A 64,554-nucleotide genomic window follows, 5' to 3' on the forward strand; every position below is an offset into this window, starting at 1 on the left:
GCGAGGTGGTGGTGCCTGTAGTCCCAGCTACTCGGGAGGCTGAGGCAGGAGAATGGCATAAACCTGGGAGGCGGAGCTTGCAGTGAGCTGAGATCTGGCCACTGCACTCCAGCCTGGGCGACAGAGCGAGACTCCGTCTCAAAAAAAAAAAAAAAAAAAAAAAAGAAGTGATCTCAGGTCCATAGCTCTTCAGTTCTTCCAAATTTGTAGATCAGAGTGGTTGGGTAACATATGCACCAAAAAGAATCCACATGGAAGCAATAAGTACCCCAAACATCGACACAAAACCAATGAAAAGCCAAACCCAAGCACCTGTTCTTCCTCAACAGCCTCTTTCACAGCTATCATCTGTCACCTGAGCATTGGATACAGCATTTTTATTATGAAGAAAGCCAATGTGGGAAATACACCACATGTGTGAAAGGCATGGTTCAACTGTTCTGGCCTACGATACACCACAGCTGCGTCATTATCCACCAGCCTGTAAAAAACAATATACCTGTTACAACAGACGCCACAGCATTCCTTCTCTCACCCCAGTCAATACATTCATATTCTGGCCAATGAAAATTATCTAGGAAGCCTGCCATTTTTTACTTCTTAAGCATCCATTTTCCATTAAATGCTGTATCCCCACTTCCTCAAACACCCACGCAGACTTCAGGCACGTGCACAAGGAGACTGTTGCTCCACAGTCTGGCCGGCGTCCTCCAGCTCCACCTCAGCCTTGGGAGCCCACAATGTTCTATTTTTATTTGATCCCGTCTGCCCTCCAGCAATCATTGAAAAGAAACAGCCTTTACCAAACACTCCAAAGTGTCTTTGTGGTGATGTCATTAGGAACCCATAACTGTCCCCAGGAATTGGCAGTGGGAACAAAGGTTTTCAGGAACGTTCTTAGCTCACCAAGCTTGCACCATTATTATCAATATTGGTGAACTGACGAATTGCAGTTTTTTGCAAAGCTGCTATCTCAGAATCACAAACTTACATCTCACAACCAGCTGGCTCCCTCCCCCTAACATATTGGTACAGTCATCCCACATTATCTGCAGTGTCACTTTCCACGATTTCAATTACCCATGGCAACTGTGATCCAAACACATTAAATGGAATATTCCCAAAAAAGGTAACTCAGAAATTTTAAACTGTGCACTGCTCTCACTAATGTGATGAAATCTCACATTGTTCTGCCCATGACATAAATCATCCCTTTATACAATGTAGCCACACAGAATAACCTACCCATCTCTCAGTCACTTAGTAGTCATCTCAGTTAGCATTGTTAAGAGTATTGTGGTGTTTGTGTTCAAGTATCTCCTATTTTACTTAATAAAGGCCCCAAAGCACAAAAGTAGTGAGGTTTGCAACTTGGATATCTCAGAGAAGCTGTAAGCTAGACACAATCGCATGTACCTGTAGTCTCAGGTAGTCTGGAGGCTGAGGTGGGAGGACCACTTTTTGAGGCTGCAGTGTGCTAAGATCTTACCTGTGAATAATGGCTGTGCCACATTGATTACATTTCCAAGTTTTCTCTCAAATAGGAATAATTTGGTAAAGCCTGAAGACACACTACTGCTTACAGTTCCTTTCATGTTCAGCATACTTACAGGATTTTTCACCTATATACATTCAATCAAACTGCAAAGGCATGGACATTAGTTTTGTCTCACTTTAGGTTCCTGGGTACATGTGCACAATTTGCAAGTTTGTTACACAGGAAAACATGTGCCATGGTGGTTTGCTGCACCTACCAACCCATCACCTAGGTATTAAGGCAAAAATGCATTAGCGATTTTTCCTGATGCTCCACTTCCCTGACCTTCCCACCCCCATCGGCAGGCCCCAATGTGTTGCTCCCCTCCCTGGGTTGATGTGTTCTCATTGTTCAGCTTCCACTTACAAGTGAGAACATGTGGTGTTTGGTTTTCTGTTCCTCTGTTAGTTTCCTGAGGATAATGGCTTCCAGCTCCAGCCACGTCCCTGCAATGGATATGATCTCATTCCTTTCTATGGCTGCATAGTATCCCATGTTGCATATGTATCACATTTTCTTTATTCAGTCTATCACGGATAGGCATTTGGGTTGATTCCAGGTCTTTGAACATTTCATTTTTTAAAACCATTTGTTACATTTGTAAGGTTGCTCTCTAGTATGAATACTCTGTTTCCATTTTGATGTTGGGGTAAAAGCCTTAGCATGCACATTATGTTTCTGTGGTTCCTCTCAAAGATGTATATTCTTTTTTTTTTTTTTTTTTTTTTGAGACGGAGTCTCGCTGTGTCGCCCAGGCTGGAGTGCAGTGGCCAGATCTCAGCTCACTGCAAGCTCCGCCTCCCGGGTTTACACCCTTCTCCTGCCTCAGCCTCCCAAGTAGCTGGGACTACAGGCGCCCTCCACCTCGCCCGGCTAGTTTTTTGTATTTTTTTCGTAGAGACGGGGTTTCACCGGGTTAGCCAGGATGGTCTCGATCTCCTGACCTCGTGATCCACCCGTCTCGGCCTCCCAAAGTGCTGGGATTACAGACTTGAGCCACCGCGCCCGGCCCCAAAGATATATATTCTGATGCCTAGTGAGTTCTGATGCCTGGGGAAAGCCTCTGACACACACATTTATATGATTTCCTTTCAGTATAAACTCTCTTATGACAAGTAGTGATTGAACTCTACTAAAGGTTTTGCCACCCTCATTTCATTTCATACATCCCTTTGAATTACCTAGATTCACAAGTTTTGGCTTTTGAGTAGAATTCTTGCCACACGTATTATGCTTCTGTGATTTTTCTCCAGTATGCATACATCCTGGAATATGTATACATATTCTTACACCCAGTGAGTAGTGAACACTAGCTTAAAACTTAGGTATATTTACTGCATGTGTAAATGTATTAGGTCATAACTGCATTGCTACAAAAAAATACCTGAGGCTGGCTAATGTATAAAGAAAAGAGTTTAATTGGCTCACACTTCTGAAAGCTTAACAGGAAACATGGTGCTGGCATCCGATCACCCTCTAGGGAAGGCTCAGGAAGGTTAAAATCATGGTGGAAGGCAAAGGGGGTATAGGTATTTCACATGGTGAGAATGAGAGCAAGCAACAGGGAAGTGCTATGCACTTTTAAACAGTCAGACCTCAAGAGAAGTCACTATTGCCAGGACAGCACCAAGGGGATGATGCTAAATCTTTCTCAATTTGAGAAATCCACTTCCATGATCCAATCACCTCCCAACGGGCCCCACCTCCAATACTGGAGATTACAATTCCACAGGGATTTCAAGAGAAGGGAAAAATATACAAGCTATAACAGTAAGTATGAATTATTCAGTGATTCTAGAAACTAGGACAACGTCTAAGGCCTTGTCACATTGAGTTTAGTTGTAAGGTTTTCTCCAGTATGCCTTATTCGATGTTTAGTGAGGCCTGAGCGACAAATAAAAGATTTTCCACACTCATTACATTTATAAGGTTTTTTGCCAGAATGAATTCTTTGGTGTTTGTTGAGGGAAAACAACCGCCCAAAGGCCTTGCCACATTCAATACATTTGTATCTTTTCTCTCCAGTGTGGATTCTCTGGTGACTTACAAGATGTGAACTGTGCCTGAATACTTTGCCACATTCATCACATTTATATGGTTTCTTTCCTGCATGAATTATCTGATGTGCAGTGAGGTTTGAGCTCCGTTTAAAGGTTTTGCCACACTCATTACATTTGTAAGGTCTGTCTCCAGTATGAACAGTCTGATGAAGTCTAAGATGGACACGCTGACTAAAGGAATTCCCACACTGATTACATTTGTAAGGTTTCTCTCCGGTATGAATTCTCTGATGTCTATTCAGTGTGGAGCCCTGATTAAAGGCTTTGCCACATTCATTACATTTGTAAGGTTTCTCTCCAGTATGAACTCTTCGATGCCCTACAAGATGTGAATATTGACTGTAGACCTTGCCACATTCATTGCATTTGTAAGGTTTCTCTCCACTATGAATTCTCCGATGCACTGTAAGACGTGAACATTGACTGAAGACCTTGCCACATTCTTTGCATTTGTAAGGCTTCTCTCCGGTATGAATTCTCCGATGCCTTGCAAAAGCTGAACGGTCACTGAAGACCTTGCCACATTCTTTGCATTTGTAAGGTTTCTCTCCAGTATGAATTCTCCGATGCACTGCAAGACGTGAGTGTTGACTGAAGACCTTGCCACATTCATTGCATTTGTAAGGTTTCTCTCCAGTATGAATTCTCTGATGCGCTGCAAGTCGTGAATGTATGCTGAAAACTTTGCCACATTCATTGCATTTATAAGCTTTCTCTCCGGTATGAATTCTCCAGTGCACTGCAAGACGTGAATGCTTACTGTAGACCTTGCCACATTTATTGCATTTGTAAGTTTTCTGTCCAGTATGAATTCTCTGATGCACTGCAAGACTTGAACGTTTATTGAAGACCTTGCCACATTCACTGCATTTGCAAGGTTTCTCTACAGTGTGAATTCGCCGATGCACTGCAAGACTTGAACGTTTACTGAAGACCTTGCCACATTCATTGCATTTGTATTGTTTCTCTCCACTGTGGATTCTCCGGTGACATACAAGATTTGATCTATGTCTGAATGCCTTACCACATACATCACATTTATATGGTTTCTTTCCTGCATGGATTACCTGATGTACAGTGAGATTTGAGCTCCGTTTAAAGGTTTTGCCACACTCATTACATTTGAAGGGCCTCTCTCCAGTATGAACTGTCTGATGAAGTCTAAGATGGACACGCTGACTAAAGGATTTCCCACACAGATTACATTTGTAAGGCTTTTCACCGGTATGAATTCTCTGATGAACAGCAAGGTGGGAACTTTTACTAAAGGACTTACCACATTCATTACACACGTAGGCTTTCTGTCCAGTGTGACTCCTTTGGTGTCTTACAAAATATGAATTTTTTCTGAAGATCTTGCCACATACATCACATTGATATGATTTCCCTCTTGTATGGACTACCTGATGTACAGTTAGTAGTGAGGCCCGATGAAACGCTTTGCCACACTCTTTGCATTTGTAAGGTTTCTCTGTAGTATGTATCCTCTGATGATTAATAAGGCTGGAAGATGCTTTAAAGGCTTTGCCACACTCATTACATACATAATGTTTTTCCCTAATGTGTGGAGAAACTAAGCAACCGTTATTACCTATCTTCTCCGTTTGATTACATTCAAACATTCTCCCTTCAGTTTGAACTTTCTGCGGTTCAGTCAGACGTGACTGAAAGCTTGATGTAAGCTGGTTTTCAATATGATTGTTTTCTACATCCCCTTGACTATGTTGATCTCTTTTACCAGTAAGATTGTTTTCATGGGGCACTGGCACTTCTTTATAATTTGTTTCACCATCTTTCCATTGAAATTCAAGGTCATATAGATGTTTCTGTATTTCCCTGAAGTATAAATTTTCAATATCACAGCTTTGATGTCTTTCCAGTGCCACTGTTTGGAACCTTTCTCCTGTATTACTGTTCTCTGTTGGTGGTAATTCCTTGATCACACATTTAGGAGAGATACCTGCAAAATATAATGAATATGAGTTTTTTAAAAATAACTACTATTGATAAATACTTTATATTGGAAACATACTACACTAAGCATAATGTTTATACCAGACAGGTGTGAAAGTTCTCCACCATGATCTTTTATTTTTAGAAATACAAAATGAGTAGAAGTCTATAGTAAAGAAAGGATGACTACATGTAATTCAAATTATTTAGGAAAGCCTAGTTTCAAACATCCTATGACCAAAAGATTTATGTTGTGCAAACATATATTGGCACTAAAACAAGTATTTTGCAACCAATGACACCAAATTACACACCAATTGGCAGAAAACGTGGCTCTCTCATAAGAGAATAAAAGTTATATATGTTCACTTCATATTTGCTGTGTACAAACAAATGTCAAACTACAGCAAGATACAGTGTAACAGTAAATATTCACAAGTTCAACTAATTATTATCATAAAAATTAATAAATAAAACACTCTAATAACCCAGATAAAACCAGCACGTAAGTAAAATACAATATACATATTTAGAATTCCATACTATAAATTTGTATATTGTATATACAAATTTGCATCATATGCAAATATACAAATTTATAGTATGGAATTCTAAACAATTCTCCCTTCATAATAAGCAAGAACATATATTCTAGAGACAGCATATGATAACTAGAAAATATGTTGAGATCACTGACTTTTAAAGATAAAAGAAAGATAAATATGTCTTTGGCCATACCACCCAGAACACAGCTGATCTCAGAAGCTAAACAGTGTCAGACCTGGTTACTACTTGGATGGGAGGAAGGTAAATATACAACATAATATAGAATAAAAAGTGGGGCAGGAAGTCAGAAATACTGACTATGACTTCATGCCTACAACTATGTAACAATCAACACAGCAACTCCCTATCTATTGTGCTTTTTTCTTGAGATGGAGTCTCACTCTGTCACCCAGGCTGGAGTGAAGTGGCATAATCTTGCCTCACTGCAACCTCCACTTCTAAGACTCGAGCAATCCTCCCACCTCAGCCTCTCAAATGGCTGAGACCAAAGATGTTCACCACCATGCCCACCTGATTTTTTTGTAGTTTTGGTAGAGACAGAGTTTTATTGTGTTGCTCAGGCTGATCTCAAACTCCTGAGGGCAAGCAATCTGCCTGCCACAGCCTCCCAAAGTGCCAGGATCACATACAGGCACGAGTCACCACACCTGGTCCTATTCATTGCCTCTAATTACCTAATTAACTGGCCACAAAATATATATCATACAGAGATTCTACTTGAAAAGCATATAAAGTAAGATAAAAGACAACAAACATTGTTTGGAAGAAACTACAAAATGAAAACTTACAGATACAATGAAGGCTGCTTTGATATAAAGACTTATGTCTGCCAAAATTCCTATGTTGAGGACCTAATCCTCAATGTGATAGTACTTGGAGGTGTGGTCTTTGGAAGGCAGTTAGGTCCTCTGCCACGTAAGGACACAGAAAGAGAAAGTCATGGTAAACCGGAAAAAGGGCCCATGCCAAGACCCAAAATGGTGGTTCTGACATGTTAGACTTCTCATCACCCAGATCTGTGAAAAGTGAATTTCTGTTGTTTCAACCACCCAATCTACAATATCTACTATAGGTAGCCATGCTGACTAAGGTGAAGCCAATATGCTATCTCATTATAAACATGGAACAATATTGATATGCTTTATTTAACAAAGAAATCTGTGAGTCTTTACTAAAAAACACAATTTCTAGACTAGCTAACAGTACTAACTTGTTTAAAAAGTCTTGAGGTAAATTATCACTATTTAACACACAAGCAAAGTATGCCCACGGGATTTATATGTTTACATCCAATTTACAAAGAAAGTAAGATATGCACCTACCTTTGCAGGATCAAACACTGTTTTTTTTTTTTTCAAAAACTGCCCAAGCAGGTTCTGCAGATAACAGGTCACCCCAAATACTAACAGTGTAGAAAGAAATACTTCAAGATCCATGCTGTGTTGCCAAAAGCATTATTCAGCCATCCCTATGAATAACAGTATCTGAGTCATCATTCCCTGCATATAATGATTTAGGCAGTGTTCTCAGAAAGTGATCAGGCCAAGGCAGGTGGATCACAAAGTTAGGAGTTCAAGACCAGCCCAGCCAAGATGGTGAGACCCCATCTCTACTAAAAATACAAAAATTAGCTGGGTGTGGTGGCAGGTCCCGGCTACTTGGGAGGCTGAGGCAGGAAATTGCTTGAACCTGGGAGGCGGAGGTTACAGTGAGCCAAGATCGTACCACTGTACTCCAGCCTGAGAGACAGAGCAAGACTCCATCTCAAAAAAAAAAAAGAAGTGATCAAGTGAATGAGTAGGGTCATCCCTTACAGAGTGAGAGTAGTGTGGGAGGTGAAGGAGTTATGCAATAATGGGAGTGTAAAACTAATATACTAGTAAGTAGCCAGGTAGTCCGTCTGGAACAAAGTACTATTTTAGGAAAGGCCAGGGAAGAGAAAAGGCAAGAGGAAAAGGGCAAGGAGTAATGTGCATGGGGCAGCAGTGTTTGTGCTTGCAGAGCTGTGGGTATATAATTTCACAAGCAACAGTTAAAATCCTGACTTTGGATGAAAAAAGAAACTAATTTAGAAGTAGCATTATACTGACCAATACTTAAACATGGGAATTATACTATGTGCACAGGACAAGGGAAGACAGTTAAAAAGGAGGCAGTGTGAGGATACGGGAAGAAAGCAGACTTATGTCTTTATAATATATGCTATGAAATTTATCAAATTGAATGTCCCATGAGTTATATTTCCAGGCATATGCTCAACAACCCTACATATCAGGAGAGATGCGAAAAAAAAGTTCCTACAGTATAATCCTGAAGAAAAAATTTGATAACAGCCATGAAGAGGAGATGGATGAATTCATTTTGTACACATACAAAAAGACAACATAAAACCTTATTGATAGTACAACAATGTTAAGGAGACTTGGGGTACAGAAGAAACTCTAGCAAAATAGGCAAATATTAGTCTGAAAAAACTAAGAAAGCAGGAAACTGCTGTCAAGGTTTAAATACATGTTAATGGAGACACAGTATTTATGGAAGTAATCTGGGATATCAAAAACATAACATGGGAGCAGACTTGTAAAGGAGTCATTTTTGTATGTGACTGAAGTCAAACTGTTATCAGTTTAAAACAAGATGTTATAAATCTAAAGTGTTTTCTGTAATTGCAACGATAACCACAAAAAATGTATAGAAGACACATACAATGGAAATAAAAGTATGTCAAGACGAAAGAATCAACTAAACAAACACAAAGGCAGTAACAGATATGAAGAACAAAAAAATCTAAGAGATATAGGAAACATTCTGCAAAATGGCAACAGTGAGTCCTTCTCTATCAGTCATTACATTAAGTGTAAGTGGCTTAAACTCCACAATCAGAAGATACAGACTGGCTGAATGAATTTTAAAAATAGGCTCCAACTACATGCTATCCACAAAAGATTCATTTTTATTTGAAGGACACACACAGGCTCAACTGAAAGGATGAAAAAAGATATCCCTTATAAATGGTAACAGAAAGACATCAGAGGTGGCTAAACCAATATCAGTCAAAATAGACTTTATGTCAAAACTGGTACAAGAGACAAAGAAGGGCATTATATAATAATTAAAGGGTTAATTCACTAGGAAGATATACCAATTACAGATATATATGCACCTAATATTAGAGATCCTTAATATATGAAGCAAGAGAAACATAACTAAAGGGAGAAAATTTCCACAGTAATAATAAAATACTTCAAAGGACCACTTTTATAAATAGGACAATCAGATAGAAAAAAAGTAAGTAACTAGGCAACCTAACCTATACGTCAAATTGGACCTAATCTACATATGCATAACACATCACCCAAAAACAGCACAAAAGAATTTTTTCCAAACTCCACACGGAACATTCTTCAAAAGAAATATTTAAAAATAAAACTTTTTAACACTTCTTTTTTTTTTGAGGCTGAGTCTCGCTCTGTTACCCAAGCTGGAAGGCAGTGGCATGATCTTGGTTTACTGCAACCTCTGCCTCCCAGGTTCAAGTGATTCTCCTGACTCAGTCTCCCGAATAGCTGGGACTACAGGTGCGCGCCACCACGCCAAGGTAATTTTTGTATTTTTAGTAGAGACGCAGTTTCGCCATGTTGGCCAGGCTGGTCTCAAACTCCTTGTGGGGAAAAGAAAGAGAGATCAGACTGTTACCGTGTCTATGTAGAAAGAAATAGACATAAGAGACTCATTTTGTTCTGCACTAAGAGAAATTCTTCTGCCTTGAGATGCTGTTAATCTGTAATGCTAGCCCCAACCCTGTGCTTGCAGACACACCTGCTGTGTTGACTCAAGGTTTAACGGATTTAGGGCTGTGCAGGATGTGCTTTGTTAAAAAAGTGCTTAAAGGCAGTATGCTTGGTAAAAGTCATCGCCATTCTTTAATCTCAAGTACCCAGGGACACAATACACTGCAGAAGGCCGCAGGGACCTCTGCCCAGGAAAACCAGGTATTGTCCAAGGTTTCTCCCCATGTGATAGCCTGAGATATGGCCTCGTGGGAAGGGAAAGACCTGACCATCACCCAGCCCGACACCAGTAAAGGGTCTATGCTGAGAAGGATTAGTGAAAGAGGAAGGCCTCTTTGCAGCTGAGATAAAAGGAAGGCATCTGTCTCCTGCTCGTCCCTGGGAATAGAATGTCGCGTCCCTGGGAATAGAATGTCTCAGTGCAACACCCGATTGTATGTTCTATTTACAAAGACAGGAGAAAACCGCCTTAGGGCTGGAGGTGAGACATGCTGGTGGCAATATTGCTCTTTATTGCACCGAGATGTCTGTGTGCAAGCACATTAAGGCACAGCACCTTTCCCTAAACTTATTTATGACACAGAGACCTTTGTTCACATGTTTTCCTGCTGACCCTCTCCCCACTATTACCCTATAGTCCTGCCACATTCTCCTCTCCGAGATGGTAGAGATAATGATCAATAAATACTGAGGAAACTCAGAGACCAGTGCCAGCGTGGGTCCTCCGTATGCTGAGCGCCGGTTCCCTGGGCCCAGAGACTTTGTCTCTGTCTCTTATTTCTTTCCTCAGTCTCTCATCTCACCTGACGAGAAACACCCACAGGTTGTGGAGGGGCTGGCCCTCTTCGCTCCTGACCTGTTTAATACATTTTAAAGACAGAAATCATAAAGTGTAACTTATCCCATCATAACAAAGTAAAACTAGAGATCAACAGCGAAAAAAAATTAGAGTATCAACAAATACGTTGGAACAACATATTCCTAAACAGTCAATATGCCAAATTGGAAATCTCAAAGGAAATGATAAAATACCTCAAAACAAAGGAAAATGAAAATAGAACATACCAAAACTTATATATGCAGAGAAAACAGTGCTAAGATAGAAAATTGTTAGATATACATGCTTCCATTAAAATAGAAGATCTCCAATGGAACAGAATAGGGAACCCAGAAATACAGCCACAGATCTCCAATGGAATGGAACAGGAAACCCAGAAATACAGCCGCATACCTACAACCAACTGATCTTTGACAAAGTCAACAAAAACAATTGAGGTAAGACATTCTATTCAATACAGGGTGCTGGAAAAACTGGCTAGCCATATATCGAAGAGTGAAACTGGACCCCTATCTCTCATCATACACAAACATTAATTCAAGATGAATATAGACTTAAATGTAAGACCCCAGGCTACAACAATCCTGGAAGAAAACCTAGGAAAAACACTTCTGGATAAAATACAATTAAAAAAAAAATTTATTCCTCATTCCCTAAGCATGATGGAAAAAAATACATAGGTTTTATAAACATCAGTTGAGAAGTCCTTGAAGTGCAAGAAATGGGCTACATGTATAATAAAGTAAGGTTTGAAAATAATAATTCAGTATAACATGATGGACATGAAAGTAGACTGGAGGCCGGGCGCGGTGGCTCAAGCCTGTAATCCCAGCACTTTGGGAGGCCGAGACGGGTGGATCACGAGGTCAGGAGATCGAGACCATCCTGGCTGACACGGTGAAACCCCGTCTCTACTAAAAAATACAAAAAACTAGCCGGGCGAGGTGGCGGGCGCCTGTAGTCCCAGCTACTTGGGAGGCTGAGGCAGGAGAATGGCGTAAACCCGGGAGGCGGAGCTTGCAGTGAGCTGAGATCCGGCCACTGCACTCCAGCCTGGGTGGCAGAGCGAGACTCCGTCTCAAAAAAAAAAAAAAAAAAAAAAAAAAAAGAAAGTAGACTGGAGAATAATTATTATAATATAGCTTTTGTTCCCCCCCCCAAAACAAGGGTGATTTAAAGAAAGTCCAGCAAGTTATAATTAGGAAACTGAAACTTATTACAGAAAAGCAATGTGTCTTATATAACAAAGTATGACCAGGCTGGACGCAGTGGCTTACATCTGTAATCCCAGCACTTTGGGAGGCTGAGATGGGCGGATCACCAGAGGTCGGGAGTTCAAGATCAGCCTGACCAATATGGAGAAACCCCGCCTCTACTAAAAATACACAATTAACCAGGCGTGGTGGCACATGCCTGTAATCCCAGCTACTCAGGAGGCTGAGGCAAGAGAATCGCTTGAATCTGGGAGACGGAGGTTGTGGTGAGCTGAGATTGTGCCATTATACTCCAGCATGGGCAACAGGAGTGAAAATCCATCTCAAATAAACCCAAAAAACAAAAAACAAAGTATGACCAATCTCTTTCATGGTATTTCTACAATTAAGATAATAACTATATTTAAAAAATATATTCAAGGTATTAAAAAATTTCCAATGAAAAGAACTGTAATCAATTTCATTAACAAATTTTTTTTTTTTTTTTTTTTGAGATGGAATCTCGCTCTGTCGGCCAGGCTGGACTGCAGCGGAGCAATCTCAGCTCACTGCAAGCTCCGCCTCCCGGGTTCACGCCCTTCTCCTGTTTCAGCCTCCCAAGTAGCTGGGACTACAGGCGCCGGCCACCACACCCTGCTAACTTTTTGTATTTTTAGTGGAGACGGGGTTTCACCGTGTTAGCCAGGATGGTCTCAATCTCCTGACCTCATGATCCGCCCGTCTCGGCCTCCCAAAGTGCTGGCATTATAGGTGTGAGCCACCGCACCCGGTCTCATTAACAAATTTAAGAGTAGGAATTAAGTCAGGGGAAACGGGAGTAAAAGGAATAACTGAAACTATCTTATTACAACACTACAGAGTTTGTGTAAGTTTTAGAGAAACTGCTGCTGAACTATACCATCTGTAAAAGAAAGAAATCTTGTAAAATATATAAAATGATACACATTCCCCAATACAACACTACCTCAAAAAGAAACATAAAACAAAGGAAAACTGAGTATCCTCAAAAATATGGAACTGATTATTAAATAAATAAAAACAAAGTTCACTTATAATACATGAAAATGCACCAGATGAAAGTAGCGGTCACTTAAAACAAATTATGTGGACTTAAAAAATATAAGCTTTGGCCGTGCATGGTGGCTCACACCTGTAATCCCAGCACTTTGGGAGGCTGAGGCGGGCGGATCACAGGGTCAGGGATAGGCCACAGGGATAGGCCAAGCGTACTGGCTCAAGCCTGTAATATCGGCACTCTGGGATGCCAAGACCAGAGAATTCCTTGAGCCCATGAGTTCAAGAGCAGCCTGAGTGACATAGAAAAACCCTGTCTCTACCTGGGCATGGTGGTGCACACCCATACTTCCAACTACTTGGGAGGCTGAGGTGGGAGGATTGCTCTGAGCCCAGGATACAGAGGTTGCAGTGAGCTGTGATCACACCAGTGCACTCCGGCCTGGGCAACAGAGCAAGAACCTGTTTTAAACAAACAAAAAAGCATATGGACAGAAAACGGAATTGGATATTTTAACTCTGCCATAAAGTTCTCTGCGAACTTCAGCTCTGGAACCGCCACTGATGTACAAAGAAGGCCGCAGAATATATATACAAAGGAGACAGTGAAAGGCCAGATGCAGCATTAAGAAGCTTTTTATTTTTGAACCAAAAAGGCTTCAGTCTCAAATAATGGAGGGGTTCCTAAGAAAGACAACAGAGAAAATACAAAAATGCACGAAGGCAAATCTGAACTTCTAGAATGAAATTATACTCACCTAGGAAGACCAGGTTCCTGTAGTTCTCCAACATCACATCCTTGTACAAAGCTTTCTGCACAGGTTCCAGGCATTTCCACTCCTCCTGAGAGAATTCTATGGCTACATCCTTGAATGTCAAAGGTCCCTGAAATGAAAAACACATTTCAAAAAGAAGCAATATGAGAGCTCTTTTGTTTACATAAAATGAGGAGAGAACTATCACATCACTTTGAAGTGTGTGTTTTGACATATCTATAAAAGGCATCTGTGAGAAAGTTACGTCCTTAATTTTAGTTTGTTACAAAATACAATAGGAGACTATTATATTCTCTATATCAGTGTATATTTCTCTTTTTGTGGACAATGCAAGAAATACACAAATAAGAAGAACACATGGTTATCCCTTAGAAAGTGTTAGATATTATGTTCTATACATCAACTGTCTAGGTGAGCTAGTATATGAGTGGTGTTTTCAGAGATGACAATGTCTATAGCGGCTTTAAAGAAAGGTCATAAACTAAAAACTGTGATGACCAGAGTAACAGCAATGACTAAAGTTTTGGAACACTCCCCATGTGCTGGGCATTACTCCAAATGCTTTACATGTTCTAATTCAAACAACAACATAATAGCCTATGAGAGAGAGACTTGTTCCATGTTACTGTGTCACAGACTCCCTAACAAACTTGCCTAGGTCAACAACCTGAAAATGGCAGAGCAAGCATCTGAACCCAGATGTCTGAGAATTAAGAGTTGAATCAAAACAATCAAACAGTTACATTACGGTTACAGAACGTAGTAGTCTCTCTGTGCTGCTATAACCAAATAAGACTGGGTAATTTATGAACAATAGAAATATATTTCTCATAATTCACAGGCTGGGAAAGCTAAGATCAAGGTGCCAGCAGGACTGATGTCTGCTGAGGGATGATCCCTGCTTCCAAGATAGTGTCTTATTGCATTTTCTGGAGGGGAGGAATGCTGTGTCCCCACATGGCAGAAGGGACAGAAGGGCCAAAAAGCAGTGAACTCCGTAGGATAAGCGTTTTGATATCTCATTGACCAGAACACCATATTCCATTGATGAGGGCAGAACCCTTGTGACGCAATCACCTACTAAAACCCAAACCTCATCATACCTGGAGATTGGGCATTGGGGATTAAGTTTCAAATGAACTATGGAGGAGAGAAAAACACTCAGACCACAGCATTCCATCCCGCCCCACCAAAATTCATGTACTCCTCACATGCGAAATGCATTCCATCCCAATGGCCCCCCAAAGTCTTAACTTTTTCTACTACCAATTCCAAACTCTATAGTCTACAGCTGCATCTAACTATAATCTAAATCAGATATGGGTGAGACTCAAACATGTGTTTCATCCTGAGGCAAACTGCTCTCCAGTTGTAAACCTGTGAAATCAAACAACTTAAGTGCTTCCAACATCCAATGGTGGCATAGACACAGGTTAAATATTTCAACTCCAAAATGCAGAAACAGGAAAGAAGAGGTAGCTGCTCCCATGTTAAGTCTGAAACTCAAATAGGGCACACATATTAAATCTTAAGGCCTGACAATAGTCGTCTTTGACTCTATGTCCCACCTTCTAGACGTCCTGGAGTAGGAGTTAGGTCCTGGGGATCCCTGCCCCATTAGTTTTGTTGGGATCACCCCACATGGAAGTTCTCACAGGCTGTGGTTTCCTCAGCTGCGATCACACACTGGTGACTCTACATCTCTGGACTCTCAGGGGTGGTCCTGCTTCAGGGCTACCCTTGACCTTGCCCTAATAAGGGCTCTCTAAGGTGTCCCTGCCTCCATGGCTAGGCTGACAACTGCCCTAGTGGTGACTTCCTGTGGTAGCACTGAAAGAACAGGATGAAAGGTTAGGGGCCACTGAGCAAAAAGATGACTGACATAAACCAGTGCCTGCAGTAACACAGAAAGACACGAGGGTGAAGATCTAGTACCACAGATATCTGCAGTACTAGAGTCTATCTACAATAGTACAGAAAATAGGGGAGCTTCTGACTAGAAAGCCGCAAACCTCTTCAATAGGGAGATGACAAGCAAAGGCCCAGAGAGGACAGAATCCCCAGGAAGAAAAAGCATGGGAAGTCTCCAGAATCTAGGGTAGTTGATTGGCGTGTCCTCCCTGAACAAAGGAGCCACCAAATCTGGGGAGGCAGCTGATTTTTCAAATGCTGAAGTCACAAAAGAAGACAATAAAACATACAAAGAAACAGGGAAATATGGTCTATAAGAAGAAACCAATTGAATCTCTACAAACCTACATGAAAGAAATGGCGATTTACATTTTGGCTTCGAAGAATTAAAAAGAAATGTGGGCCGGGCATGATTGCTCACAACTGTAATCCCAGGACTTTCAGAGGGCCAGGCAGGAGGATCACTTCAGAGCAGGAGTTCGAGACCAGCCTGGCCAACATGTATTAACTTAATGCCTGAACTGCATCTTTGCTTGAACTTTTACCGAAAAACAAATACATACATCATGTGATGTTTAAAATAAATATAATATTTAACAATAATTGGTGCAGTGGGAGAATTTGGCTCCATCTTCTCTGATAACAAATGCTCAGCTCTTATATCTGAGCAAAATTATAACCTTAAAACTTAAAACAACTGCTGGTAAGAGTCCCCACAGGAACAAAGCAGTCTCTGTGAGATGGATATTCGGACCATGGCTAGAAGAATCTGACATTCAGCTTGATTTCATATTTTTAAATCAATGATGGAATAAAACACGCTCTAATGTCTGTATCTAGTTTTCCATTCAATTCCCAGTCATTAAGGGTGGTGCAGTTAGAAATAGTGACTCATTCATACAGCTTCAAATGTAGTATAAAATCAGGCAGAAAGATCTCCCCTTACAGGCCTCCTTTTCCATAATTTTGTTGTTGTTGTTGTTGTTGTTGTTTTGAGGATGAAGTCTTGCTCTGTCACCCAGGATGGGGTACAGTGGCACCATCTCGGCTCACTACAACCTCCACCTCCGGGTTCAAGCTATTGTCCTGCCTCAGCCTCCAGAGTAGCTGGGATTACAGGCCCCTGCCACCATGACCATCTAATTTTTGTATTTTTAGTACAGACGAGGTTTCACCATGTTGGCCAGCTGGTCTCAAACTCCTGAGCTCAAGTGATCCGCCCAACTCAGTCTCCTAAAGTGCTGAGATTGCAGGCATGAGCCACGGCGCCTGGCCCCTTTCGATAATTTACTAGATATTTATGCACATTAATATGTGACTTCCACAGGCAGCTTCTCTATTCCTGGTCTACAGAGAGCTGACAGTGCCTCCAATGTGGCCCCCAAACAATCCTTGCTGTCCAACAGCTCTGATACCACGGGGCCCATACCCTGTCCCCATCCATGTCTGGGTGTGAGCTCTCCCCAGGACCATGCTCGGCACAGCCTCTTCCCAAGTTCATGTCACTGGGTCATGCTGAGATGGAATGTAAATAAGATGAGAGGAACTGAGGAAAGGCATGGATGAGCATGAGCAAATGTGTCAGGAAGGAAGTTTCAGACGCAGAGAAGATTCGCAACTCCAATGCCCTGCACTTCACAAAGGAAGGAGACAGAATGACCCACCAAGAATGTCACTTTACCTGAGTAAAATATCACTTTACCTGAGTAGCCATCACTGACTCCTTTTCTTTCCTCTTCTTCCTCTTCTGGGTTTCTTTCTCAGTCAATGTAATTATTCACACATCAAACCTGAAAGTAAAAAATCTGTTGTTTAATGCTTAGAAACAACACATTACTTTCTGTATCACAACCATGCACACAGGGAAGGCCTCAGCATGTGGAGCGACAGCCCACTGCACTGGGGGGATGCAAGGATAATACATTCCTACACAAAGACCAAGTGAATCTTTCACCGTTTTCTTCAGCACTAGCTCCCCTCCGGGAGACGCCCACACACAGGCTGCAGCAGAGGGTAGCTGGGCTGGACTGAGCTCCCATTCAGGGCAAGGACCTATCTCTGATTAAACCCCATGCAGAGCGCAGCACTCCCTCACCTCTGTGGGTCACAGGCTGAGCTCTGCCCTGGGAAATGGAGGATACAGAGGCTTGAAGCTCAATGCTGGATACAAATGAGAATCAATTTGGGGCTGGGAGCGGTGGCTCATGCCTGTAATCCCAGCACTTTGGGAGGTCGAGGCGGGTGGATACCTGAGGTCAGGAATTCGAGACCAGCCTGGCCAACATAGTGAAACACCCTCTCTACCAAAAATACAAAAATTAGACAGGTGTGGTGGCACATGCCTTTAATCCCAGTTACTTGGGAGGCTGAGGCAGGAGAATCGCTTGAACCTGGGAGGCAGAGGTTGCAGTGAGCCCAGATCGAGCCATTGCACTCCAGCCTGGGTGACAGAGACAGACTCCATCTCCAAAAAAAAAAAAAAAGCATCAACTTGGGTACCTCTTAAACATTATGGAGGCTGGGCGCACCCTAACTACTGGAAGGAGAATCTCTATAAAGGGGAATGAACCATGTGTTACAAATGCCTTAGCACTCTAGTCTGAAGCCAGGATTGAGTACGTCTCAAAGGGGGCAAGACTACCACAGCCCCAATCTCCTAGCTCTGATCTCCCCTTGGGGCCTTGTTGTTACCAGTCTGTAGAAAGTGGAAGGCAAAGAGCCAGAAAGAAACACATAGAGCAAAAATATGGACCTGCTTTTATTGGCTTTTATTTGCAATCCTAGAATCAGACAACACCTCATTCTTAATATGAAAGGCGTTGAGGGGAAGAGGTCGGCTTCATAAGCTGAAAGGGCTGAATGGAGCAAAATCAGGAAACTAAAAGCAGGTTGGTTGTTTCAAAGTTACTTTTCTTTGCGTTGCCATTTTCTCCAGATCCTCAAAATGTAAAAAGAACATAGTAGTAAGTTTTGTTTAAATGAGTAGGAAACCCCATGTGATGCTGGTGGCAGAGGGCACCTTTGCAGCTCGGGATGGGGGAAATCTTGCCAGATTATCTGCAACTGAGGGGCCAGAGAGTTCTAGGCACAGGGACAGCCCAGGTAGATGCCCTCAGGCAGGAGTAACCTCGGGTCCAGGAATAGGAGAGGCCTGTGTGGCTGGAGCAGAGGGAGTGAGGAGGACACAGGTAGGAGGTCAGAGAGGTCCCGAGGCAGCAGATCAGGTAGGCAGGAGGTCTTCAAACATTTTTCTTCCACAGCTCACAACACTTTTAGAAACTATGCATTTCCCTACCATTTTAGGTAAATGTAACTTTTACTTATCATTTGAATTAAAACCCTTCTATATAATGTCATATCTTCTCTATTTCAAATATATGCTGAATGTAAAGCTAAAGCCAGGAAGTATAGGGCCACCGTCATCGGAGAGATGTTCAGGTGTGCAGGTGAATGTACCTGGGGAGTTGGGGAAGTCACTTTAGACACATATAGGTGGAGATGTCTCTTAGATGGTTGAACGGACGGCTGAGGAGACAACAGGATACAGAATTCTAGAGTTCGGGGGACAGGTCTGCAGGGAACATGGAGACATGTAGGTGGGTAGGTGGGTGATACAGATCGGCTCTGTGTCCTTGGCCCAAATCTCACACTGAATTGTAATCCCCACTGTTACTGGTGCATCCTCCCACCTGGTGGGAGGTGGTTGGATTATGGGGGTGGATTTGTGTTGAATGGTTTAGCACCACCCCTTGGTGCTGTTCTTATCATAGTGAGTTCTCGCGAGATCTGGTTGTTTCCAAGTGTGTAGCGCCTCCCCCCTCACTCTCTCTTGCTCCTGCTCCCGCCATGTAAGACGCCTGCTCTTACTTCACCTGCTACCATGTTTGGAATCTTCCTGAAGGCTCCCCAGAAGCAGATGTCGCTATGCTTCCTGTGCAGCCTGCAGAACTGTGAGCCAGTTAAACCTGTTTTCTTAATAAATTACTCAGTCTCTGGAATTTTGTTGTAGCAATTCCAGAACGCACTAATACAGTGGGGTTTAAAGCCATGAGATGAGATGATGAGGAAACACAGTGAGTGTGGACAGAGATAAGAAGAGGTTCAAGGACTAAGCCATGAGTCATTCCTACATTGAGAAACAATTCCGAGTCAGGACACAGCAGCAGAGGAAAATGAAATGGTCAGGGAGGTGACAAGAAAATCAAATAGAAGCCGGGCGCTGTGGCTCAAGCCTGTAATCCCAGCACTTTGGGAGGCCGAGATGGGCGGATCACGAGGTCAGGAGATCGAGACCATCCTGGCTAACACGGTGAAACCCCGTTTCTACTAAAAAAAATACAAAAAACTAGCCGGGCGTGGTGGCGGGCGCCGTAGTCCCAGATACTCGGAGGCTGAGGCAGGAGAATGGCGGGAACCCGGGAGGCGGAGCTTGCAGTGAGCCGAGAGCGCGCCACTGCACTCCAGCCTGGGTGACACAGCGAGACTCCGTCTCAAAAAAAAAAAAAAAAAAAGAAAAGAAAATCAAATAGAAAGCTTCTGACAGGAAAAGAAAGACTAAAGCAGGAAAATAAATACATTGGATTTAGAAATGGGGAGGTCACCGGTGACTCTGAAAAATAAAGTTATCAGTGGAATGGTGGATATGAAAGTTTGATTAGATGCATTCAAGAGGGAATTGGAGGCAAGAAGTGAAGACACAGAGTATAAATAAGATTTTAGCGCAGAAGAGGGGTACTCATACAGGCAGAAATGTAGTTAGTAGTATGTTTTGTTTTAATTAGGGCAGAGTGGAAGGAAACTATAAGCGTCAGGGTCGGTGTGTGTGCATGCATTTAATGGGCAATACCACCATCAGTAAACACTGTTTAAAACAATTCCCTAGAGGTAAAAATAGATGATGCAGTTGTTACACTTTATAAAAAGCCAATTGTTTTTTTCTCTTTTTAACTTATATTTTAAGTTCTGGGGTACATGTGCAGGATGTGCCGGCTGGTTCACAGGTAAATGGGTCATGGGGGTTTGTTGTACACATTATTTCATCACCCAGGTGTTTCTGTTTTTTTTTTTTTCTTTTTGAGACAGTCTTGCTCTGTCGCCCAGGCTGGAGTGCAATGGCACAATCTTGGCTCACTGCAACCTCTGCCTTCCTGGTTCAAGCAATTCTCCTGCCTCAGCCTCCTGAGTAGCTGGGACTACAGGCGCGTGCCACCACACCTGGCTAATTTTTGTATTTTTAGTAGAGACGAGATTTCACTATATTGGTCAGGCTGGTTGCGAACTCCAGACCTCAGGTGATCCACTTGCCTCGGCCTCCCAAAGTGCTGGGATTACAGGCGTGAGCTGCCACGCCTGGCCTCGTCACTCAGGTATTAAGCCTAAAGTGTATTAGTTATTTCTCCCGATCCTCTCCCTCCTCCCACCCTCCACCCTCAGGGAGGTCCCAGTGTGTGTTGTTGCCTTCTATGTATCCATGTTTTCTTGTCATTTACCTCCCACTTGTGAGTGAGAATATGCAGTGTTTGGTTTTCTGTTCCTGTGTTAGTTTGCAAAGGATAATGGCCTCCAGCTCCACCCATGTCCCGGTCAAGGACATTATTTTGTTCCTGTTTATGGAAAGGCCGTCGTTTTGTACTAGCCTCCCGCACTACCAGACCAAGCCAGAATGAAGCCTCTCATGCTAAGCGCTGCATTATCAAACTGACCCTGGAAATGAGCCACGTTTAGGAAAAAAAAAAATTCCAAAAAAGAAAACAGGAACAGGAGTTAAAAAATGAATTTGTAAGAATTTCCCGTCTTTTTTTTTTGAGACGGAGTCTCGCTGTGTCGCCCAGGCTGAGGTGCAGTGGCCTGCTCTCAGCTCACTGCAAGCTCCGCCTCCCAGGTTTACACCATTCTCCTGCCTCAGCCTCCCGAGTAGCTGGGACTACAGGCACCTGCCACCTCGCCCGGCTAGTTTTTTGTATTTTTAGTAGAGACGGGGTTTCACTGTGTTAGCCAGGATAGTCTCGATCTCCTGACCTCGTGATCCGCCCGTCTCGGCCTCCCAAAGTGCTGGGATTACAGGCTTGAGCCACCGCGCCCGGCCCATAATTTCCCTTCTTATTACGACATCGTAACAAGGTTTGAGGGAAGCACATCTCACATGAGTGTGAAAACCCAATCATCACATTTATGAACTACAAAAGGATCGAATTTGTTGTGATTTTGTCCTTCAACAATAAGAAACTGGTAAATGTGTTTCTCTAAGTTCTGTGAGCCATCCTTGGAAATTAATCAAACCTTTAGATGGGGTAGTAGGAATGCCAATTTGGAGTCAGTAGGTCAGAAGTATAGGTGACAACCTACTACTTTTGAATGATAGCTGAAGTGAGCCGGGGCAGTCTTGTGAGACTGAGCCCTTAACCTATGGGCAACCTGTGAGAGAGGACTCTAACTCCAGGTAGATAGTGCCAGAATTAAATTGAATTATAAGGCAATCTAGCTGGTGTCTGCTGGAGAATTGTTTAGTGTGTAGGAGAAAACTCCCCAACACTGGCCACAGAAGAGTTCTGTGTTAAGTGTGAGAGTAGAGACAAAAAAGTTTGCTTTTTCCTTTATACCCAGCAATTACTAGGACTGTCATTCTCCAAAGAACATTATCCATCCTCTCCCCAAACTGCCTCCCCAGGACCTAGTGGACCCTCTTGACTGCAGAAAATATCCCTGTTCCACACTGAGTTTAAAGCATTTTGCCTCATAGCTCCCTGTGCCTGTTGCAGCAGACAGAGGTGGGGGAAAGTAATCACCACTGTCCTGGCAGTGAGAAAGTAACAGCTGTATCTTCCAAGGACAGTCCCAATTGAAATCTTTGTGCCGTAGGTCATTGTGATATCATATTCTCTAATTCTTTGAAAAATCTTCCCTAAGTCACCACCCTGCCATAGATCCACCACAGAAAACTCTCCCTAATGAAAGCCTTTTGTCACTAGAGTTTGAGGCCCTAACGTTCCCCTCCTAAACTAAGACAGGTTTACAAACTTCCATGGGGTCCACACCCTTCCCAGATACTCCACAGTGCTCCCCATATCCTGCTACGAAATCCCACATGCCCCAGCAACTCATAAACTCATGCTGACCTCATACATAAAAAGATAGCCGAGGACTCAATGACCCAAGACGCCCTATTCCATTCATAATGACCCCACCCCTGAACACTGGCACCACCATCTACTAACACAGATGTCTCCAGTGATGCACATGCTCCAATGAGATCCCAACATCTTCCAAGGAAACTCTCCACATTGACATTTAGATATTCCAAAATGCATCTATAACCATCTTAACTTGCAGCCCAAAATACTCCAAAATAACAAATGTTGCCGCCAAAGTGATAGACTCCACAGAAGTCACTATCGAGAATGCTTGCTGTGCTGCAGCTCTGGGTTCCACACCCTCAGGACCAATGCACCACCTCTGCAGCTGCCCACCCTGCCCGTGGGCTCAGCTTAGGCCTTGATCCTCAATTCAGCTGACCCTTGAACAATATAGGTTTGGATTGTGTGACTTCACTTTTAATAGAATTTTCCTCCATAAACATCCTGAAGAATATTTTGGAGATTTGCAATATTTTGGCTATTATCAAATAGGCAAGAGATAACAGATGTTAGCAATGATGTGGAGAAAAATGAGCCCTTGTACACTGTTGCTGGGAGTGTATCTCAGTACAGCCATTATGAAAAACACTACAGACATTCTTCAAAATATTAAAACTAGAACAACAATGCAATCCAGCAATCCCATTTCTGGGTATAAATCCAAAGGAAATCCAATCAGTATGTTGAAAAGACATCTAGGCCAGGTGTGGTAGTTCATGCCTATAATACCAGCACTCTGAGAAGCTGAGATGGGAAGATTGCTTGAGACCAGGAGTTAGAGACCAGCTTGGACAAAACAGCAGGACCATGCCTCTACTTTAAAAAAAAAAAAAAAAAAAAAAAGGAACATCTGCCCCCTCATGGTCACTACAGTATTATTCACAACAGCCAAGATACAGAAACAACCAAAGTGCCCATCCATGAATGAATATGTAAAGAAAATATGTGTGTATATATATTTATGCATGTGTATATATAGTGTGTGTGTGTACATTTACATAATGGAATATTATTCAACCATAAAAAAGAAAATCCTGCTATTTCCAACAACATGGATGACTCTGGAGGACATTATGCTGGGCGATATCAGACTGACACAGAAAGATAACTACTGTATGTTCTCACAAGTAGAATCTAAAAAAGTCCAATAGTAACAGAACAGAACAGTTGTTACCACAGGATGGTGGGTGGGGAAAGTGGAGAAATGTTGGTCAAAGGGTACAAATTCTCAGTTATAAAATGAAGAAGTTCTGGCTGGGCGCAGTGGCTCACACTCATAATCCCAGCACTTCAGGAGGCCGAGGCAGGCGGATCACGAGGTCAGGAGATCCAGACCATCCTGGCTAACATGGTGAAACCCTGTCTCTACCAAAAATACAAAAAATTAGCCAGGCGTGGTGGAGGGGGCCTGTAGTCCCAGCTACTCCAGAGGCTGAGGCAGGAGAATGGCGTGAACTGGGTGGCGGAGCTTGCAGTGAGCTGAGAGTGCCACTGCACTCCAGCCTGGGCGACAGAGTGAGACTCCAAAACAAAACAAAACAAGACAAAACAAACAAACAAACAAACAAATGAATAAGTTCTGAGGAATCTAATGTACTCTGTGGTGAGTATACCATACTGGACACTTCAACAGTTTGGAAAGGTTTTGAAAAATCTAATAAATTGTGTGGTAAAAGTAAAAAAAAAAAAAAAAAAGCAATATTTAGAAATTAATGACATCAGCTGATTACAGGATGACATCAAATCTTATTTCAGAAGTTAGTAATTATAGAAGAAACTGAATAAACTAAAATTTAAATCAAGCTTCCAAAATAACAATGAATTAACTGCAAAGCAACTACAAGGAAAAAGGTAAATCCATTAACAAAACAAAAAACAAACACTCTCAACCCTCCTTCAAAGGCATACATTGTAAGCCTGGAGAGGTGGTTCACACATATAATCCCAGCACCTTCAGGGGCTGAGAAGGAAGGACTGCTTGAGCCCAGGAGGTCGAGGCTGCAGTAAGAGGATATAATGCTACTATACTCCAGCCTGGGCCACAGAGAGAGACCCTGTCTCAAAAAGAGAAAAAACAAACAAAAAAACCAAAGCTCTATCTTGTAGTGACAGTCAGTCATTTCTTGCCTCTTTCTCCCCTCCTCCATCCTCTACTCCATCCCTGGAAAGAAGAGTTACAAAATGACTGAATCAAGTCACTCCCCTGTGGCTAAATAGGGATTTCAAATATCTTTTTATACAAATAAATACAAAATGCACAAGCCTTATAGAAAAGAGTGGTAATTTTCATCCTCATGAGTACAATTTAAAGAAACAAATTTTAAATTAGAATATAAAGTCACAAATCAATATATTAAAACAACCATCCATATCCAAGCAACTCGTGGCTCATCAGGATGGGGTCCTCTCCCACTCTCTTCACTGCTATGTGTTTCCCTCTCTCATGCTGCAGGTGTCTTTTTTCAAAACCCTTTTCTGTTGTTCTCCCCTTTCTTTATTCCCTCTTTTATGTCTGTTCTGCCCAGTGCTTCGAAACTTATTTCACCTCTTGTTGCTCTTTCTCCCCAAACTTTCCCATGGTCCCCAAATGGGGAAAAAAAAGACCCTCTCACATTGTTTTACATTGTTTTATACTCAGTACCTGTTTTAAGAAAAAAACAAGGAAGTAAAACCAAAGACAGGCAGCCCCGCGCCAGGCCCAAAACCAGGCCTGGGCCTGCCTGGCCTAAACCCAGTAGTTACAAATCAACTCATAACTTAGAAACCGATGTTATTCATAGACTCCTGACACTGTATAGAAGAACACTGTGAAACTCCCTGCCCTGTTCTGTTTCTGACTACCAGTGCACGAAACCCCTGTCACGTATCCCCTAGATTGCTCAATCACGACGCTTTCATATGAAATCTTTAGTGTTCTGAGCCCTTAAAAGGGACAGAAATTGTGCACTCGGGGAGCTCGGATTTTAAGGCAGTAGCTTGCCGATGCTCCCAGCTGAATAAAGCCCTTCCTTCTACCACTCGGTGTCTGAGAGGTTTTGTCAGCGGCTCGTCCTGCTACACCCAGCCTCTTTCCCCCCATCTGAGCTCCCTGTCTGCTCTCCCTGTTAAAATCCCTCTTCCCTGTTAAATTCCCTCTTCCCTGTTACATCTCCTTTGTTCCCACTCTCTAGCACCCCCAACTTCCTAGGCTTCCTCGCTGATGTGGTTCTCCGTCTACTCTTCCTTTGTTACCCACTCCCCTCTCCTTCAGTCCCAGCACCACGTGGCTCTGTCAGCCCCGGCTCCAACTCTCTTACCTTTTCCAGCCCCCGCCCCCTTCTCCGCCCCCAGTCTGGCTGCAGTGTCTCCTCCTTTGCCGTCCCTTTCTATTTTGCTGCCCTTCATCTCCCTGAAGGTCTCCCTTTTCCCTAATTTCTTTATGTGCTTTTCTCCCCGTGCTACTTTCTTCATGCGTCCTCTTTCACTCTTGCTCTCTTTGCAAGTCCCTAAATTATCATCCTTTATGCCGTATACGCATTCTTTTCTCCCCAATTTTTCTTTCTGTCCCGTCACTCCCCCTCTTTTCCTCTCCTGATCCCTCTCACCCAACATTCAGGAGGAAAGGGGAGGAATAAGATGCCCACCTCCCGGAAAAGCACATTTTCCAGTGGAGTAAAAATTTGGGAGGGAACAACAGTGGATGTCACAAGACAGACTCGAAGACCTCCCGCAACGCGGAGTCAGGAAAAGCAGTGGCTGTGAAGGGGAAGCCTGGAGAGCGGAAGGACCCGGCGTGAGGAGCACACTAGGTGGCGCGGGGGACGGTGTCTCCGGACAGAGAGGGTCTGCAGAATCCCAGGACCTGGGAGGAGAAGCGCCTCCTTCAGGAGCTGGGCAGCGGGCGCTCCCCTCCAGGGGCCGACAACGACAAAGCTCGGGGGTCTCGACTGGTGGGAATCCACCTTGCGAGGGAGCACTTGACTTGGCCCGAGGCCGAAGCAGAGGTCAATAAGGGTTTTAAGCAGGAACACGACCTGAATGGGGTTATCTACATGGTTATCTACCTGGCATAAAGGCAGGGAGCAAGGAACAGCCTGAGAGAGATTTTAAACCGAAAGGGAAGCAATTCTCGGACTTACGTGGGGAGAAGTGGCTGTTGCAGGGGCGAAGGGGCTATGGATATTTTAAGGTCCGTAGCGATCCCCAGATCACTGGTATGGAGAAGTGATGACTGCGAAGTGCACGTTTAATCCAGGCAGACGGAGCGAAGCAATGTTTAATCCACGTAGACGGAAACACACACCGCGATAAGGCCTTTCCCAGGCGCAATCTACTTCCGGGAGTGACGGAAACTGCTAGCGGAGAGAAAAAACTGGGAGGCCAGGGGACCAAGCTTGGCAAGCCTCTGTTGGCAAGGGGCGGGTCGGAAAGAGGGCCTAACTCGGGGAGGGACCATGAGAAGGTGGAGCCAGGAGGTGGCGGTAGTGGGCGTGGCTAGGTGGGGCGTGACGGAGCCGCGGCGGAGGATGGGGTGGGGTTTCATGGGGTAAGTGGGACCGAGATAGAGCCTGTTATTTACTCTGCTTCACAGGCAGCATGTCTGGTTTTCTGCCTACTTCTTGTCCTGTGAAGCAGCGTTGCTTCCTGCCTATTTTAAGCTAATGTTTCAGAATTTAAGGTTAAAGCTTAAAGTTGTGGTCCACTTATATTGGAAACTAAGATGATTTCTTCTTAACAAGTTGAAGTGATTTAAGTCAAAACCGATTTTTACAATCTCGGTGGACTCCATCCACTCTTGCCAGTGATGCTGAAGCTACTCAGTCGTCAGGGAACTAGGATCTCGCTGGGGATTTGATGTGGAGCCCTGGCTGGATCCAGGAACCCGGGAGACATTATGCCAAGCGAAATATGCTAGACACAGAAAGACAAATACTGCATGTGCTTTTACACGTGCAAAGTACAAACGTCAAATTCACAGCAACGGATTAGAAGGATGGTTACCCGGGTTGGGGGATGTATCCTATGCCTTTATCACCATTGTGTTTTGGAAGCAGATAACTTCTCTGGCCTCATAGATTCACAACTGGGCAGAAATTTTGCCTCACGATGAATCACACCTTGATCCTCACCCATGTGTGGTTCAGATAATATTTAAGGGGTATTCTGGCCTAAGAACTGATATAGGAATGGATAAAGACTTTTGAGAGTTGATACTGAAATAGATTAAGTCTTTTGAGATGGACCAGGTGCACTGGCTCAGGCCTGTAATCCCAGCAGTTTTGGAGGCCCAGGTGGGAAGATCACTTGAGCTCAAGAGTTCAAAACCAGCCTGGGCAGCATAGTGAGACCCTCATCTCTACAAGAAATACAAAAACTAGCCAGGCTTGGTAATGCACTCTTGTAGTCCCAGCTACTCGGGAAGCTGAGGTGTCAGAATTACTTGAGGCCAGGGATTTGAGATCATCCTGGGCAATATAGCCAGACCCTATCTCTACAAAAAATTAAATTATCTAGACATGGTGGCCTGCACGTGTGGGCCCAGCAACTTAGGAGGGTAGGGAAGGAGGATCACTTGAGCACAGGAGGTCGAGGCTGCAGTGAGTCATGATCACGCCACTGCACTGCAGCCTGTGTGACAGAGAGAGACCCTGTCTCAAAAAAAAAAAAAAAAAGATTTTCATTGGGATGACGGTGAAGAGACCTTGCATGTAAGAAGCACATAAATTTTGGGAGTCCAGAGCACAGAGTGTTACGAGCAGAATCATGTCCGCAGAAAACCGTATCTTGAAGTCCTAACACCCACTACCTCAGAATATGACTGTATTTAAATATAGGGCATTTAAAGAGGTGATTAGGTAAAATAAGCTTGTTAGAGTGTGCTGTGATCCTACTGACTGACTTCCTTATGAGAAAAGGAGATTTGGTTGGGTGCAGTGGCTCATGCCTATAATCACCACACTTTGGCAGGCCAAGGTAGCAGGGAGCTAACTTGCATTCTTCTGTTAGCTGAGGCATTTGATGATAAATGAAAGCAGAAAGTTTGTGAGTTATTTAAGTTCTTTCCACAGAAAGGCGATATGTCCTTGGCCATAAAGAAAAAGAGAACTACAGCTTATCTGCTTCCTCTATTTTGTTCATATGTCCTGGACCATGAAGAAAGACAGATTTATAGCTTATTTGCTTTATCTCTTTGCTTTCTCCTGGTCCTTTCAGGCTGACTCCTTTTCCCCAATTAGGGCTCCACAGACTCTACCCTAAAAGGGCATTTTTTTCTCACCCTCCCACAAATAAACCAGGATCCTATTTCCCAGCATGAAACGTTTGTCAGAAAAAAAACTGCGGCTGCATGGGACCTTCTTTCTCTTCTTCAAAACTACTTCACCTCTTCTCTCTCCTGTCTCTCTCTTCCTAGACTGCCCTGCACAATTCTAGGTCCCCAGTGAATCCTTCGGTTGACATGCAAGGGAAGAACCCATAGGGAAAGGAAATCTCTGGCTCTCAGAGGTAACTTTTTGGATGTCTGGATGCATTCATAACCATCCCTGTGTTACCAGAAAGGGGTCCTGATCCAGAACCTGAAACTGCCATTGCACAATTATAACTGAGAAAAGTATTACAGTGAAAGAAATCTGACCTAATCAACTCCATCTTGCTTTTAACCTCTAAGCTGCCCTTGTTCATTCCTGGGCATAGGCTGAACTAACTTTGGGAGGAACTTAGTTTATAGTTTGAATCATAGACATTAATAGCCCTTTCCCAAAACAAACCCCCTTGCTGCTTGGGGACTAGACTGCCTTTGTAAGACTAACAAATTAGGCACAAGGTGAGAGATAATAGTTTAGGAGTCACGTAGCTGGAAGCTACAAGATTCTCACCCTTCCCAAATTGTTCCTGGGGATAACATTACTATTATAAAACCTAAGCTCAGTGCTTGAGATATTTTGCAGACCCTGAACTTGATGGCTCACCTGACACCAACCCAGATCCATAAACTGGCTCATCTGGTCTTGTGACCCTACCCAGGAACTGACTCAGTGCAAAATGACAGCTTCAGATCTCTATGATTTCATCTCCTACCCAACCAACCAGCACTCCCGACTCACTGACCCCTACCCATCAAATTATCCTTAAAAACCCTGATCCCCGAGTTTTCAGGGAGACTCATTTGAGTAATAAAAAAATTTCAGGTTCCTGTACAGCCAGCTCCATGTGAATTAAACTCTCCATTGTAATTTCCCTGTCTTGATGAATCGACTCTGTCTAGGCAGCAGGGAAGGAGAACCTGTTGGGGAGTTACAACCAAAAGGGAGGGTTCTTGGATCTCATGCAAGAAAGAATTAGGGGTGAGTTCACATTGTAAAGTGAAAGCAAGTTTACTAAGCAAGTAAAGGAATAAGGCAGGGTGCGGTAGCTCACGCCTGTAATCCCAGCACATTGAGAGAGGCTGAGGTGGGCAGATTGCTTGAACCCAGGAGTTCGAGAGCAACCTGGGCAACAAGACAAAACTCCATCTCTACAAAAAACACAAAAATTCGCCAAGGGTAATGGTGTGCCCCTGTAGTCCAAGTCCAAGCTAGTTGGAAGGCTGAGGTTGGAAATTGCTTGAGCCTGGGAGATGGATGCTGCAATGAGCCTAGATGGCGTTACTGCATTACTGCTTAGGTGATAGAGCCAGACACTGCCTCAAAAAAAAAAAAAAAAGTGAATTCAGACTCTTTAATTCAACACTGAATGTTTACTCTTGTAACTCATGCCTAGGTTGAGAAAGACTCAATTTTCCTCATGCTAAATACTTTATACATGTCCTTTCTTCATGCATACATAGGACACTTTACACAATATAATTGTTGAAAGTGCTTCTGAAATACTATTTAGACAAATTGTCTATAATATTTTTACACCTGCACTATAAAATTAATATTTATCAGACAATAAATATTAAATAGTTTAATAAAAGATGCATTTTCAAAGGTTCTAACAATGCATGTTTGAGGTTATCATAATAAACACTGTATTCTATGACTTCTCAACTGTAATATAATTTTTTTTGAGAGGGGATCTTGCTCTGTTGCCCAGGTTGCAGTGCGGTGGTGCAATCACGGCTCATGTAGCCTCCACCTCCCTAGGCTTAAGTGATCCTCTCACCTCAGTTTTTGTATTTTTAGTAGAGATGGGGTTTCATCATGTTGCCTAGGCTGGTCTCAAACTTCTGGGCTCAGGCAATCTATCCACTTCAGCCTCCCAAAGTGCTAGGAATACAGGCATGAGCCACAGAGTCCAGCCAAAACTACATTTTAAAAATAATTTTTTAATCATTATACACTCTGCTAGAAACCATTTAACCCAATGCATGGACTTACATTTCTTCCATTGAAGAACTTGAAGGATCCCTAAATCAAGGTGGCATTCTCAGATTTGTGTGGCAAAAAAAGTATAGAGAAATGATAGATGCAAAGAATGTGTTCTACCAATATGTGGAGGATCCCTTTTATTTTAAGTTCAGTGAAAGCATTGGAATGATACAAGAAAATAAACTGAAATTGTATAATGTGGAAACAAGAGCTCTGTTGCTAATGTGCAAGTTTATCACTGAGATTTTAAAAACACAACATGCTAATTATACCTTAAAATATGCTTCTCCCAGTCTGGGCAACATGGCGAAACCCCATCTCTACAAAAAAATTCAAAAATTAGCTCGGTATGGTGATGTACACCTGTAGTCCCAGCTACTTGGGAGGCTGAGGGAGGAGGATCACCTGAGCCCAGAAGGTGGAGGTTGCAGTGAGCTGAGATCGCACCACTACACTCCAGCCTGGGTGACTGAGCCAGACCCTGTCTTGAAATATTACAATATGTGACAGTGCAGCTTCCATCAGAAATAATTTGTTCCTCTTTGCCCACACATAATATTCACCTCCACGTCCTCAAAATTTTTTTTTAAAAGCCCAAACATAACTTTCAGTTGCAGGCTGGGATCCATGATAGTCTCATGAAACGTCTGTTCATTGAAAGCCCAATAGAGTCCTCATCGCTCACAACATTTCATGGTGGAACAGAAAAATAAAACCTGAATTAACCCTCACATTCAGAAAAGAAAAACAAAGAAGGTACCCAGTAGTTTCTGGTCCATAGCAAATGTGCAATTTTGCTGAGAAGATGAGTTAGGGCCTGGTTCCAGGAGGTCAAGAATGAACAACAGTACTTTACACGGCTACAGTTCTCCTGAGAATAGGTTTCCAGTCCATTATATTTTGTTGTTCTTGACTTCACCCGATGACACCCCTCATGCAGTATCAGAAAGTATGCCCTCCTTCTGCAGTAAGCAGCTTCCCCCAGCTACTTCTTTCGCACTTAAATTTACCATCCCAAAGACTATTATAAGTCTAAATTTAATTTTGTTTTCATAAAATACTATGGACTGATAGAGGTCTCAAATGATGCCATTTCAAAATAGGGACATTTTCAAAGCTAAACCCATGACTTTAGCTATACCCACAAGTTTTAGGAACACTTCCTTAGTTTCAGAATTTTATTCCAGGGCTTTTGAACTTCTTGGGCCCCAGTCTAGTATCTATTTACTACACTTGCCATTTCATCCCCCTGCAAAAAACAATTTCACAAGACTTACCTTAATCAACTGGCAGGTTATTTCAAAGAACATTAGGGCTATGGCCTTGATTTGGACTTCGCTATAATTTTAACTTGCTGTTGCCCCTCAAACCACTTCTCAAATGTGAGTTTTATCAGTTGCAGATGAGCTACTGCTGCAGACTTAAACACTTCTTGAAAATCAGCTAACTCATTTTTGAAGAATTTACAAAATATTGTGTTGAGTACAGTTGAAAGCCATATGGCACATTAGCACCTTCTGCTTTCTGTTTTTGTTTTGTTTTGTTTTGAGATGGAGTCTCACTCTGTCGCCCAGGCTGGAGTGCAGTGGCATGATCTCAGCTCACTGCAACCTCCGCCTCTTGGTTTCAAGCAATTCTCTACCTCAGCCTCCTGAATAGCTGGGACTGCAGGCTCCCACCACCACGCCTGGCTAATTTTTTTGTATTTTTAGTAGAGATGGGGTTTCACCATCTTGGCCAGGTTGGTATTGAACTCCTGACCTCGTGATCCACCCGCCTTGGCCTCCCAAAGTGCTGGGATTACAGGCATGAGCCACCACGCCCAGCCCCAGCACCTTCTGCTTTCTTGATCTCTATACTGGCAGGTGGTATTTCCAAGAACAACGCCCCCTCTCCAGGAAACGTTTACAAATATCTAGAGACATTTTTGATTGTCACAACTGGTGGTGTTGCTGGTATCTGGTGGGGAAGGGACAGTGATGTGTCTCCTCCACATCTCATGTTGAAATATGACCCAAATTGTTGAAGGTGGGCTGAATGAAAGGTGCTTGGGTAATGGGGCTGGGTCCCTTCTGAATGGCTTGGTGCTCTCCCCATGATAATGAGTGAGTTCTCACTCTTAGTACACACAAGACCTACCTATTTAAAAGAGGCTAGTGGCTGGGCTGGTGGCTCAAGCCCATAATCCCAGCACATTGGGAGGCTGAGGCAAGTGGATCACCAGGTCAGGAGTTCAAGACCAGCCTGGCCAAGATGGTGAAACCTCATCTCTATTAAAAATACAAAAGGTAGCCAGGCATGGTGGTGGGCACCTGTAATCCCAGCTACTCAGGACACTTAGACAGACAATTGCTTGAACCCAGGAGGCAGAGGTTGCAGTGAGCTGACATTGCACCACTGCACTCCAGCCTCGGCAACAGAGCAAGATCTGTCTCAAAAAAAAAAAAAAAAGAATCCTTCTTATAGTACACAGATGCATTTTAAAGGGGTCTCCTCTATTGCTTTTTCTCTCAAAACCAATTTCAATTTGGCTTGTCTGTTCACATTTACATGAGGATCCGAACTGTTGTTTTCATAGGTAAATGAGTGACTGAGTATCCTTAGCTTTGAAGAGAAAGAGTATTTTGCTCCTCCTAGCTGATAGGCACTCCTAGGTGACAGGGGGGGCCTCATAGGGGGGGCCTCATAGGAGTGTCTGGGAAGTCGACTCACCATGACATGTAGTGGCTCTACAGAGAACCCCCACAAAATTAGTTGAAAAAAGATTAATCCAGGAAGCGCATATGGGTGCTGGTAACTTGTGCTTTGAGCCCTCCTGGAGGTGCTTAGACCTTCAGAGAAGAAACTGAGACACATAGGAGGGGGGCAGTGACTCAGTGGTAACACACTGTGGAGTCTCCTTTGCAAGCAGCACACACTTTGACCCACTCCACAAAACCCTAGGCCACATCTCAGTTTCTCCTTTTAAGGAAAAAAGAAAAAAAAGTGGGAATGAAATAATCTAAGAATGAGGAGAAAACAAGAAGAATGACCCCCCTTTCAGGCACTCTTTTGGTTTTATGGCACCTCTTCTTGCAAGTGTGACATGAACATGAACTTACATGGTCTTTTTGTGCACAAGTACATCAAGGAAAATTCAGAGCCCAAAGGTCGGCCTGCAACTATAAAGTCCCCAAGTTCTCTATCTCTTTGCTTTCTTTTCTGCCTGCTTGAAGTCTACTGTTACTTTTCTACTAAGATAAAATCCACTGTTTGCCATTTCTTTTTGTTACTCTTTTTGAAAACCAATGAGTTTCTACTAATATCTCATGGCTGGAGTTCTGAAGTAAAAGCTATATGATCTTTGGTTATATGAGAATGTATGTTTGTGCTAATGTGTTTGTACACATATTCTGTTGTGTTTTGGACACAAGGTAACAAATTAGCTTAAAGAGTACTCATAAATTAAATAATATGCCAAAATGTTTTTCAAGTTCACATGACTTAAGTAAAATCTTTAATAACTTAGCTTTAAAAGTATTGGTAAAGCCGGGCATGGTGGCTCAAGCCTATAATCCCAGCACTTTGGGAGGCCAAGGCGGGTGGATCACGAGGTCAGGAGATCGAGACCATCCTGGCTAACATGGTGAAACCCTGTCTCTACTAAAAATACAAAAAACTAGCCAGGCGTGGTGGCGGGCGCCTGTAGTCCCAGCTACTCGGAGGCTGAGGCGGGAGAATGGCGTGAACCCAGGAGGTGGAGCTTGCAGTGAGCCGAGATCGCGCCACTGCACTCCAGCCTGGGCGACACAGCAAGACTCTGTCTCAAAAAAATAAAATAAAATAAAATAAAATAAAATAAAAGTATTGGTAAAATAGGCCAGGCACGGTGGCTCATGCCTGTAATCCCAGCACTTTGGGAGGCTGAGGCAGACAGATCACCTGAGGTCAGGAGTTTGAGACCAGCCTGGCCAACATGGTGAAACCCCATCTCTACTAAAACTACAAAAATTCACCAGGCATGGTGGTGGGCACCTGTAACCCCAGCTACTCGGGAGGCTGAGGTGGGAGAATCTCTTGAACACAGGGGAGGCAGAGGTTGCAGTGAGCCGAGATCATGCCACAGAACTCCAACCTGGGCAAAAGGGCAAGACTCTATTTCAAAAAAAAAAAAAAAAAGTATTGGTAAAATAATATTAGAAACATCTTAAGAATTGCCAGCATACATTTTTGTTTGCACTTATTGATGAAGAAATGTCATACTTATCCCTGCCAAATACTACTGAGGCAGGAAAATAGCAGAGAGAATTGGAGTTTGGATAAAGGGTGGAATGAGTAGGAGCAGAAGCAAGGTGAAGAGGTGGGTGCCCAAGCATGTCATGAATGGTCTATGTAAGTCATTAATAAGGGGATTTATGAAAAAAAAAACTTTTATATTTCAAGTTGTATATAAATTAAGGGGAAACTATAATGGCATTTCTAGTGACTGGGTTTTGATCTTTAAAAAAATCACTTATAGACTAAATAACTGGATCAAAATACAAAATTTTCCTAAGGTATTGCTTTACTCTTAATAAACTGCAAGACATTATAATTTTTTTTACAAAAAGTTCAACTTTTAATGTGTCTTGCTGTTTGCAGCTTTCTCTCTTTTAAAAGGCATGAAATAATAACTCTATCCTTCAACTAATTTTCAGCTGTAAGTTTTTTTCTTTTAGTTTCTAACTGTTGTGGCCTCATGCCAACAACGACGAAATGGTTTATCCTAGAGGTGTAAAGGAAAAGTTTCCTTTCAATGTAATATTCCCCATAGGAAACAGCAGTTGCACTGCAGAAGGTCTTTTCTTTTGTCTTTCAATAACTGGCCTAATAAACAGGTATTACACTTTATCAAAATAATTCCTATGTCATTATTACTAAGTTTGGTTTGGTTAGAAAAAACTAAGATTAAAAATTTTTTTTTAAATTAAGGTTATTACATCCACGTAATTTTCTGTATGTGGTTTTTTTTTTTTTTTTAAGACAGTCTCACTTTGTCACTCAAGCTGGAGTGTAGTGGCATAATCTTGGCTCACTGCAACCTTGTCTCATGGGTTCAAGGGATTCTTGTGCCTCAGCCTCCTCAATAGCTGCAATTACAGGCACACACCACCATGCCCAGATAATTTTTTTGCATTTTTAGTAAAAATGAGGTTTCGCCATGTTAGCCAGGCTGGTGGCAAACTCCTCACCTCAAGTGATCTGCCCACCTTGGCCTGCCAAAGTACTAGGATTACAGGTGTCAGCCACCATGCCTGGCCTGTATGTGCTTTTAAAGTCCTTGTGTCACTAAGTTACAGGGCGTTGACGCCTGGGTCTAAAAAGGACACCAAGTCCTCCTAAATCTTAAACACTGACAGCAGTTAAAGCCTCATCTTCAGACCTAATAGAAGATGCCAATCAAAATAAACTGTGTTCGTGAGACACAGGACAAGAAAGTAAAACTATTCAACTCCTCAAGGCCCAGGGGCTATTACAGCAGAGATGGGCACATGAAATTGTAAGAGCTTACCTAGAAAGATAAAACAAGTTCAGTTTCTCTACAAATTAACCATTGATGTCAAAGGCACACTGATGCAAGACCAGCATATGAGCCTCTGTGTCAGATTAACAAGGTTTTCTTGGAGTATTGACCCACTCCTTGATAAAGATTATAACGGTTGTAAAAAGGCTTATGGAAATCATATCTTATGGGCAAGATGATTAAAATTTTAGATTGTTTATAAAATTTTGAATAACAAATTCAATTGGCCTCATGCTCTCTTTATTAGGGCTTACTGTTTGAGAAATTAAGTGTCCTCTCTCAAAAAATAAAGGTTTTTCCCTTTTTTTGAAATCTTTGTGTATCACTTTGGTTAAATGAAGGACTTACTTTACAATGACCTATGATCCTATTTTGTGATACTAAGCACTTTAAAGTTTGTCAAATATTTTTTGTCAAATTTTAAATTGGGTCCTCATTAATCTTTTGATATTAGTTCCCTAAAGTCCAAAAGAGACACATTCAGTTTATTTGGTATAAAAATCATACAGAAAGCATTGTCATACAGAAAGCTTCAGCCCCCCGAGGAGCTGGGACTATAGGCGCCTGCCACCTTGCCTGGCTAATTTTTCTTACTTTTAGTAGAGACGGGGTTTCACCGTGTAAGGCAGGATGGTCTCGATCTCCTGACCTCGTGATCCACCCGCCTCAGCCTCCCAAAGTGCTGGGATTACAGGCGTGAGCCAGCATGCCTGGCCGAACATTTGATTTTTTTTTTTTTTTTTTTTTTTGAGACGGAGTCTCGTGCTGTCACCCAGGCTGGAGTGCAGTGGCCGGATCTCAGCTCACTGCAAGCTCCGCCTCCCGGGTTCACGCCATTCTCCTGCCTCCACCTCCCGAGTAGCTGGGACTACAGGCATCCGCCACCTCGGCCGGCTAGTTTTTTGTATTTTTTAGTAGAGACGGGGTTTCACCGTGTTAACCAGGATGGTCTCGATCTCCTGACCTCGTGATCCGCCCGTCTCGGCCTCCCAAAGTGCTGGGATTACAGGCTTGAGCCACCGCGCCCGGCCCGAACATTTGATTTTTTAAAAAGTCTTACTACATTTGTTACATTTGTAAGGTAGCTCTTCAGTATGAACACTCTGGTTTCCATTTCGATGTTCAGGTAAAAGCCTTACCACACACATTACATTTGTGTGGTTCGTCTCAAAGTTGTATATTTTGATGTCTAGTGAGTTCTGATGCCTGGGGAGAGTCTCCGGCACATACGTGTAGATTCTCTATCAGTATAAACTTCCTTATGTCCAATAGTGATTGAACTCTGGTAAAGGTTTTGCCACACTTTTCTCATTTGTAAAGCACCTCTGCACTTTGAATTATCTATAGATCCACAAGTTTTGATCTTTGAATAGAATTATTGCCACACATACTGCGCTTCAGTAATTTCTCTCCAATATGTATATTCTTTTTTTCCTTTTCTTTCTTTTTTTTTTGAGACAGAGTCTTGCTGTATCACCCAGGCTGGAGTGCAGTGGTGTGATTTTGGCTCACTGCAACCTCCACCTCCTGGGTTCAAGCAATTCTCCTGCCTCAGCCTCCCAAGTAGCTGGGACTATGGGCACACGCCACCATGCCTAGCTAATTTTTTGTATTTTAGTAGAGACGGGGTTTCACTCTGTTGCCCAGGCTGGTCTCACACTCCTGAGCTCAGGCAATCTGTGCACCTCAGCCTCCCAAAGTGCTAGGATTACAGGCGAGAGCCACTGCGCCCAGCCTTCCAGTATGTACGTTCTTATGACGAGTGAGTAGTGAACACTACCTTAAAACTTAGCTACGTTTACTGCATGTATAAATGTATTGGGCCATATTTGAATTGCTATAAAGAAATACCTGAAGCTGGGTAATTTATAAAGAAGTTTAATTGAATCACAGTTCTGCAGGCTTTACAGGAAACATAGTGCTGGCATCTGCTCACCTTCTGAGGAAGCCTCGGGAATGTTAAAATCATGGTAGAAGGAAAAGGGGGAGTGGGCATATCACATGGCAAGAATAGGAACAAGAGAGAGGGAGGTTCCATACACTTTTTCTTTTCTTTTCTTTTTTTTGAGACAGGGTCTCACTGTCAGCCAGGCTGGAGTGTACTGGCACAATCTTGGCTCACTGCAACCTCTGTCTCCTGGGTTCCAGCGATTCTCATGCTTCAGCCTCCTGAGTAGCTGGGATTACAGGCCTGCATCACCATGCCTGGCTAAGTTTTGTATTTCAGTAGAGACAAGGTTTCACCATGTTGACCAGCCTGGTCTTGAACACCTGGCCACAAGTGATCTGCCCACTTCAACCTCCCTAAATGCTGGGATTACAGGCATGAGCCACCATGCCTGAACTGCCGTACACTTTTAACCAACAAGATCTCAGCCGGGCTTGGTGACTCACGCCTATAATCCCAGCACTTTGGGAGGTTGAGGTAGACAGATCATGAGGTCAAGAAATTAAGACCATCCTGGCAAAAATGGTGAAAATCCGTCTCTACTAAAAATACAAAAATTAGTCAGGCATGGTGGTGTGCGCATGTAGTACCAGCTACTCAGGGAAACTGAGGCAGGAGAATCACTTGAACCTGGGAGGCAGAGGTTGCAGTGAGCTGAGATCATGCCACTGCATTCCAGCCTGGTGACAGAGACAGACTTCGTCTCAAAAAAACAAAACAAACAAACAAAAAAACAAGATCTCACCAGAACTCACTATCCCAAGAAGAGCAAAAACCAGGTGGTACTAAACCACTCTTGAGAAATTCACTCCTGTGATCCAGTCATCTCCCACTAGGCCCCACCTCCAATACGGGGGATTAAAATTCCACATGAGGTTCAGACAGAAGCGTCAAATATACAAACTATACCTGTAAATGTGAATTATTTGAACCCAGAAGTTAGGAGAACATCTAAAGGCGTTTCCACATTGAGTTTTGTTGTCAGATTCTCTCCAGTATGTTTTGTCTGATGTTTAGTGAGGCCTGAGCGACTAATGAAAGATTTGCCACACTCATTACATTTATAAGGTTTTTCTCCAGAATGAATTATTTGGTGTTTGTTGAGGCAAGAAAACCGTCCAAAGGCCTTGCCACATTCAATACATTTGTATGGCTTCTCTCCAGTGTGATTTCTTTGATGGTACACCAGCTTTGACCTTTCAATAAAAGCTTTACCACATTCATTACATTTGTAAGGTTTGTCTCCAGTATGCATTTTCTGATGATTAACCAGAATTGAACGTACTCTAAAGGCTTTGCCACACTCATTACACATGTAAGGTTTCTCTCCAGTATGAATACTCCGATGGCGTGCTAGTGTTGATTGATGACGAAAGACCTTGCCACATTCATTACATTTGTAAGGTTTCTCTCCAGTATGAATTCTCCGATGCCTTGCAAGGTTCGAAGTGGAATTAAAGACCTGGCCACATTCAATACATTTGTATGGCATCTCTCCAGTATGCCTTCTCTGATGGTACGTCAGGCCTGTTATATGACTAAAAGTTCTACCACAATGGCTACATTTGTGTGGTTTCTCCCCAGTAGGATTTCTGTGATATCTTGCAAGTTTTGAACTTTGGATAAATGCCCCTCCAAACTCATTACAATTGTAAGGTTTCTCTCCAGTATGAATTATCAGATGTTTAGTGAGGCTTGATCGCTGAGTATAGGCTTTGCCACAATCATTACATTTGTAAGGTTTCTCTCCGGTATGAATTTTCCGATGACGTGCTAGGCATGAGTAGTAACTGAAGACCTTACCACATTCATTACATTGAAAAGGCTTCTCTCCAGTATGAATTCTCTTATGATTTGAAAGGTTTCCACTGTCATTGAAGACCTTGCCACACACATTACATTTGTAAGGTTTCTGCCCAGTATGAATTCTTAGATGACGTGCTAGGCATGAGTAGTTCCTGAAGACTGTGCCACATTCATTACATTGGAAAGGTTTCTCTCCCGTGTGTATTCTCTTATGGATTGAAAGGTTTCCACTGTAATTGAAGACCTTGCCACACACATTACATTTGTAAGGTTGCTCCCCAGTATGAATTCTTAAATGTCTTACAAGGCATGAATTTTCACTAAAGACCTTTCCACATTCACTGCATTGGTAACGTTTCTCTCTAGTATGAATTATCTTATGTCGAGTGAGTAATGACCCCTGTTTAAAGGCTTTGCCACATTTATCACATTTGTAAGGTTTCTCTCCAGTATGAATTCTCCGATGCCCCGCAAGATGTGAAGTCTGACTGAAGACCTTGCCACATTCATTGCATTTGTAAGGTTTCTCTCCAGTATGACTTCTCTGGTGCCTTGCAAGTTGTGAACGTTGACTGAAGACCTTGTCACATACATCACACGTATATGGTTTCTCTCCTGTATGGATTATCTGATGTGTAGTGAGGCTTGAGCTCCGTTTAAAGGTTTTGCCACACTCGCTACACTTGTAAGGTTTGTTTCCACTATGAACTGTCTGATGAGTTGCCAGGTTGGAACTTTGACTAAAGGACTTTCCACATATGTTGCATTTGTATGGTTTCTCTCCAGTGTGGATTCTCTGGTGGTTTACAAGATTTGAATTCTGCCTAAAGACCTTGCCACATATGTCACATTGATATGGTTTCTCTCCTGTATGGATTATCTGATGTGTAGTGAGGCATGAGCCTTGTTTGAAGGTTTTCCCACACACATTACATTTGTAAGGTTTCTCGCCAGTGTGAATCCTTTGATGTATTGCAAGGTTGTAACTTTGACTAAAGGACTTGCCACATTCGTTACATTTGTATGGTTTCTCTCCCGTGTGACTTCTCCAGTGATTTACAAGATCAGAATTTTGTCTGAAGATCTTGCCACATACATCACATTGACATGGCTTCCCCCTTGTATGGACTATCTGATGTATTGTTAGTAGTGAGCCCCGATGAAAGGCTTTGCCACATTCGTTGCATTTGTAAGGTTTCTCTGTAGTATGCACCATCTGATGGTTAATAAGACTTGAAGACACTCTAAAGGCTTTGCCACACTCATTACATATGTAAGGTTTTTCCCTAATGTGTGTTTTCTCAAGTTGGGTGGGTAATGACAGTTGCAAAAACTCATTCCCATATTTTTTAGAAATGTTGATTTGGACACTTGGAAGAATTCTTTGAAGTGGTGAGACTAGGGAACCATTATTAACTGTCTTCTCAGATTGGTTACATTCATAAATTTTCCCTTCAGTTTGAAATTTCTGCAGTTCAGTCAGATGTGAGTGAAAGCTTAATGGAAGCTGATTTTCAATACATTTGTTTTCTACATCCTCTTGACTATGTTGACCACTTTTACCAGTAAGATTGTTTTTATAGGTCATTGGCACTTCTTTATTATTTATTTCACCATCTTTCCATTGAAACTCAAGGTCCTGTAGATTTTTCTGGATTTCCCTTAAGTAAAAATTTTCAATATCATAACATTCATGTCTTTCCAGCATCACTGTTTGGAATTTTTCTCCTGTATTACTGTTTCCTATTGGTGGTAATTCCTTGGTCATACATTTAGGAAGGATACCTACAAAATATAATGAACATAGGGTTTTTTTTGTTGTTTTTTTGTTTTTTGGGTTTTTTTTTGAGACAGAGTCTTGCTCTGTTGCCCAGGCTGGAGCAGAGTGGCACAATCTTGGCTCACTGCGACCTCTACCTCCTGGGTTCAAGCTATTCTTCTGCCTCAGCCTCCTGAGTAGCTGGGACTACAGGTGCATGCCACCACACCTGGCTAATTTTTGTATTTTTAGTAGAGGCAGGGTTTCACCATATTAGCCAGGCTGGTCTCAAACTCCTGACCTCGTGATCTGCCCACTTCAGCCTCCCAAAGTGCTGGGATTACAGGCATGAGTGAGCCACTGTACCTGGCTGAACATGGGTTTTACAAATAACTAGTATTATTTGTTTTTGTTTGTTTGTTTTTAAATAACTACTATTCATAAATATTTTATATTGAAAACATACTACACTAAAAGTAACGTTTATACTAGACAGTTACCAAACTTTACCACAGTGATCTTCTATTTTTACAAATAAAAAAGGAGTAGAATTCTTCAGTAAAGAAACACTAATCACATGTAATTCAAATTAATTTTAAGGAAGTCTAGTTTCAAACATTCAATGACCAAAAGACTCATGTCGTGCAAACATATATATTAGCACTAAAAGAAGTATTTTTCCACCATGCCCCCAAATCATACACCAACTGGCAGCAAACATATGGCTCTCTCAGAAGAAAAAACAGTTATATATATATTTACTTCATATTTATTGTGCACAAATAAATGTCAAATTACAGCTAAATATCAACAAGTTCAACTAATTAATGATCTACGTAAATGGCAAGCTAAATTATAAATCAAAAATAGTACTGGGAAAATGAGAAAGAATTTTTTGAAGTTATAAAACTAAGTTATTTTTCTGAATACTTATTATATAGGTATTAAACCTGTTCTAAAACTACCTATTTCTGGCTGGGTGCGGTGGCTCCCACCTGTAATCCCAGCTCTTGGAGGCCAAGGTGGGTAGATCACGGGGTAAGGAGTTTGAGACCAGCCTGGCCAACATGATGAAACTCTGTCTCTACTAAAAATACAAAAATTAGCCGGGCATGGTGGTGGGCACCTGTAATCCCAGCTACTCAGGAGGCTGAGGTAGGAGAATTGCTTGAACCCGGGAGACAGAGGTTGTAGTGAGCTGAGATTGCACCACAGCATTCCAGTCTGGGTGACAGAGCAAGACTCTGTCTCGGAAAAACAAACTAACAAAAAACTATCTATTTCCATAAAAAAATAGACATTTGCAACACTAACAAGCAATGCAAGTCAGCTATATTGACTTATGTCTGCCAAAACTCATATGTTAGGGTCCTAATCCTCAATGTAGTATTATTTGGAGGAGTGAAAACTTTGGGAGGCAATTAGGTCAGCATGGTAGGTAGAATTTCAGGAATGGAATAGGAATTAGAATAGATGTGAAAAAGCTTTTGCTTTTTGCATGACAATCCTTCTGCCATGTGAGGACACAGAAAGAGTTAGCCATGATACACCAGGAAAAGGGCCCACACCAGGAACCAAAGTGACTGGCTCTGACATGTGGACTGCTCATCACCCAGATCTGTGAAAAGTGAATTTCTGTTGTTCAAACCACCCTATCTATGGTATCTGCTATACCTAGCCACATTAAGTTAAAGCTAATATGCCATCTCATTATAAACATGAAATAATGTTGATATACCTTATTAAACTAAGAGACTTCTGAGTCTTTACTATAGAACATGCAATATTCCAAGCTAGCAAACAGCACTAACTTGTTTTTAAAAATCTTAAGATAAATTATCACTATTTTACAAATAAGGACAGTAAGTCTGCCCATAGGATTTATGTATCTACACCCAAATTACAAAGAAAGTAAGACGTGAACCTGGGTTTCCAGTATCAAACATGTTTTTAAATAAAACTGGTCAAACAGGCAGTTCAGATAACTGGTCACCCAAATACCAAGAGTGTAGAAAGAAATACTTCAAGAGCTGGCCGGTCGCGGTGGTTCACGCCTGTAATCCCAGCACTTTGGGAGGCCGAGGCAGGTGGATCATGAGGTCAGGAGATCGAGACCATCCTGGCTAACACAGTGAAACTCCGTCTCTACTTAAATATACAAAAAATTAGCCAAGTGTAGTGGTGAGTACCTGTATTCCCAGCTACTCAGGAGGCTGAGGCAGGAGAATGGCGTGAACCCGGCAGGCGGAGCTTGCAGTGAGCCGAGATGGCGCCACTGCACTCCAGCCTGGGCAACAGAGTGAGACTCTGTCTCAAAAAAAGAAAAAAAACAGAAATACTTCAAGAGCCAAGGTGTGTTGCCAAAACATTATTCAGTCATCCTTCATGAATAACGGTATCTGAGTCATCATCCCCTGCACATATTGATGTAGGCAGTGTTCTCAGAAAGTTGTCAAGTGAATGAGTAGGCGTCATCCCTTACACGCTGAGTGTAGTGTGGAAGGTGAGGGAGTTCTGCAATAATGGGAGTGTAAAATTAATACGCTAGTAAGTGACTGGGTAGTCCATCTGGACCAAAGTAATATGTTCAGAAGAGGAAGGGAGGAGGAAGGGCATGAGGGGAGGGGAAAGAGTTATGAGCATGGGGCAGCAGGGTTTGTGCTTGCAGAGCTGTGGGTATATACTTGCCTAAAGAATAGTTAAAATTCTGACTTTGGAAGAAAACAGAAAGACTTATTTAGAAGTAACGCAGTGACTCACATCTATAATCCTAGCAATTTAGCAGGCCAAGGTGGGCAGACTACTGAGCTCATGAGTTTGAGACCATCCTGGGTGAAACCCCATCACTACTAAAATACAAAAAATTAGCCGGGTGTGGTGGTGTGAGCCTGTAGTCCCAGCTACTCAGGAGGCTGAGGTAGGAGAATTGCTTGAACTCGGGAGGCGGAGGTTGCAGTGAGCTGAGTTCATGCCACTGCACTCCAGCCTGGGCGACTGTGGGCGGCAAGCCACCCAGGTGCTGAGGCAACAGACCGAGGGCACGAGCTGTTTCAGTATAATAAAATACATAAAATAACAAGAGTTATACTAGATATAGATCACAGATATGATTATATGTAAGTATCACTAATCATTAGTTTGTAGTAATTACTCTTTATGCAAATATTATAATAATCCTCGCTCTACAATCATAACCTAGGAAAAGCCAGGCCATACAGAGACAGGAGCTGAAGGGACATGGTGAGAAGTGACCAGAAGACAAGAGTGTGAGCCTTCTGTCACAACCTGACAGGGCCACTACAGGGCTCCTTGGTCTAGAGGTAACGCCAGCGTGTGGGAAGACGCCCATTGCCAAGAGGACTGTGGCCTAGTAGTAGCGTCAGTGCCAAGGAAAAACACCCGCTACCTTTCCCCGGGGGAGTTTAGAGAAGACTCTACTCCACCACCTCTTGTGGAGGGCTTGACATCAGTCAGGCCCACCCGCAGTTATCCGGAGGCCTAACCGTCTCCCTGTGATGCTGTGTTTCAGTGGTCACCCTCCTGGTCCACTTTCATGTTCCATCCTGTATACCTGGCTCTGCCTTCTAGATAGCAGTAGCAAAATTAGTGAAAGTACTAAAAGTCTCTAATATATAGAGACTATACATCAGAAATAATGGCGTAAGCTGTCTGCTGTCTCTCTCTCTCTCTGCCTCGGCTGCCAAACAGGGAAGGACCCGCTGTCCAGCGGACACGTGACCCACGTGACCTTACCTATCATTGGAGATGGCTCACACTCCTTATCCTGCCCCCTTGTCTTGTATCCAATAAACAACAGCACAGCCTGGCATTCGGGGCCACTACGGGACTCCGCGTCTTGGTGGTAGTGGTCCCCTGGGCCCAGCTGTCTTTTCTTTTATCTCGTTGTCTTGTGTCTTTATTTCTACGATCTCTCGTCTCTGCACATGGGGAGAAAAACCCACCGACCCTGTGGGACTAGTCCCTACAGGTGACAAAGCTAGACTCTGTCTCCATTAAAAAAAAAAAAAAAAAAAAGTAGCATTATACTGACTAATACTTAAATATGGGAATTATACTATGGGCACAGGACAACAAGGGAAGATATTCCAAAAGGAGGTAGTGTGATGATATGGGAAGTGAAAGTCCAGATGCAGCATTATGAAGCTTTTTATCTGTGAGTCAACAAGGCTTCAGTTTCAGTCAAATGACGGATAGGGCTCCCAAGAGAGAAAACACAAAAATGCACAAGGGCAGATCTTAACTTCTAGAGCAAAATTATGCTTACCCAGGAAGACCAGGTTCCTGTAGTTCTCCAACATCACATCCCAGTACAAAGCTTTCTGCACAGGGTCCAGGGATTTCCACTCCTCCTGAGAGAATTCTATGGCTACATCTCTGAATGTCAAAGGTCCCTGAAAAGAAAAACACATTTCAACAAGGAGCAATGGGAGAGCTCTTATCTATACATAAAATGACAAGAGGAGAGAACTGTCACATCAATTTGATTGAAGTGTGTGTTTTCACATATCCACGCAGGGTATCTGTGAGAAAGTCATGTGTCCCTAATTTTAGCTTGTTATAAAATTCAACAGGAGGTTATATCCTGTAAATCAGTGTACACTTCTCATTTTTGTGTATAATGCAAGAAATACACAAAGAAATGAATAAGTGCTTATGTGTATAAGTGTTAGATATTATGTTCAATATATCAACTGAATGTCCAGATAAGCTAGTATAAGAGTTGTGTCTTCGAGATGACAATGTCCATAGCAGCTTTAAAGAAAGGTCAGAAACTAAAAACTGTGATGACCAGAGCAACAGCAATGACTAAAGTTTTGAAACACTCCCCATGTGCTGGGCATTACTCCAAATGCTTTACATGTTCTAATTCAAATAACAACATAATAGATAGATAGAGAGAGAGAGAGAGATTTTTTTCCCATGTTACTACGAGACAACTATGTCACAGAAAATGCTAAAAAGTCACCTAGGTCAACAACCTAAAAATGGCAGAGCAGGCATCTGAACCCAGATGTCTGAGAATGAGTCTTGAATCAAAAGAAACAAACAGTTAAATCATGGTGACAGTATGTCATAGTCTCTCTGTGCTGCTGTACTGAGTAAAACAGACTGGGTAATTTATGAAGAATAGAAATGTATTTCTCATGATTCTGCTGGCTGGGATATCCAAGATCAAGGTGCCAGCAGGACTGATGTCTGGTGAGGGATGATCCCTGCTTCCAAGATGATCTTGTTGCTTCGTAGGGGACGAATGCTGTGTCCCCCACATGACAGAAGGGACAGAAGGGCCAAAAAGTAGTGAACTCCGTAGAATAAGCCTTTTGATATATCATTGACGAGAACACCATACCCACTGATAAAGGCCGACTTCTCGTGACCCAATCTCCTCCTAAAGGCCATGCCTCATAATATTTAAAGATTGGGCACTGGGGATTAAGTTTCAACATGAATTGCGGAGGAGGAAAAAAAAAACTCAGACCATAGCATTCCACCCCGGCCCCCCCAATTGATGTACTTCTCACAGACAAAATACATTCTATCCCAATGGCTCCCAAAGCCTTATTTCTACAACCAATTCAAAAGCCTATAGTCTAGAGTTGTACCTAACTATGATCTAAATCAGATATGGGTGAGACTCAAATGTGCATTTCATCCGAAGGCAAACTGCTCTCTAGTTGTGAACCTATGAAATCAAACGAGTTATGTGCTTCCAAAATACAATGGTGGGGCAGACACAGGTTAGATATTTCAATTCCAAAAGAGAGAAACAGGAAACAAGGGGTAGCTGTTCCCATGTGAGGCTGAAACCCAACAGGGCACATACATTAAATACTAAGGCTTGACAATAATCTCTGACTCCATGTCCCACCTTCTAGACATCCTGGAGTAGAGGTTGGGTCCCAACATCCTGGGGATCCCTGTCTCACTGGTTTTGTTGGGATCACCCCACATGGACGTTCTCACAGTGCCTGCAGCTCTCCTGAGCTGGAATCACATACCGGTGACTCTACAGTTTTGGGGTCTTATCGGTGGCCCTGCTCCCAGGGCTTTACTGGACCTTATCCTAACAGGGACTCTGAAATTGGCCCTGCCTCCACAGCTAGAACTGAGCATTGCCCTAGTAGGGACTTCCAGGGACAGCCTCACTCCTACAGCATTTCTATGCCTAGGCTCCAAGGATCTCTGAGGCATTCTTTGAAATCTAGATGGAAGTAGCCATGAGTCCACATCTCATGCCCTCTGCACACTTTTAGTTACCACTGTGTTCATGTTGCCAAGGTTTACAGTTTGTGTGTTGTAACCGACCTCGATCCCTGGTGGACTGAACAAAAGGGGCAAACACGGGAACAAAAGACAAAGACAAAAGAGTATATTTGGAAGAAGGGGTCGGGGGCACCTTGCCTCTAGTGGACAAAAGCCCTAAGCTTTTTCAGCCCTCCAAATTTATTAGGTCAAAGAGATAACCAAAAGGGGCGGTGATTGTCGGTAACTGTCAGTCAGTCCTTTGGATCACAGCAGGCTTGCAAGACTGCATCATTCGACCAATAAGCACTAGATTTCCCAGAGATAACTTCAAGGAGCCCAGCGCCAGGGAGTGATGGCCCTCAGCAAACTTGGTGGCAGGTGCAGTCGTGAGTTTGCTCACATCCTGCATTCATGATAAACAGTTTGCTGTTTGATCATATAGCCTCCAGTGGAATGCTGAGTTGATCACGATCCCTTTGGCCTTTTTGGCTCCCAACAGTGTGTGCCCTCTGGAGTGGTGGCTGGTCTGCACCTGGTCCCACGTCAGCCACAGATGGGGTAGCTAAGGACCTCTGCTCTGAAATACAGAGATCACAGATCTGAGGTATCGGAGTTCCCATGTCCAAAGGGCACCCCGGGCCACTCCCTTGAAACTATTCTGCCCTCAAGGCCCTGGCACTCTGAACCTACAATGGGCACAGCAGTCTCAAAGATCTCTAAAATGCCTTTGGGATGATTCTCCCATTGTCTCAATAATCAGGTCCTGGCTTACTTCTATCCATACTAATCTCCTTGTCCAAGGCCACTTGGCTACACCCCTCTTGGTTTTCTCTCCTAAATACACTTTTAATTCTTTACATGGCCAGGCTGAGAATTTTCCAAATCTTTACATTGGGCTTTGAAAACAAATTGTTTTTAATTCATTTTTCTCTCCTCCCATTTTCCTATAAACAGTTCAGAGAAGCCATGCAGCAACCTGAACAATTTGCTTTGAGAATGTTTCTGCCAAACATCTTAGTTCATCACTCTTAAATTCTGCTTTCCACAGCCCGGGTGCAGTCGTTCACTCCTGTAATCCCAGCACTTTGGGAGGCTGAGGTAGGCGGATCACGAGGTCGAGAGATCGAAACCATCCTGGCCAACGTGGTAAAACCCTGTCTCTACTAAAAATTCAAGATGAGATTTGGGTGGAGACACAACCAAAGCCATATCAATTCGTTTCTGTCTTGCCTGAATATAATGACTGAAAGGAACAGGATGAAAGGTTAGGGGCCACTGCAAAAAAGGATGATTGACATAAACCAGTGTGTGCAGTAACACATAAAGACACTAGGTAAGATCTAGTACCATAGCTGACTGCAGCACAAGAGTCGTCAATAGCACAGACAGATAACAGGGGAGCTTCTGAGTAGAAACCAGCAAACCTCTTCAATTAGGACATGACAAGCAAAGGCCCAGAGAGGGCACAATCCCCAGTTAGAAAATTATCATTCTGTGTGTGTTGTTGTTGTAGTAGTTGTTTTAGATGGATCATTCTACTGAACTCCAGCCTGGGCAATACAGTAAAACCCTTCCGCAAAAAAAGAAAAGAAAAGAAAAGAAAGGAAGGGAGGGAGGAAAGAAAAAGAGAGAAGGAAAGAAAAAGTGAGAAAGAAAGAGAGAAATGGCCAGGTGCAGTGGCTCATGCCTATAATCCTAGCACTTTGGGGAGCAGAGGAGGGCAAATCACCTGAGGTCAGGAGTTTGGGACCAGCCTGTCTAACATGGTGAAATCCAATTTCTACTAAAAATACAAAAAATTAGCCAGGCATGGTGGTGCGTGCTTGTAATCCCAGCTGCTCAGGAGACTAAGGTAGGAGAATCACTTGAACCCAGGAGGCGGAGATTGTGGTGAGCCAAGATCACACCATCGCACTCCAGCCTGGACAACAAGAGTGACACTCTGTCTCAAAAAAAAAAAAAAAAAAAAAGAGAGAGAGAGAAAGAGAGAAAGAAAGAAGGAAGGAAGGAGGGAGGGAGGGAGGGAGAGACAGAGAAAGAGAGAGAAAGACAGACTAAAGCTAAAAATAGAGTAACTGAGTTGAAATAGTCACTAGATGAGTTCAACAGAGCTGACTTAGGCAGAAGAAGGAAGTGGTGAACTCAAAGCGGATTTTGACAGGGAGAGAAACAAGAACTACAAAAAACAAAACAAAATGAGGAGAGCATAAGGGGCTCATGGCAAACCATCAAGCACCGAGAACATATGTATTCTGGGAGTCCAATAAATAATGTGAATATATCTAACATTACTTAAGTGTAAGTAAACAAACAAGCTTTACTGAAAGGCATAATATAATCAAAGGCTGGGTTCCATGTCTCATGCCTGTAATCCCAGCACTTCTGGAGGCTAAGGCAAGCAGATCACTTGAGGTCAGTTTGAGTGGTCAACATGGTGAAACCTCCTCTCTCCTAAAAATACAAAAAAATTAGCTGGGTGTGGTGGTGAGTGCCTATAGTCCCAGCTGCTCAGAAAGCTGAGGCAGGAGGATCCCTTAAACCTGGGAGGCGGAGATTGCAGTCAACCCAGATCATGCCACTGCACTGAAGCCTGGGCAACGGAGCCAGACTTCATCACCAAAAAATAAGATTCATGCAAAGAAAATGTCAGCAAGAAAACCTTAGATCTAAAAGAAACATAGTATTTTATAATCACACTGTGAGCCAGGCCTTCCAGAAAAACATAAAGCAAACATTTATTTATTTTTGCTTTTGTGGTATGCCATCCTAAAAGAGGCACTCACTCTTCGTTGTTTTTTTTTTTTTTTTTTTTGAGGCGGAGTCTCGCTCTGTCACCTAGGCTGGAGTGCAGTGGTGCAATCTCGGCTCACTGCAAGCTCCGCCTCCCGGGTTCAGGCCATTCTCCTGCCTCAGCCTCCCGAGTAACTGGGACTACAGGCGCCCACCACCTCGCCCGGCTAGTTTTTTGTACTTTTTAGTAGAGACGGGGTTTCACCGTGTTAGCCAGGATGGTCTCGATCTCCTGATCTCGTGATCCGCCCGTCTCGGCCTCCCAGAGTGCTGGGATTACAGGCTTGAGCCACCGCGCCTGGCCGAGGCACTCACTCTTTAAACTGCCCAACCCGGAGGAAACATCAGACATCTGTGGTGAAGATAGCATGCATACAGGCAGCCACGGTGACATTCTTTGTAAAACAGTAAAAGAAAAACGGTAAAAAAGAAAAAAGGTTAAAAAAAGCGAAAAACGGTAAAAGACCCATACGTCTTCATCTAGGGATTGTTCCAAAGAGGATGCAAAACAAACTATTAGTGTTTATTAACATAAAAATATGTACACTTCAAAACGTGCAAAATAAAATTTCACAGCAGAACATTCACTGAAGAATTGTTTTCTGAAATCTCATGATGACGTGTAAATGCAACTCGACACCTCTCACTGACTATTGCCACAGAACCTACAACAGTAGCTCCCCATGGAAACATGAGGGATGGTGGATGATGTGATAGGGAAAGGAAACTGGGTTTCCCCAGGATGGGCACTTGAAAGAGTGATCATTTCCTCCAGGATGGTGCATTTCCTGCTTTGCTAGATCTGGCAAGATTCCCCACTACCCTGAGCTGCAAAGGGACCCTCTCCCACCAACATCACATCAGATTTCCCACTCATTTAAACAAAACCTGCTACTATGTTTCTTTTAGATTTTGAAGATCTAGGGAAAATGACAACTCTCTGTATTTCCATTTCATTATTTTGTAGAAATCAAAATAAAATAATCCTCATTCATTGCGCAATTTTTTTTTCTGCATTCTAGGAGCCATTTCATATTCTGTAGTTAAATTTTTGGAATATATATGCCTTAATGTTCTTTTTTTATTTTTATTTTTATTTTTTTTTTGGAGACAGAGTCTAGCTCTGTCGCCCATGCTGTAGTGCAATGGTGCGATCTCAGCTCACTACAACCTCTGCCTCCTGGGTTCAAGGGATTCTCCTGCCTCAGCCTCCCAAGTAGGTGGAACTACAGGCATGCGCCACCATGCCGAGCTAATTTTTGCATTTTTAGCAGAGATGGGGTTGGCCAGGCTGGTCTCTAACTCATGACCTCGTGATCCGCCTGCCTTGGCCTTCCAAAGTGCTGGGATTACAGGCATGAGCCACTGCGCCTAGTCAATGTCCTTTTTTTTTTTTTTTTTTTTTTTGAGACGGAGTCTCGCTCTGTCGCCCAGGCTGGAGTGCAGTGGCCGGATCTCAGCTCACTGCAAGCTCCACCTCCCGAGTAGCTGGGACTACAGGCGCCCGCCACCTCGCCTGGCTAGTTTTTTGTATTTTTTTTAGTAGAGACGGGGTTTCACTGTGTTAGCCAGGATGGTCTCCATCTCCGACCTCGTGATCCGCCCGTCTCGGCCTCCCAAAGTGCTGGGATTACAGGCTTGAGCCACCACGCCCGGCCCAATGTCCTTTTTTTAGATTATAAATTTTTTTTAGCATAAAACTGAAACGTTTCCTTGATGTCCCATGTTTTATGTTTGCTCATAAATTTTATGGTGTATGTAAGGTATACAACATGATATTACAGTACAGATAGTAAAAAAGTCACTATAGTTTAACACATTAACATATCCATCATCTCACAGGTACCCTTTTTTTTTTTTTTTTGACACGGAGTATTGCTCTGTCGCTGAGGCTGGAGTGCAGTGGTGTGATCTCCACTCACTGCAACCTCTGCCCCCGGGGTTCAAGCAATTCTCTGCCTCAGCCTCCCAAGTAGCTGGGATTACAGGCACCTGCCACCATGCCTGGCTAATTTTTGTATTTTTAGTAGAGACAGGGTTTCCCCATCTTGGCCAGCCTGGTCTTGAACTCCTGACCTCTTGATCCACCTGCCTCAGCCTCCCAAAGTGCTGGGATTACAGGCGTGAGCCACCATGCCTGGCCCAGTACCCTTTTTTTTTTTTGACAAGAACAGTTAAAATCTAACATAGCATCAATTACATATATAATAAAATATTATTTTCCTGTCGTCTTCATGTTATGCCACCTTTTTAATGCCTAAACTGCATCTCTGCTTGGATTTTACTGCAAATAAATACATTATGCGATGTTTAAAATAAAAGAAATATGATGTTCAGTAATAATTGGTGGAATGAGAGAATTTGGCTCCATCTTCACTAATAACAAAGAAGTTCTGCTCCTACATCTGAGCAAAATTATAACCTTTTTAGATAAAACAACTGCTACTAGGAGTCCCAGCATGAACACCACAGTCTCTGTAGGATGGATATGCTGACAATGGCTAAATGAATCTGACATTCAGGTTGATTTTATATTTTAAAATCAATGATAGGCCGGACACGGTGGCTCATGCCTATAATCCCAGCATTTTGGGAGGCCGAGGTGGTCTTGAAGACCACCTGACCAACATGGTGAAATGCCATCTCTACTAAAAATACAAAAATTAGTCAGTCGTGGTGGCACATGCCTGTAATCCCAGCTACTCAGGAGGCTGAGGCACGAGAATCACTTGAACCAGGGAGGTGAAGGTTGCAGTGAGCCGAGATCGCACCATTGCACTCCAGCCTGGGCAACAAGAATGAAACTCCGTCTCAAAAAAAAAAAAAAAAAAAGATAAAATAAAACACCCTTTATCACTGATGCATGTATCTAATTGTCCATTCCATTCCCAGTCATTAAGATTTTGAAGTTAGAAACAGTGACTCATTCATACAGCTTCAAATGTAGTATAAAATTAGGCAGAAAAGATCTCCCCTGACACACTCTTTTCCAGAATTGATGAGGTATTGTGCACATTAATATGTGCCTTCCGCATGCAGCTTCTCTACTTCTGGTCTACAGAGAGCTGACTGCATCCTGCTTTTGCCTCTAAACGATCTCTGCTGCCAACAGCTCTGACACTGTGGGGCTCATACCCTGTCTCCATCCGTGTCTGGGTGTGAGCTGCTCCCAGGACCATGCCCAGCAGAGCCTCTTCCCAAGTTAATGTCACTGGGTCTCGGTGAGATAGAATCTAAGTGAGATGAGAGAAACTGAGGGAAGGCATGGGTGAATGGCAGTAAACACGTCAGGCAGGATGCTTCAGACTCAGAGAAGATTCGCAACTCCAATGCATCGCATTTCAAAAAGGAAGGAGACAGAATGATCCACTAAGAATATCATTTTACCTGTGTAAGAGCCATCCCTGACTCCTTTTCTTTCCTGTTCTTCCTCTTCTGGGCTGCTCTCTCAGTCAGTATAATTACTTCTTTACAAGTCAAATCTGAAAGTGAAAAATCTGTCGTTTAATGCTTGGAAACAACACATTCCTTTCTGTGCTACAACCATGCCCACAGGAAAGACCTCAGCATGTGGAGAGGCAGCCCACTGCACCAGGGGGATGCAAGGATAATAAATTCCTAAACAAAGACCAAGTGGCCTGGCATGGTGGCTCACGCCTATAATCCCAGCATTTTAGGAGGCAGAGGCGGGCGGATCAACTGAGGTCAGGAGTTTGAGAGCATCCTGGACAACATAGTGAAACTCCGTCTCTACTAAAAATACAAAAATTAGCTGGGCGTGGTGGCAGGTGCCTGTAGTCCCAGCTACTCGGGAGGCTGAGGCAGGAGAATGGCGTGAACGCGGGAGGCGGAGCTTGCAGTGAGCCAAGATCGCGCCACTGCACTCCAGCCTGGGCGACAGAGCGAGACTCCGTCTCAAAAAATAAATAAATAAAGGAACTACAAAGAAAAAAGTAGGCTGGGCGCAGTGGCTCATGCCTGTAATCCCAGCACTTTAGGAGGCCAAGGCCAGTGGATCACCTGAGTTTGGGAGTTTGAGACCAGCCTGACCAATATGGAGAAACTCCATCTCTACTAAAAATACAAAATTAGCCAGGCGTAGTGGCACATACCTATAATCCCAGGTACTTGGGAGGCTGAGGTAGGAGAATTGCTTGAACCTGGGAGGCAGAGACTGCAGTGATCCGAGATGGCTCCATTGCACTCCAGCCTGGGCAACAAGAGTGAAACTCCGTCTCAAACAAAAAAAAAGAAAAAACAAAAAAGAAAATCCATTACAAAAAAATAAGACTCTCTTGGGCCGGGCGCGGTGGCTCAAGCCTGTAATCCCAGCACTTTGGGAGGCCGAGACGGGTGGATCACAAGGTCAGGAGATCGAGACCATCCTGGCTAACATGGTGAAACCCCATCTCTACTAAAAAATACAAAAAACTAGCCGGGCGAGGTGGCGGGCGCCTGTAGTCCCAGCTACTCGGGAGGCTGAGGCAGGAGAATGGTGTGAACCCGGGAGGCGGAGCTTGCAGTGAGCTGAGATCCGGCCACTGCACTCCAGCCTGGGCGACAGAGCAAGACTCCGTCTCAAAAAAAAAAAAAAAAATAAGACTCTCAATACTCCTACAAAGACATACCTTGTAGGCCTGATGTGGTGGCTTCCCATCTGTAATCACAGCACTCTGAAAGGCTGAGGCAGAAGGAATGCTTGAGCCTGGGCGGTTGAGGCTGCAGTGAGCGGAGATCATGGCACTGTACTCTAGTCTGACAGAGCAAGACCCTGTTTCAGAAAAGAAAAAAAAAAAAACAAAGACATACCTTGTAGTGAGAGTGACAGTCATTTATTGCCCCATTTCTCATTCACTCTATCCTCTACTCTATCCCAGGGAAGAAAAGAGTTACCACAAATGACTGAATTTAAATGCCCTCTGGCTAAACAGAAATTCTAAATATCTTTTGATACAAATAAATACAAAATGCACAAGCCTTACAGAAAAGAGTGGTAATTTTCATCCTCATGATTACAATTTAAAGAAAAAAATTTTAGAGTGTAAAGTCACAAAGCAGAATATTACAACCACCATCCATATCCAATCAACTCATCACTCATCTGGATAGGGTCCTCTCCCACTTTCTTCACTACTACGTGTTTCCCTCTCGCATGCTGCATCTTTCCTCCCCTTTTCTGTTCTCCTCTTTTATGTCTGTTCTGCCCAATAGTCGGCAACTTACTTCACCTCTTGGAACTCTTCCTCCCCAATCTTTCTGATTGTCCCCAATCTCCACGTATTTCTGCCTCTTTTTCCCCATCTAAGCTCCCTCTCTGCTCTGCTTGTTAAATTCCCTCTTACCTGTTACAGCTCCTTTGTTCCCACTCTCTAGCACCCCCAACTTCCTAGGCTTCCTCCCTGCTGCGGCTCTCTCTCTACTCTGCTTGTCACCCACTGCCCTCTCTTTCAGTTCCAGCACCACGTAGCTCTGTCAGCCACGGCTCCAACTCTTTTACCTTCTCCCCACTGTCTGTCTGCAGTGCCTCCTCCTTTGCCGCCCCACTCTATTTTGCTGCCCTTCATCTCTCTGAAGGTCCCCTTTTTTTCTAAATGTCTCTATGTGCTTTTCTCCCCCTGCTTCTTTCTCCATTCGTTCTCTTTCACTCTTGCTATCTCTCTGCAAATCCCTAAATTATCATCCATTTTGCCGTGTATTTATGGGTCTCCCTCATTCTCTTCGGTTTTTCCTTTTGCTTCGTCGTTCCCTGTCTTTTCCTCTCCTGATCCCTCTCACCCACACATTCAGTAGGACAGGGGAGGAATAAGATGCCCAACTCCCGGAAGAGCACATTTTCCAGTAGAGTAAAATTTGGGAAGGAAGAACACTGGGTATCACAAGACAGACTCAGGTCACCTGCCCCAACGGGGGGATCAGGAAAAGCAGTGGCTGTGAAGGGGAAGCCTGGGGAGCGGAAGGACCCGGCGTGAGGAGGATACTAGGTGGCGCCGGGGTACGGTGTCTCAGGACAGGGAGGGTCTGCAGAATCCCAGGACCTGGGAGGAGAAGAGGCTCCTTCAGGAGCCGGACGGCGGGCGCTCCCCTCCAGGGGCTGACGAGGGAGGAACTCGGGGGTCGCGACGAGTGGGAATCCACCTCCCGAGTGAGGGCTCGACTTGGTGCAGGGCCGAAGCAGAGGTCAGTAAGGGTTTTAAGCAGGAACACGACCTGAGTGGGGTTGTCTACGTGGTCCTAAGGCAGAAAGGCAGGGAGCAAGGAACAGCCGCAGAGAGATTTTTAAACCGAAAGGAAAGCAATTATCAGACTTACTTGGGGCGAAGGGGCTGTTGCTGGTATTTTAAGGTCCGTAGCGATCCCCAGGAAACGGGTATGGACAAGGGAAGACCGCCAAGTGCACGTTGGATTCACGTAGACCCGGCGAAGCAAATGTTTAGTCCAGGTAGTCGGAAACTGACGCGCAGCGCTGTGACCGTTTCCCCGCGCGATCTGCTTCCGGGTGTGCAGGAAGCTTCACGAGAGGAGAAAAAAAGACTCAGAAGCCTGGGGCGGTGGAGGGTCCTGGGTGGGGTGCGACCCGCAAGGGAAGGAGCAGAAAGACGGACCTGATTTGGGAACCCTGAAAGGGTGGGGCAGGCTCATGCGGTAGTGGGCGGGGCCAGGCGGGCAAGGCAGGACGGGCGGTGTGGGCGGGACCTGTTTGGTGGGCGGGGTCTGTTATTCCCTCTGCCTTCAGCCCACCGAGTCTTTGTTCTCCTGATTTGGGAGTATTGGTGACTGTTTCTTGTCCTGTGAAGCGGTGTTACTTCCTGCCTATTTTAAGTTAATGTTTTAGACTTTAAGGTCAAAGTTTAAAGTTGTGGTCCACTTCTGTTGGAAACTAAGATGTTTTCTTCTTGTCAAGTTGAACTGATTTAGGTCAAAATCGATTTTTGCGAGCCTGGTGGACTCCATCGGGTCTTGCCAGTGAGGCTGAAGTCAGTAAGGCTGAAGTTACTCAGTAGTCAGGGAACTAGGATATCCGTGAAGATTTGATGTGCAGCCGTGGCTGGATCCAGGAACCTAGAAGACATTATGCCAAGCGAATTGTGCTAGATACAGAAAGATAAATCCTGCATGCGTTTACTTACATGTGCAATCTACAAACATCAAAATCACAGTAACAGAGTAGAAGGGTGGTTTCCAGGGCTGACGGTCTATCCTATGCCTGTCCCACCGTTGTATTTTGGAAGCAAATAACTTCTTTGGCTTCACAGTTTCACAGCTGGACAGAAATTTTGCCTCAGGATGAACCACACTTTGAGTCTCACCCATATGTGATTCAGATAATATTTGGATGATATTTGGGCCTTAGAGTTTGATACTGAAATAGATTAAGACTTTTGAAATGGGCCGGGAGCAGTGGCTCTGGCCTGTAATCCCAGCTCTTTGGGAGGTCAAGGTGGAAGGATTGCTTGAGCTGAAGAGTTCAAGAGTTCAAGACCAACCTGGGGCAACACAGACCCTTGTCTCTACAAAAAGAGAAAAATCAGCCAGGCATGGTGGCTCATGCCTATAGTCACAGCTACTTGGGAGGCTGAGGTGGGAGGATCTCTTGAGCCCAAGGGGTCAAGGCTGCAATGAGTTGTCACTGCACCTGGGCAACAGAGTGAGACTTTGTCTCAAAAAATAATAATAATAAGACTTTTGAGATGTTAGGATGGGGGTGAAGGGATCTTGCATGTGAGAAGGACATGAATTTTGGGAGTCCAGAGTACAGAATGTTATGAGCTGAATCATGTCCCTAAGAAATCATTGTCGGCTGGGCACGGTGGCTCACGCCTGTAATCCCAGCACTTTGGGAGGCCAAGGCGGGCGGATCGTGAGGTCAGGAGATCGAGACCATCCTAGCTAACACGATGAAACCCTGTTTTTACTAAAAATGCAAAAAATTAGCCAGGCGTGGTGGCGGGCACCTGTGGTCCCAGCTGCTTGGGAGGCTGAAGCAGGAGAATGGCATGAACCCGGGAGGTGGAGCTCGCAGTGAGCCGAGATCGAGCCACTGCACTCCAGCCTGGGTGACAGAGCGAGACTCTGTCTCAAAAATAAAATAAAATAAAATAAAATAAAATAAATCATTGTCTTTAAGTTCTAGCACCCAGTACCTCAGAATATGACTGTATTTTGACATAGGGCATTTAGAGGTTATTAAGTTAAACTAAGCTTGTTAGAATGGGCTCTGATGCAATCTGACTGATGTCCTGATAAGAGGAAATTTGCCTGGAAGCAGTGCCTCACGCCTGTAATCCCAGCACTTTGGGAGGTCGAAGTGGGTGGATCACTTGAGCTCAGGAGTTTGAGACCAGCCTGGCCAACATGGTGAAACCCCATCTCTACTACAAATACAAAAATTAGCCAGGCATGGTGGCACATGCCTTTAGTGCCAGCTACTGGGGAGGCTGAGGCAGGAGAATTGCTTGAACCTGGGAGGCGGAGGTTGCAGTGAGCTGAGATCATGCCACTGCATTCCAGCCTGGGTGACAGAGCCAGACTCCATCTCAAAAAAAGGAAAAAGAAAAGCAAAGAAAAGAAAAAGTAGTATTCCAGCTACTTCCAGATCTCCTTGCTGACAGGAAAGTGTATATTGTATACAAGAAGGGTGGATATTGGCATAGAAGTTTGGGGGGCCCAGCTGTATTGGAGATGACTGGCATCTGGAGGACTAAAAGCTTGCTGAGATTTTTGGACCACAGAAAGTAAACCCTATAACTTCCAACAGCTTTTGCAACCGTTGCCATTCCAAACATTGGATTTCAGTTGTGAGAGACTCTTCCTCATTCTGGGCTCTAGGAAGAGAAGCTTCATAGACCCTCAGTGGATAGAGATATTGGAGGGAGTGGAATGAAGGAATGAAGGTGGGTCTGGGGCTTCACTGGAGTTTGATATAGAAGCTATGACAGCATCAGTATTCCAAGCAAGAGCTGGGGCTGGAGTTTGGAGTAAAGGCAGAGCTGGGGTTGTGAGACTTTGGGGGGGTCATTTAGCCTATATAGGACTAGAGGAGCATTAGATATTAAATAAGTCAAAGAGAGAGGCTGGGCACAGTGGCCTGTAGTCCCAGTACTTTGGGAGGTCATGGCAGGCAGATCATCTGAGGTCAGGAGTTCGAGACCAGCCTGGCCAACATGGTGAAACCCTGTCTCTACTAAAAATGCAAAAAGTAGCTGGACATGGTGGCAGGCGCCTGTAATCTCAGCTACTTGGGAGGCTGAGACAGGAGAATCACTGAACCTGGGAGGCGGAGGATGCAGTGAGCTGAGATCACGCCACTGTATTCCAGCCTGGGCCACAGAGCGGAACTCCGTCTCAAAAAAAAAGGAGGACAAAGAGAGACATCAGTGGGGAAGAGTTACCAGAGACTAGGACAGTAGCCACCAAAGATTTGCTATGCAGAGACAAGAGATCCCTAAAGTTCTGCTAGTCATAGTTTCCAGGATCTCGGGATCTGGGAGTTACTGATGACTGGTCAATTGTTCTGGTCTTCCTAGAGTTCTCTAGAAAGATTGGTGGCTGGAATGTCCTGGTTGCTAAGTGACTCTATTCCCGGAACTCACATGCCCTCAGTTGTTCAATAAATAATGCCTCCTTCTGTTAACAGTTGTTGTAATACCTCAGTTCTTGTCTTCTTAGTTTAAAATAATTTAAGCAAGAGACACACAGCAAAAGAGGTGAGCATAATTTGTTGCAAAGGAAAAATAATATTTTGAAAGTTAAGGGCAGAATAGACAGAACACTCTGAGAGAGACAGAAATCAGGGCAGGCTGCTCATATGGGTGAGGCGGCACAGACTGGCACAAAGGGAATCTTATATGATTATTCATAAGGACGTGGGATGAGGTGTTACTAGTAAGCATGTTCTGGGTGGTCCTCTGGGTGCACATGAGCAGCAGCTATACATGCCTGTAAATATGTCGCATGTCTCATTAGCATCTTAAATCTACATGGAATTGTAATCCTCAGTATTGGAGGTGGGGACTGGGGTCTGGTGGCAGGTGATTAGATCATGGTGGCAGTGGATTTCTCATGAATGGTTTAATACCATTCCCTCGGTGGTATTCTCATGATAGTGAGTTATTGTGAGTTCTGGCTGTTTAAAAGTGTGTGGCTTTTAAACAAGCGATGGCTCACACCTGTAATCCCAGCACTTTGGGAGGCCGAGGCAGGAGGATCACCTGAGGTCAGGAGTTCAAGACTAGCCTGACCAACATGGTGAAACCCTGTCTCTACTAAAAGTAGAAAAATTAGCCAGGCGTGGTGTCACACACCTGTAATCTCAGCTACTTGGGAGGTTGAGGCAGGAGAATCGCTTGAACCCGGGAGGCGGAGGTTGCAGTGAGTCAAGATCGTGCCACTGCACTCCAGCCTAGACGAAAAAGCGAGACTCTGTCTCAAAAACAAAACAAAAAAAAATGTGTAGCATCTCCCCATTCTCTGTCTTCCTCCTGTCTGGGCATGTGAAGTGCCTGCTTCCCCTTCACCTTCTGCCATAATTGTAAGTTTCCTGAGGCCTCTGCAGAAGCCAAGTAGATTCCAGCATTTCCTGTACAGCCTGCAGAGTCATGAGCCAATTAAATCTCTTTTCTTTATAAATTACCCCCCAGTCTCAGGTATTTTTTTATGGCAATGTGAGAACAAACTAATATACTGGCACTATAGTCATGTGCCACCACACCTGGCTAATTTGCAAATTTTTTGTAGAGACAGGGTTTCACATTCTTGCCCATGCTGGTCTTGAACTCCTGGGCTCAAATAAGCCTCCTGCCTTGGCCGCCCAAACTGTAAAGTAGATAAATTTTTTAAAAAATATATTTCCCGGCCGGGTGCGGTGGCTCAAGCCTGTAATCCTAGCAATTTGGGAGGCCGAGACGGGTGGATCACGAGGTCAGGAGATCGAGACCATCCTGGCTAACACGGTGAAACCCCATCTCTACTAAAAAAAATACAAAAAACTAGCCGGGCGAGGTGGCGGGCACCTGTAGTCCCAGCTACTCGGGAGGCTGAGGCAGGAGAATGGCGTAAACCCGGGAGGCGGAGCTTGCAGTGAGCTGAGATCCGGCCACTGCACTCCAGCCTGGGCGACAGAGCGAGATTCCGTCTCAAAAACAAAAACAAAAACAAAAACAAAAAACAAACAAACAAAAAAATATATTTCCCTTTCAGATGAGTAGGTAATTAAGTAAGAAAGAAATATAAATTTCAAAAAGGGCCGGGCATGGCGGCTCACGCCTGTAATCCCAGCACTCTGGGAGGCTGAGGTGGGTAGATCACCCAAGGTCAGGAGTTCAAAATCAGACTGGCTGACATTGTGAAACCCTGACTCTACCAAAAATACAAAAATCAGGCAGGCCCGGTGGTGGGCGCCTGTAATCCCATCTACTCAGAAGACTGGGGCAGGAGAATCCCTTGAACCCAGGAGGCGGAGGTTGCAGTGAGCCGAGGTGGTACTACTGCACTCCAGCCTCGGCGACAGAGCAATACTCCATCTCAATAAATAAATAAACAATGTTTTTCCTTCCTTGAGAAATTCAAAGAAGGCTGATCAGTATGTGATCCTCAACTGAATTTTCAGTCAGTGGTCCTTTGCTGTGACCCACAGGAGTGTGACATTCTATGGGTGGATTCTTCTCCCTGCGACCAGAACTTCATCTTTCACATGTGATCAGAGGCTTTTAGAGGCTCTGCATTACTTTTCAGATCAACACCATCACACGAGCTTAGCCTAGAGACAGCTGACATGGGAAGGTATCTTATGAACAAATACTGTTGGATGCGGTTCTCTTGCAGGGATCTTGCAGCCCCTTAATAATTTCCTCCAGGACCACTGAAACACTCTAGAATTTTTCCTAGATCTGTCTTCCATACATACATAGACTGGCATTTTTGGACAAAAGGTCTGTTTGGGCCGAGCGCGATGGCTCATGCCTGTAATCCCAGTACTTTGGGAGGCCAAGGCAGGGGGATCACTTGAGGTCAGGAGTTAAAGACCAGTCTGGCTAACATGGTGAAACCCCATCTCTACTAAAAAAAAAAAAAAAAAAAAATACAAAAATTAGCCAGGCATGGTGGTGCATACCTGTAATCCCAGGTACTCCAGAGGCTGAGGTAGGAGATTCTCTTGAACCCAGGAGGCAGAGGTGGCAGTGAGCCGAGATTGCACCACTGTACTCCAGCTTGGGTGACAGAGCGAGACTCTGTATCAAAAAAAAAAAAAAAAAAGCTCTGTGTATCACTCTGAGCCCTGCCCAACCTGCACCTCTAGAAGGATGATATTCTCTGAGGAGACCAATCTCGTGTCTCTTTGCACTGATGTTATTGATTTAGCAAAGAAGACAAGTAGGCAAATGTCAGTTTATGCTGGTGATGGGATCTAGTGATCTCTTACTTGACTTGGGTCTCTGATTTACTCAAATATTGATAAAAATGTATTCCCCTCTGGATGGCAGAAAAACAAGAGGAGGAGGAGCTCCAGCCCACACAGGAGGTAGAAAGTGGAATCTATGCCACATGGAGTCCAGTTTGAGTTCAGCCATAGGCACCGAGTGTCCTCCAACAAAGAAACGGCTCCCTATTACTTGAGGTGCACTCTTTTTTTTTTTTCTTTGAGACGGAGTCTCACTCTTTTGCCCAGGCCGGACTGCAGTGGTCCTATCTCGGCTCACTGCAAGCTCCACCTCCCGGGTTCACCCCATTCTCCTGCCTTGGCCTCCCAAGTAGCTGGGACTACAGGCGCCCGCCACTGCATCTGGCTAATTTTTTTGTATTTTTAGTAGAGATGGAGTTTCATCGTGTTAGCCAGGATGGTCTCGATCCCCTGACCTCGTGATCCACCTGCCTCGGCCTCCCAAAGTGCTGGGATTACAGGCGTGAGCCACCGTGCCGGGCCTGAAGTGCACTCTTGTTGGCACTGCTGCCTGGAGCTACTGGACACGGAGAGCGTGCATCTCAGACCGGAGTTCTAGGCCTGCATCACAGAGCGACGGAACAGCACAAAGGTTCTTTAGGGTGGAGAAGAGATAAAAAGGAGAAGGTGCTCGAGCCCTGCCCCTCCTCCTCCCACCATCCAGTCTAGCAAACCCCAGAAAACGTCTGAAACCAACCCAATCCCTTCACTGTTCTTTTTCCTTTTTCTTGTGAGACGGTGGTTTACTCTGTTGCTCCGGCTAGAATGCTGTGACATGATCACGGCTCACTGCAGCTTCAACACCTCCAGGCTCAAGTGATCCTCCCACTTTAGCCTGTAAGTAGCTGCGACTCTGGTACTACAGGTGTGCACCGCCACACC

General features: G+C 43.7%; 2 protein-coding genes, 1 long non-coding RNA gene and 1 pseudogene across 29 annotated transcripts; all 4 read right to left on the reverse strand.

The window, feature by feature from the left end:
* Window positions 1-2,932: 2,932 nt before the first annotated feature.
* ZNF616 (zinc finger protein 616) lies at window positions 2,933-27,117 on the reverse strand. 3 transcript variants are annotated; one of them, XM_002801385.4, is made up of 4 exons: window positions 26,913-27,117; window positions 17,364-17,451; window positions 13,733-13,859; window positions 2,933-5,557 (listed from the first exon to the last, which is right to left on the reverse strand). In XM_002801385.4, the coding sequence occupies exons 2-4, from the start codon at window positions 17,373-17,375 to the stop codon at window positions 3,351-3,353; spliced, it is 2,346 nt and encodes a 781-aa protein (XP_002801431.3). In that variant the 5' UTR covers window positions 17,376-17,451; window positions 26,913-27,117; the 3' UTR covers window positions 2,933-3,350. The 3 variants fall into 3 exon arrangements, with proteins under 3 accessions (XP_002801431.3, XP_077837419.1, XP_077837420.1); XM_077981293.1 differs by lacking the exon at window positions 26,913-27,117 and adding an exon at window positions 24,678-24,843 and having other exon boundaries at window positions 17,364-17,638; XM_077981294.1 differs by lacking the exon at window positions 26,913-27,117 and adding an exon at window positions 17,957-18,101 and having other exon boundaries at window positions 17,364-17,629.
* On the reverse strand, window positions 9,720-11,905 carry LOC144337294 (uncharacterized). The gene is made up of 2 exons (XR_013410267.1): window positions 11,865-11,905; window positions 9,720-11,539 (listed from the first exon to the last, which is right to left on the reverse strand). It is a non-coding gene; the product is annotated as an uncharacterized LOC144337294 (long non-coding RNA).
* Window positions 21,757-21,849, reverse strand: LOC114674262 (small nucleolar RNA U13; annotated as a pseudogene).
* Window positions 27,118-34,784: 7,667 nt separating the features above from the next.
* Window positions 34,785-57,883, reverse strand: ZNF836 (zinc finger protein 836). Of its 25 annotated transcripts, none has more exons than XR_013410166.1 (8): window positions 57,839-57,883; window positions 57,546-57,744; window positions 55,865-56,007; window positions 55,349-55,446; window positions 54,624-54,718; window positions 46,465-46,591; window positions 39,313-42,205; window positions 38,529-38,758 (listed from the first exon to the last, which is right to left on the reverse strand). XR_013410166.1 is itself a non-coding variant. In XM_077981201.1 (7 exons), the coding sequence occupies exons 3-7, from the start codon at window positions 55,891-55,893 to the stop codon at window positions 39,537-39,539; spliced, it is 3,018 nt and encodes a 1,005-aa protein (XP_077837327.1). In that variant the 5' UTR covers window positions 55,894-56,007; window positions 57,546-57,744; window positions 57,839-57,883; the 3' UTR covers window positions 38,529-39,536. The 25 variants fall into 25 exon arrangements, 5 of the variants coding, with proteins under 5 accessions (XP_077837327.1, XP_077837329.1, XP_077837328.1 ...); XR_013410162.1 differs by having other exon boundaries at window positions 38,529-38,787; window positions 39,284-42,205; XR_013410155.1 differs by having other exon boundaries at window positions 38,529-38,977; window positions 39,167-42,205.
* Between the last annotated feature and the right edge of the window lie 6,671 nt (window positions 57,884-64,554).

This window comes from Macaca mulatta, chromosome 19 (assembly GCF_049350105.2).
Source record: "Macaca mulatta isolate MMU2019108-1 chromosome 19, T2T-MMU8v2.0, whole genome shotgun sequence".
NCBI classification, from domain to species: Eukaryota; Metazoa; Chordata; class Mammalia; order Primates; family Cercopithecidae; genus Macaca; species Macaca mulatta.

What these genes read in the sequence shown, in the direction of transcription:
- ZNF616 (XM_002801385.4), bottom strand. An exon ending in CAGGAACCTGGTCTTCCTAG is followed by an intron (nt 5,558 to 13,732) that starts GTGAGTATAATT and finishes TATATTTTGCAG; the next exon opens with GTATCTCTCCTAAATGTGTG.
- ZNF836 (XM_077981201.1), bottom strand. Translation starts at nt 55,893, where the DNA reads ATGGGAAGCCACCACATCAGGCCTACAAG. An exon ending in CACCACATCAGGCCTACAAG is followed by an intron (nt 55,447 to 55,864) that starts GTATGTCTTTGT and finishes CTTGTTGCCCAG; the next exon opens with GCTGGAGTGCAATGGAGCCA. An exon ending in CCAAGTACCTGGGATTATAG is followed by an intron (nt 54,719 to 55,348) that starts GTATGTGCCACT and finishes TTTCACTTTCAG; the next exon opens with ATTTGACTTGTAAAGAAGTA.